Source organism: Ostrea edulis, chromosome 5 (assembly GCF_947568905.1).
Source record: "Ostrea edulis chromosome 5, xbOstEdul1.1, whole genome shotgun sequence".
Classification (NCBI taxonomy): Eukaryota; Metazoa; Mollusca; class Bivalvia; order Ostreida; family Ostreidae; genus Ostrea; species Ostrea edulis.
The window spans coordinates 73,656,759-73,720,594 of NC_079168.1; the positions used below are offsets into that span (position 1 = coordinate 73,656,759).

Here is a 63,836-nt window from a genome sequence, read left to right on the forward strand (position 1 = left end):
ATTGTTAAAATAAAGGGCCATGCCACCTTCCAAGGGGAGATAATCAAGAAAAGGTAAAAATAGGGTAGGGTCATTAAAAAATCTTCTTCTCAAGAACCACTGGGCCAGAAAAGATGAAATTTATAGATAAGCTTTATTAGGTAGTGCAGATTCTAAATTCTTAAAATCATGGCCCCCGGGGGTCGGATGGGGCCACAATAGGGGATCAAAGTTTTACATACAAATATATAGGGAAAATCTTTAAAAATCTTCTTCTCAAGAACCATTGGACCAAAGAAGTTCACATTTACATGAAAGCTTTCTGACATAGTGTAGATTCAAGTTTGCAAAAACCATGGCCTCCAGGGGTAGGTTTGGGGCCATAATAGGGACTACGGTTTTACATGCAAATAGATATGGAAAATCTTCTGATGTGGACCAAGGTGACACAGGTGAGCGATGTGGCCCATGGGCCTCTTGTTTTATAAACTGGTGGTGTCTTTCATGGTCTTCTTCCTCACTGGAAAAATACTGTTGTCTTGTTAATACATGGTTTTGAAGTGGACATTGTTTTCAGAAGTAAGGATGTAGATGTAAATCATGTTTTCCCCACAACCCCTGGCCAATGGATTTGAATAATTAGGAGCTAGGATGAACTAAAAATTGTCTACCACAGCCACATACAAACAAGAGGCCCAAGGACCACATCGCTCACCTGAGTCACTTTGGCTCATACATATGTATTTAAAGATTTTTCCTATATATTTGTATGCAAAACTTTGATCCCCCATGTGACCCCATCCTACCCCTGGGAGCCATAATTTTCACAAACTGAAATATGTCAGGAAGCTTTCATGTCAATATCAGCTTTTCTGGCTCAGTGGTTCTTGAGAAAAAGATTTTTAAACATTTTCCTTATATATTTGTATGTAAAAACTTTGATCCCCTATTGTGGCCCCATCCAACCCCCAGGGGCCATGATTTTAATAAACGTGAATTTGTACTATGCCAGTAAGCTGTCATGTAAATTTCAGCTTTTCTGGCCGAGTGGCTCTTGATTAGAAGATTTTTTAATGACCCCACCCTATTTTTGCATTTTTGTGATTATCTCCCCTTTGAAAGGGACATGACCCTTCTTTTGAACAAACTTGAAAGCCCTTCACTCAAGGATGCTTTGTGGGAAGTTTGGTTGAAATTGGTCCAGCGGTTCTTGAGAAGAAGTCGAAAATGTAAAACGTTTATGACGCCCGACGACGACAGACAACGGGCAAATTTTGATCAGAAAAGCTCACTTGAGCCTTTGGCTCAGGTGAGCTAAAAATATAAATGCTCACCATTTACGAATATCACAGTTTATCATTCCTTTCGGTGCATGGAGTAAACTGCCAATCTGTAAGATATTTAATTATCAAATACTTTTATGCTATTCTCTAAACTGAGCACACTAAAAACTGTAATTCATATAATACAACACAAGAGATGTTTCTAAAACACATATGCCCCCCAAGTTGCAAAATTGAAAGGGTTATACCCGTGCCTCATTTAATTGATAGTAGTTACACCAATTCAAAATATTGAGCAGACAATACCTTCCTATGTCAAGAGTGGACTGACCATGTGACCTAAGAATCAATAGGGGTCATCTACTCCTTATATATGCTGTACAAGTGTACCAAGTTTGTTGTCAATCAACCAATTAATTCGTAAAATATAGGAAACATCCCCCTTAATGTATTGAATAGTATGGAGGAGAAAGCATGGGCAGGAAGATAGACATGAACTCTGATAAGCCATATAGGAGGAGAAGCGTTCACAAACTATTTTATACCCTACACCCCTCAGATCCATTTTAACTTTAAGGATAGCAATTGGATCCTCCTGTCCCTACAACTTGCACATCTACAAATGGCATTGAAGCATTGTACAAATTCTCAAGTCTATCAGATAAGCCATATAGGAGAAGTGTTCACAAGGTATTTTAACATCCTCCACCCCTTTTAGATCCACTATATCTTTTAGGAAAAACTTTGGATCCTCCCATTCCCACAATATGCACATCTACAAATGACAATTAAGCATTGTACAAAGTTTCAAGTCTATCCAATAAGCCATATGGGAGGAGAAGAGTTCATAAGCTATTTTACATCTTCCACCCCTCTTAGATCCACTATAACTCTTAGGAAAACAATTGGATCCTCCTGTCCCTACAACTTGCACATCTACAAATGGCATTGAAGCATTGTACAAATTCTCAAGTCTATCAGATAAGCCATATAGGAGAAGTGTTCACAAGGTATTTTAACATCCTCCACCCCTTTTAGATCCACTATATCTTTTAGGAAAAACTTTGGATCCTCCCATTCCGACAATATGCACATCTACAAATGACAATTAAGCATTATACAAAGTTTCAAGTCTATCCAATAAGCCATATGGGAGGAGAAGAGTTCATAAGCTATTTTACATCTTCCACCCCTCTTAGATCCACTATAACTCTTAGGAAAACAATTGGATCCTCCCGTCCCAACAATATTCACATCTGCAAATGACAATGAAGCATTGTACAAAGTTTCAAGTCTATCTGATAAGCCATATAGGTGGAGAAGCGTTCACAAGATTTTGTGATAGAAGGAAGGACGGACAGAAAGTACAAATACAATATGTCTCCCCCTGGAAGAGGGAAGATATAATTATATGAGTGCATGTTTATATACACACAGCACTAAACATAACTTAAAGTAATTCCACCCTCCTATGATGTCATCAGATTTTGCAAAATCAATGATTTATCTAGATTTATGCATGATAGGAACATAAATTTTGTTAGTCTTTTCCGATAGTTATTGTAAAAAAACAACCTGTTAAAACAAGAGGTACTGTGAGCAATGCTCACTAAGAATACCCCTCGCTTACCCCAATCTCCTAAAGGGTGTTGGAAATAGGTAAAACTTCAATATTATGATCCAAAAGGTATCTAGGAACACAGCATCTCCATGCGATGAAAAAAGCCATTAAAGAATTTAAATGGAAACCATATTGCTACTTTGATGTCCAGTGCGCGTGACCTTTGACCTTTTGACCCCAAAATCGATAGGGAACATCTTCATCCCATGGGTAGTCCATATATATGATATGGTGACGGTAGGTGGAAAGGATAATGCTTTAGAGCCCGGAAACCATTGCGTCTACAGACGGACGGACAGACAGACGGACAACCCGATTCCAGTATACCCCCCCCCCCCCCACAACTTGTTGCGGGGGGTATAATAAACTATTTCAAAAGTCTAAGTTATAGATGAATAATCAATGATACGATTTAAATCAAAATAGATGTGTGTAACATTTCACTATAAAGAGTTGTATGAAAATGTGATTTGTGGAAATAAATAATAATGCTATAATTCTAATTAGAGGCCTGTGATCTTAATCACATCCTAATTAATGTTAGAGTCAGCCCCCTGAACTGGAGCATATCCTAATTAGTGTTAGAATCAGGCCAGTGAACTCAATCACATGCTAATTAGTGTTAGAATCAGGCCCGTGAACTCAATCACATGCTAACTAGTGTTAGAATCAGGCCCGTGAACTCAATCACATTTCAATTAGTGTTAGAATCAGGACCGTGAACTGGATCATATCCTAATTAGTGTTAGAATCAGGCCTGTGAACTGGATCATATCCTAATTTGTGTTAGAATCAGGCCCGTGAAGTCAATCACATGCTAGTTAGTGTTAGAATCAGGCCCGTGAACTCAATCACATTTTGATTAGTGTTAGAATCAGGCCCGTGAACTGGATCACATTTTAATTAGTGTTAAAATCAAGCCCGTGAACTGGATCATATCCTGATTAGTTTTAGAATCAGGCCCGTGAACTCAATCACATTTTACTTAGTGTTAGAATTAGGCCCGTGAACTCAATCACATTTAATTAGTGTTAGAATCAGGCCCGTGAACTCAACCACATGCTAGTTAGTGTTAGAATCAGGCCCGTGAACTGGATCATATCCTGATTAGTGTTAGAATCAGGCCCGTGAACTGGATCACATTTTGATTAGTGTTAGAATCAGGCCCGTGAACTGGATCATATCCTAATTAGTGTTAGAATCAGGCCCGTGAACTCAATCACATGCTAGTTAGTGTTAGAATCAGGCCCGTGAACTGGATCACATTTTGATTAGTGTTAGAATCAGGCCCGTGAACTGGATCATATCCTAATTAGTGTTAGAAGCAGGCCCGTGAACTCAATCACATGCTAGTTAGTGTTAGAATCAGGCCCGTGAACTGGATCACATTTTGATTAGTGTTAGAATCTGGCCCGTGAACTGGATCATATCCTAATTAGTATTAGAATCAGGCCCGTGAACTCAATCACATGCTAATTAGTGTTAGAATCAGGCCCGTGAACTCAATCACATTTTACTTAGTGTTAGAATTAGGCCCGTGAACTCAATCACATTTAATTAGTGTTAGAATCAGGCCCGTGAACTCAACCACATGCTAGTTAGTGTTAGAATCAGGCCCGTGAACTCAATCACATTTTGATTAGTGTTAGAATCAGGACCGTGAACTGGATCATATCCTAATTAGTGTTAGAAGCAGGCCCGTGAACTCAATCACATGCTAATTAGTGTTAGAATCGGGACCGTGAACTGGATCACATTTTAATTAATGTTAGAATCAGGCCCGTGAACTGGATCATATCCTAATTAGTGTTAGAAGCAGGCCCGTGAACTCAATCACATGCTAGTTAGTGTTAGAATCAGGCCCGTGAACTGGATCACATTTTAATTAGTGTTAGAATCAAGCCCGTGAACTGGATCATATCCTGATTAGTTTTAGAATCAGGCCCGTGAACTCAATCACATTTTACTTAGTGTTAGAATTAGGCCCGTGAACTCGATCACATTTAATTAGTGTTAGAATCAGGCCCGTGAACTCAATCACATTTTGATTAGTGTTAGAATCAGGACCGTGAACTGGATCATATCCTAATTAGTGTTAGAATCAGGCCCGTGAACTCAATCACATGCTAATTAGTGTTAGAATCGGGACCGTGAACTGGATCACATTTTAATTAATGTTAGAATCAGGCTCGTGAACTGGATCATATCCTAATTAGTGTTACAAGCAGGCCCGTGAACTCAATCACATGCTAATTAGTGTTAGAATCGGGACCGTGAACTGGATCACATTTTAATTAATGTTAGAATCAGCCCCCTGAACTGGATCATATCCTAATTAGTGTTACAAGCAGGCCCGTGAACTCAATCACATGCTAATAAGTGTTAGAAGCAGGCCCGTGAACTCAATCACATGCTAGTTAGTGTTAGAATCAGGCCCGTGAACTGGATCACATTTTAATTAGTGTTAGAATCAAGCCCGTGAACTGGATCATATCCTGATTAGTTTTAGAATCAGGCCCGTGAACTCAATCACATTTTACTTAGTGTTAGAATTAGGCCCGTGAACTCAATCACATTTAATTAGTGTTAGAATCAGGCCCGTGAAGTCAACCACATGCTAGTTAGTGTTAGAATCAGGCCCGTGAACTGGATCACATTTTAATTAGTGTTAGAATCAAGCCCGTGAACTGGATCATATCCTGATTAGTTTTAGAATCAGGCCCGTGAACTCAATCACATTTTACTTAGTGTTAGAATTAGGCCCGTGAACTCAATCACATTTAATTAGTGTTAGAATCAGGCCCGTGAAGTCAACCACATGCTAGTTAGTGTTAGAATCAGGCCCGTGAACTCAATCACATTTTGATTAGTGTTAGAATCAGGACCGTGAACTGGATCATATCCTAATTAGTGTTAGAATCAGGCCCGTGAACTCAATCACATGCTAATTAGTGTTAGAATCGGGACCGTGAACTGGATCACATTTTAATTAATGTTAGAATCAGGCCCGTGAACTGGATCATATCCTAATTAGTGTTACAAGCAGGCCCGTGAACTCAATCACATGCTAATTAGTGTTAGAATCGGGACCGTGAACTGGATCACATTTTAATTAATGTTAGAATCAGGCCCGTGAACTGGATCATATCCTAATTAGTGTTAGAAGCAGGCCCGTGAACTCAATCACATGCTAATAAGTGTTAGAATCAGGCCCGTGAACTCAATCACATGCTAGTTAGTGTTAGAATCAGGCTCGTGAACTGGATCACATTTTAATTAGTGTTAGAATCAAGCCCGTGAACTGGATCATATCCTGATTAGTTTTAGAATCAGGCCCGTGAACTCGATCACATTTAATTAGTGTTAGAATCAGGCCCGTGAACTCAATCACATTTTGATTAGTGTTAGAATCAGGACCGTGAACTGGATCATATCCTAATTAGTGTTAGAATCAGGCCCGTGAACTCAATCACATGCTAATTAGTGTTAGAATCGGGACCGTGAACTGGATCACATTTTAATTAATGTTAGAATCAGGCCCGTGAACTGGATCATATCCTAATTAGTGTTACAAGCAGGCCCGTGAACTCAATCACATGCTAATTAGTGTTAGAATCGGGACCGTGAACTGGATCACATTTTAATTAATGTTAGAATCAGGCCCGTGAACTGGATCATATCCTAATTAGTGTTAGAAGCAGGCCCGTGAACTCAATCACATGCTAATAAGTGTTAGAATCAGGCCCGTGAACTCAATCACATGCTAGTTAGTGTTAGAATCAGGCCCGTGAACTGGATCACATTTTAATTAGTGTTAGAATCAAGCCCGTGAACTGGATCATATCCTGATTAGTTTTAGAATCAGGCCCGTGAACTCAATCACATTTTACTTAGTGTTAGAATTAGGCCCGTGAACTCAATCACATTTAATTAGTGTTAGAATCAGGCCCGTGAAGTCAACCACATGCTAGTTAGTGTTAGAATCAGGCCCGTGAACTCAATCACATTTTGATTAGTGTTAGAATCAGGACCGTGAACTGGATCATATCCTAATTAGTGTTAGAAGCAGGCCCGTGAACTCAATCACATGCTAATTAGTGTTAGAATCGGGACCGTGAACTGGATCACATTTTAATTAATGTTAGAATCAGGCCCGTGAACTGGATCATATCCTAATTAGTGTTACAAGCAGGCCCGTGAACTCAATCACATGCTAATTAGTGTTAGAATCGGGACCGTGAACTGGATCACATTTTAATTAATGTTAGAATCAGGCCCGTGAACTGGATCATATCCTAATTAGTGTTAGAAGCAGGCCCGTGAACTCAATCACATGCTAGTTAGTATTAGAATCAGGCCCGTGAACTCAATCACATGCTAATTAGTGTTAGACTCAGGCCCGTGAACTCAATCACATGCTAATTAGTGTTAGACTCAGGCCCGTGAACTGGATCACATTTTAATTAGTGTTAGAATCAGGCCCGTAAACTGCATCATATCCTGATTAGTGTTAGAATCAGGCCCGTGAACTCAATCACATCCTAATTAATGTTAGAATCAGGCCCATGAACTGGATCATATCCTAATTAGTGTTAGAAGCAGGCCCGTGAACTCAATCACATGCTAGTTAGTATTAGAATCAGGCCCGTGAACTCAATCACATGCTAATTAGTGTTAGAATCAGGCCCGTGAACTCAATCACATGCTAATTAGTGTTAGACTCAGGCCCGTGAACTGGATCACATTTTAATTAGTGTTAGAATCAGGCCCGTAAACTGCATCATATCCTGATTAGTGTTAGAATCAGGCCCGTGAACTCAATCACATCCTAATTAATGTTAGAATCAGGCCCGTGAACTGGATCATATCCTAATTAGTGTTAGAGTCAGGCCCGTGATCTCAATCACATCCTATTTAGTGTTAGAGACAGGCCCGTGAAGTGGACCATATCCTAATTAGAAGCCCATGAACTCAATCACATCCTAATTAGAACCCAGTGAACTCAATCAAATCCTTATTAGTGTTGATTCTGTACCTCCACTTACAAAAGATTTTTAATATGCATCTCGGGTACGAGTTAATACTAGACCTTTAGTAAAAACGAAAGTAAATTGTATGACGTATGCAATTTGTGTGTGTTTGAGTTCACGGAACTTCCGATTGTATCAGTTCACGGGCTTATAGACCCTGCCGGACCGAAGCATGCATTTTGTAAAACGATTCTTGTGTTGTTAAATAATCGAGAATCTTATTTGAGATGTCTGATTCGGTTCACTAAACAACTTAGCATCACCTAGCAGAGTTCATCTTTCACCGTAAGCACTTAACACTAATTTTAGAATATGTAAACAAGTTGTAAGTTAGGCCTATTCCGTAATTCAACAACATATCACAGGAACTGGTAATTTAATATGTAGTAATAATACTGCTACCCTTTATAAAACCACAAGGATGGTGGGTGACGATAATTTTAAGAACTATTTTGAAACGAAGTGTTGAGTGAAGTATCAGCCCTTGTAGCCCCCCCCCCCTCCCCCCCCAATAGCAGCTGATTAGGGGATGGTACGGTACATGGTATACCCACACTATTATTAATACACTGACAAATTACCGGTTCCTGTGAACATATTTTAACACCTGACGACATATGAAGGGTTGTGAATAGTGAATGTGAGCAACTGCATGTGAATGCACGGGCAATGGAAGTTGATGTAAATAGATACATGTAGTATGTGCATGTATATATATTTATACATGCACATACTATATATTTACATTAACTTACAGTGCCCGTGTGTGAATGAGTATTTCATAGTGTTCTTGTCTGCTTGTTGCAATAATATAGTCCCGTCCAATTTTATATGGAGATTTTTGTGCAAGGTTATATGTATACAATTAAAATTGCATGGGGAAAAGTTTAGTAATGCAGAGCTCTAATATCCTTTATTATCTCTCATGTTTTTTAGACATTTATTCACAAACACATAAGCTGACACATAAGAGTTTATAATTACTATATATATTTAAAAATTAATGTCATGCCTTGGCTTTTAAGTATATTTTAAGAATCATGACAAACAACACTTTTTAAGATACAATTTTCTGTTTTATTGTTATATTCATGGAATAAAAATCCCATCCTGTGCTTTATTTGGGATATCTATTCCCATTCATGCTCAAATAGGATATTTACTGCCATTTCATGTTCATTATGGGACATTTCCTCCTATGGGACATTGTATCCCATAATAAGTTTAAATATGGGAGTTAAAATCCTATGGGAGAAATTATATTTTTTCTCCCATGGGATTTTTGGTGGGAGTGAAAATCCCCCAAGTGGGATTAAAAATCCCTCCAAAATCCCATGGAATTTTTTGATTTCAGGTGAAATATCTTAAAAACTACAATAGTTACAAGTGTAAATGTTGGTGCATGTCTTGTGGACATAAAATCCCATCTTTTTTTGTAAAGGGTTTATTTGTATCCTTAATAAAAGGGTTGGCGAAACTCCGGACTTTTGTCGTGTCCAGAGTTAAATGTCGCACTGTTCCTAACTATTCTGTCACGTCATCGCTTATGTATGTTCTTTCTTTAAATTAATTTGTATTTTATTCATATCTTTAGTTGTGCTTATTTTTGATAGCAATGAAAAACAAAAATCAAACGAATGCATGTCGTTCTATAAATGCTTGTGTGGAAATCCCGTTCTGTAAATAGCGCTAGAATTAGAACGGGGAAGACGCATTCCAGAGAAAAGTAGTCCCGCGTGCTTAGTGCAGATGAACTCCGAACGAAATTTTGACAGAGAAATCAAACGAATTTTTCAACCAATCAGCATCGTTGATAAGTCATCACTTTAAAAGTTATTAAATGATTACAAAATGAAGCTTAAAAAGTATGGTGATAATCTCTAAGATAATTTCTCTTAAAACACGCAAAATCTGGGTGCAATTTCTCCTTGAAAAAATCGAGGATTAATACATTATACATAATTAACTATGAACATGCCTTTCAATTGAATAAAAAAAAAGTAAATACAATGATCATATGTGTTTGTTGTTTTGTTTCTTCATTTGAATTGCTGTTTGGCTTGAGACGATAATTAGTATAATTATTGCAATTAAACCTGCAACTTTGTATTTTTATTGCATACCTCTCTTCTCCGGCACATGGAGAACTCGTACCCAGATTTTTATGACAGAAATGACAAAGTTTTTTCTCCCGGAGAACTCGTACCCAGATTTTTATAATACAATTGGCAAGTTTCTCTTTAGGAGAACTCGTACCCACATTTCTATTTAGTAAAATGACAAGAGTTTTTCACCGGGAGAACTCGTACCCAGATATTGATGGGTATTATTTTTCTTGGAGAACTCGTACCTGGGTACGAGGTCTCCTGGAGGAGTCGTACCCTCTATCTTGGATTGCGTTTTATGGAGACCTTTGTTATTTATTTCGTGACCACAATACGTAACTCGTTTTTTAAAGAATTCACATTTGCTCAGGTTAACACGCAGGTTGTACTCGTCTTAATGCGTCAGAACCGCTTCCATGTTCTGAAAGTGTTCTTCCTCTGAAGAACCAGTAATGATCATATCACCAATAATACTTTTGACACCTGAAAGACCTTACACAACTGTTTATATTGTCCTCTGCCAAATGGTTGGTGCAGAATCAACACCATAAACAAGGCGGTTATACCGATAAAGACCGTTCTCGGTATTAATGGTGCGAAGGTCTCGTGACTTCTCGGTATTAATGGTGAGAAGGTCTCGTGACTTCTCAACGACTATATCATCTGTAAATAGGCGTGACGCAAGTCAAGCTTGCTGAACAAGGGCTGAGAATATGTCTTCAATACGAGGGAGAGGATACTGATCAACCTCTAATACCGGTTTCAAAGTGACCTTAAAATCCCCATAGATTTGGACAGTTGTCAGACTTGATGACGGGCACAATGGGTGTCGCCCACTCACTATAATTGACCTTAGTAATAATGTCCTCACTAACTGATCTAACTCCTGCTCAACCTTTGGTTTAAAAGAATATGGCACAAAGCGTGCCTTACAAAACTTAGACCTAGCCCCTGACTTCAAGTTAAGTTGAGCTTCATTACCCTGAACAGTACCCAAATCTGTGTTGAAAACAGTTTCTTAATCTAAGCTTTGCACTAAGTACTAGAACATGTGTCAGATATTTTATCTGTTGCACTCAACAGAGATTTAATGGATGGCCAATCCAGAGAAATGTGGTGCAGCCATTCACGTCCAAACAGGGTCGGTCCTTCCACAGGTACCACGTACAGGTTACGTTTTTTATCTGTTCATTGTGACTGACCGAAACACGCACTACGTCACACGGCTTCATTGCTATACGTTTTCAAACGCAGATTTATAAAAAGTTTGCGAAATGCTGACTTTGCATGAGACTATGAAATCCCTTTAACATCAATTTAATATTTGTCAGAAGCCTGCCTCGATTTAAAAATTGATCATAAATGCCAACTAGGTAAGATACATGTATATTTAAAAACAATATAATTGAGCTGGCAAGGGTCTCAAGACTCCCTATGGCCATGTTCCTCTTTTTGATCTGACCTTCAAGGAAATCGTTATGTTATCTACAAACTAAGCTCTTCATTTTACAGGATGGATGTACATGTATAATGAAATCTGTAGTGTGCAAAACTATTCTTCGGTTATTAGATTTGTAGATGTCTATATTGTTACTGCATGCACAGCGTCATCTTCACAAGTCAAGGGTTATTAATTCGTTACCTCGCACTAACCCTTGACATCAGTCGCTATTTAAAAGTTGGGCTCGAGAAGAAGCATATGATTGGTTTGCAGCCTGAAGCTGCAAACCAATCAGACAACGGCTTTTATATCGGTCGAAAACAAAACTAAACAGTAAACACGCATGGCGAAGGCATTATGGTGTAAAATTTGTGGCCAATGAGTACAAGACAGATACCGTCGATTGATATTCGGGAGTTCGTTTTGCTTGAAGAAACAATTAGACGAGGATTTGGGGTATGATCCGAATGAAAATGATGGATTGTCGAAGTACGTTTGTCGACTATGTTTTAACAAATTGTCCAAAATAATGCGAACAACTTCGTAAGATAGCGATTTACCACTGCCGGTTTTAGTCCCAATAAAAACATCTTTTCCTTCTCTGATACATGATATCGAAAGCTTTTGGTTTTCAGTCAAATGATCGATTTGATGTTTTTCACATATCTTTTCGTCAACGGACGCCAATTTTTACTTTCTGTTTATTCCCTTACCAAACTTTCATCTGAAACAAGAAATTCCATTGGCTGATTAATTTTAGCGTATCGCGTCATCCTTCTTCTCGAGCCCAACTTTTAAATAGCGACTGATGTCAAGGGTTAGTGCGAGGTAACGAATTAATAACCCTTGACTTGTGAAGATGGCACAGCGTCCGTGTCGACAGTGATTCATTTTTAAAAAACAGAATTTAAGCATTTAAAAATGAGGTGAACTTCTTCAATTTGGTACAGTAATACTGTTCTTGGAAGTTAAAAAGAAAGTAAATATTTTGCCAAGGTAAGGACGTTTTAGCAGATGTACATACCTGTGATGTTTATAAGTGTATTTAATGATCAAAATGGCAAACTTCAGATTTTTGTAGTAAAAATACTAATTGATAAATGTACAGGCATTCATAATTGTTATCGCGTAACACTGCATGCAGCAGAGATTTTTTTAGATTCATGACGGCGATTTATACATGGTATACTGATCTTATGCAGAAACGACTGTTGAACATATTATAGAAGATGGAAAAAGCTTTAGCTATATCACACTCCTTTAACACGGTATGGAATCAGGAAGATTATGAGAACGAGGATATTCCAAATGCCGTCATGTATGGGACAATCAGAGGAGTAGTAGAGATAAGTCGACAATTCCGTGGACAGGTGCTTAGTGACAAATTCATTAGTTGAATGTAAATTTAATTGTTGATAATTTCCTAGTCGATTCTGAACAAAAGATGTCTATCGCTTGTTGATCCGACCGTCGGGTTTATCACCACTGCACTATTTTCGAACATCCTTGGGTGGATATGTCTTTTATATAAAGGGACACATTAAGAAATGTTGAAATGTTAGTTTGCAAAATTCGTGTGTATGTTACAGTGTAACAAAATATTAAATTCAAGGATTACAACTCGGTGACTCGCTGACTTTAATGACTGACAAAAACTCGTCACAATATTATTATCTTAGGTCAAATCACCTATTCTCCATGAAACCGTCCAATTCGCAGTAAAAATGACAATAGTCAATGCATATGCAGACATTTTTTTTCCTTTTCATAAAAGAACATTTTATCGACATTTTTCTAAAGTTTCATGACTCAGGCTCTAGCCGTCGTCATTTTACAGTGGTATTTTAAAAGTGGTACAAGCTACGTGTTCACGTTTCCACAAGGGGTGGTTTCATTGTCAAGTGAATTCTAATACTGATATCATCTTTGTAGTACTTTTTTTTAACCTTTTCTGTGGCCCAACGATGTGTGTTGACTACATTTTGTAATGTTGTCTTTCGAGTACATTATTTAATAGAACACAGTATTGTTCGTAATTCTGTTTGACAACAAGACTGTAATAATGCTGTTATGTAAAATATAATGCAAAAGAAGCAATGGCGGCTCAAGGAAGCGCTTTTTATATAATATTTTATAATGTACATTTGACTATCAGTCTTTAAAGTAGCAAGTCTCAACCGTGAGTCATATTTTCTCTGTAAATAATTCTTTTACGGTAACGTAGCTTACAAAACCATGGGCATACATGTACATAACTGTTTTAAAATGCATTGTGTATGTTGATAATTATATATTCTTGGATTCATTTATTCAAAAACACATATACACATTCATATACATAATTAACTGAACACAATAGAATTTTATTCTAGTGAAAGTGTGTGATATAACAACAAACAGGTTGAAAAACCTTTAAATGACAGTCGTAATGAAAATATAGGTTGATTATTGCCGGTTGAAGAATCTAAGGTCGTTATCATACAGAGCAACTAGAATTAACAACGTGAAAATAAATATATATATGTAATTTTCATACTTGATTTCTTAAGTCATCAATACGTAAACAACAGCATATACCAGAAAGAATTTAATTTAAACAAGAAATACAATAAAAATTTCGAATAAGAGAAGACGTTAGGAATGAAAATCTACTCTGTTTAAGACTGAAAGAGGAAAATAATGTATGTATATCAACGAGTATTTATAGTAATCCGAACACATTAGCCAATGCTTTGTTCAATAGAAACTTATTTCAAAGCTGATTTAGCCCTCGTACATGTCTAGAAATAGCGAAATTGTTTGTGTTTTTTTTTCAAAGGTGAGTTTATCATAAATCTAAAATCAGAGATTTTGTAACAAAATATTTTGCATAGTAACGTAAATAACGTGACAAGAATATTTTGCATACAAATTACAAACTGTAAGAACTTTAGGAAACATGTATAACAGTCGACTAGCAAATCGATTTTGCAAAATATTTAAAGAAATCTTGTGAATATTGCAATGCTCCTTTTTCATTTTCTGATATCTCAAAACTCCTGTCACTGCGACCAACAGGATTCGTAGTCAGTCAGTATATATCGGTAATATCACCCTTGTTCTCAAAGAAAATGTCCTGTTGAAGGTCATTTAAAGAGAATCTGTTTTACTCCAATGGACGGTGTAATGTACATGAAGTATTAATGCATTTTAGTTGAAATTGAAAAAAAGATTACGGAACGTAGATACAAACAACGATACAATGACTGCGTATACAACTATACATGATGAAATCAACTGTCTGTTACCTTTAATTGGTCCATGAACCTAATGTTCTTAATTATGATTATGATGATCAATAGACTTTATAAAACCATAAGATAACGTAGATTACATCCTTAACAATACTATTACACTGGCTGTGTCTACAAAGGAAATAATTTTCTATTGATACTTGCTTCCGTTTTCAATCGTTGTGGAATGAATAAAATGGTGACTCAATGTAATTTTAAACATGAAACTATAAGAATATAGTAAAACTTTCGAACTTTACGTATGCCATATAAGGCGTGTAACGTAGCTTACTTAAATATTGGCGACATTTTTCAATAGCAAATATCTAATACAACAATGAACAGATTTCTTAGAAAATTTCACGGTTAAAAATGCATGTCATATGTAATGATTTTAAACTAAAAGAGCGATATTATCAGTTAGATATTATTAAATACCAAACGTTGAATTTTAACATGCCATTGATAAATTTTAGGTGTATCCATCAATGTAATTTCTCAAAGTTTCATTTTTCAATCATCATTTTGTGTGTATAAGCTGGCGCGATGGTCCTTATTGACGAAAATTCATTCAATTTCAAAATATTTTAAACTATGTTTTTGCAAAACGCTAGCGACAGCACTTAGACGTAAATCGACGCTTTAATGGAGAATAGGTGAATTGCACAAGACGAGCGTGGAAATTCACTAGTTTGTGTGCACCTGACTGGTGTTTAGTACGGAAGCAATGTTGAACGAATTCAATGATATGTCGATTATTGTGGTGTGGTGGGTAAATTTCAAACCAGATTGAAACAATATGAAAATATCTTACACTGCAAAGCGCACAATTTATTACCTCTTTTTCAATTTTGAATAATTCAAGAGATTTGTTATAGAATATTGAAATATGATCCACAATCACAACAACGTTGTTTTCTAACCTTAATTCTCCAGAGATTGTCCAGTAAATGTAACTTTGATTTGTTTGCTATTATAGCTCTTTCCTAAATTGTTGGTCCGACCACATGGAAGTTCTGTGAATTCACTGTTTGTATCTAAAGCTTCATTGCGATGTATATAAACACACATTTAAAGGATTCGGGCACGTCGTTTCGCTGTTAGAAAGATAGTTCGTTTTCGTGTTGCTTTGAATCATTGAATAGAAACTTATGTACTTAAAGATTGCAAACAGCTTTCTTTTCCGTGCTTTTTACTCTCTGTGAAGAAATATAAGCACAAGTTTGATTATTGCACATATTGTTAATTTAAGTTATTATACAATATATTAGAAAATGCACAATTTTCTAAAAACAGTATGCACAATTTTTTTTAAATCAGCCTTCCTCAAACATTATTTTGATCCTCAACAATACTCATGTGTTTATGGTCTCTTTTCATTTAGTTCTTATCTGTATGTTTATAAACTGTGATATTTTCATGCTTTGTGATATATGTTCTCGATATGATATGTTATAGACAGGCCCACTGTTGTGTATTATTTACTATTTACACTGAATTGATCTAGGTTGTTTTAGAAGGTTAATATGTTTACTTTTCATTGACACCTGTGACTGAGATTGTTCTAGACTAAGACTAGTTGAAAGATTGCGTAATGGTTGCATCAGGGTCTTCCAAGATTGTACTAGAAAATTAATTCCTATTATATATACACTGAAATTCTTCTGATGAAAAAGCAGCTCTGTTTAGATATTTTTATGCACTATGGATTATTATACTGGGAACTACGATTTTTTGTAAATTCATATTTTGTGTGTGTAGATTCTGTTTGGGAATTATTGTTCAACAACCGTAAGTTAGTAATTTGCTATCAATTATTACCATTTTCCATTAATTATTAATTTGTAAATAAATATTGTTTTATTGCCCTTTGTTAGTAAATTCTGCTGCGCTATATTAAGACTTTGTTCGGACCCATAACACCACAATGCAATCTAGTTTGTTTAACTAATTGTGCAATCCTGTATAAATAAAGGTTATTATTATTATCATTTATTACAACAATATATTAGATTATCGTCAGACTATTCAAGTTCCTTTCTTTTATTAATGACTATAGTCGTAATTTTTATGAGTTTGAAATACTGTAGAATCATTTAAATTCGCGGGGGCCAATTTTCGTGGATTGCTGGGTTCGTGGGGACGTAATTTCGTGGATTTATATATTCATAAGATATATATATATATATATCGTTGAGGATGTAAATTCGTGGGTGAGGGGTACCTACGAATCCCACGAAATTTGAGCCACCACGAATTCTAATGAATCCACAGTAATGAAATCCCGATCAGATCGTGTCATAACAATATGGTACATGTATGTATGTAGGTTGATGCAAATGAACTTGTGACATTAAGGAGAGGTGAAAGAAGATATTCCATAAATGTCCTGAACCAGTATGGCCAAGCAGTTGGAAATTTGCAGAGCGACCTGGCTAAAATTTTGTCGCCATTGAAAGACAAACGACAGATTCAGTGGAGGGGGTTGGTATTTTGTAACAATGTACAACTTCAATATTTTGTGACTACATTTAAACTTAAGTTAGGTTTTTTTAAAAAAGTTATATGGTCCGAATTTAAAAAACAATAAATTGTCCACCTTATAAAAACACTGTTAAATTATAAGTACGTATTTATGAGGCTGTACGACATATCATACATCAGTTCAACTGTTTTATCCAGAATTACTTGGTTTTAAATCGGTGTTTACAAAGTTCTGTCACTCGGTCATCTCTAATGCTTATTCAGAAGATAGACCAAGTTGCAGTGACGTGTCCAATTCAGACGTCCAGAGTTACAACCATCGGTGATCCTATCTGTAAAGAAGTGTATTTTGTTACTACAGTACCGTGTCGTCAGTTTACGAGAAACAAAACTATCAAATACTTGGTATTAGTGATGATAATTAATAATCGCTGTTTTATTTCCGTGGGGATTCTGGATAGAATAGGTTCTCAGTACCCCTTGCTGTTGTAAGAGGCGACTGAATGGGGCGGTCCTTCGGATGAAACTGCAAAAACCAAGGACCCGTGTCATAGCAGGTGTAACTCGATAAAGACCCCTCCCCTCTTTAAGGCCGTAAGCGCCGATCATAGGCCTAAATTTTGCAACTTTTCACCTGTAATGGTGACGTCTCCATGTAATAAGTGAAAGATTCTCGGGTGTGACGTTAAACAACATGCAATCAATCTTTCAAACCTAAATTTAGACAGTTGCGTTCCATATACAGTACACGACACGAGTTTTATACACCCCACCGTGGAATGACCACGGTGGAAAATCCACGGAGATACACCGTGTCCTCCGTGTTCCATGGTGTGTGTTATTTGCGAATACACACAGCTGCTAAGAGCTCTGTTCTGGCCACGGGCGCCTTGCGGGAGATGGGAAAATGTGCCGCAGGCCAAATAATCAAGATAAGGATGGAATTTTAATAAAAGAAAAAAATGTCAATATTTTCCCTCCTGATACTGATATTGTTTTTCAGCATTTTGAGCCAATTCCAACGATACCAAACACTATATATTATGTTTTTAAGAAAACCTGGTTTTGAAATTTTTTTCTTTAATAGTCGTCTTTCTTCATTAAAATATTCTTAAATTCTATGTTTAAATAATGCGTACTTGCAAGCAATTCCTGTTTTGAATGCGAATTAGTATATTCAGTAAATGAAAAACATACATGTACAACATGTGATAGGGATGTTTAATAATTACCGATGTGCTCTCTCTCTCTCTCTCTGACAAATGCGCTGTTTAACATAATTACTTCCATCATATTGTGCTAATATGCATCTTGACAAATATAACTTGATCCAATATAGAAATTAGCATTGTCGATTATTAACAATTTGGAATTAATTTATTACGTAATTAATAGAAGCAAAAATACAAACCATCGAATGATTTATTTTTAAAATCCCGAGTTAATTACATTTGACCGAGACTTATATTCGATGTACTTTGGTAGAGATTTTCATAACAAAAAATGTTCATCGGGAGTGTCTGGATAATGCAATGATTTTTGTATAATAAGTATATACCATGCAAATTCCTAGGATCTTTGTCACAGTATAACTAAATTACGGTTAGCTAGTTTGGATTTTGACTTCGTAAGAAAAGTGTGAAATATATTCGGTCGGCGCGATATCAGATCTAGTCTAAGATCACGGGTATTTTGCGCCGACCCAATATATTTCACTCTTTCCGCAAGAAGCCAAACACTTCTGTTGATTTCAAATACACGGATTAGCTGACCCCCATTGTTCTACTGAGGCGAAAACCCCTTCGAATTTGCATGGAATGTACAAGTTATACACAGGTCATTGTTATAGTCATACATCATAGTACCGCTAACCCGACAAACATTTTTTTTTTTTTAATTTTGAATAAGTTATTGAATGGCGAAGTATGACCAAACTGCAGATTGAACTTTATAGAGCCCCGCGCTAACATTACTTATATTTTTCAATGTATCAGAAGGGGTATGTTGCCGGTTAAGTTGTGTAAATTTCTTGACAAGCAATAAAATAACAACAAAAATGGTGCGTATATAACCTTAAATTGGGAGCGTGTGTGTGTGTAGGGGGGGGGGGGGGGTTAGTAATCTGAAACTGTCTCAATTCCCCCTTCCGACTTCAATTTCTTAAATCGTGCAGTGGGTAGGTCGCTACAAGCTACAAGGCTACATCCTTAACTTTCAAGTTTTCAAATTACACCCTCTCCGATTCTACGTGCCTGTAATCAATATTTAAGGATGTAAATCCTCGGTGTCAAATGCAACTAGTTCATGAAAAAAAGACTAATATCAATATAAACAGAAATGACGTAACGATTATTTGCTTTTATTCATATACGCTATCAATTATTAAAATCTTTAATTTAATCTTTAGATGCATTAGATAATGAAATTTTAATAATCGAGAGCGTATATGAATAAAAGCAAATAATCGTTAAGTCATTTCTGTTTAAATATTGATATTAGTCTTTTTTTCATGAACTAGTTTAATTTAATCTTTAGATGCATTAGATAATGAAAGCAAGATTATCAATCATTGATTATAATGTTCATGAATGTATGCAGATACGGGAAGTTTGATACGCTCAATATAAATCTTGAAAGTACAATTTCTTTCTGATTAATTATCCATCCCCTTTCATTCTGATATTGTTTTTTATTTCCCATTTTGTTTTCTTTACATGTTAAATTTTTGGGCTGGTCCGGGTTAGGACTAATGGATGAGTCCCCCCTTCTAAAACGATGTTACGTGCTTAGCTGTCTATCTCCTTCTCAGTCAAAAATAAAATAAAATAAATACATGCTATATGTACTGCAACATCATTGGATTTACTGGATAATTCTTCGATTTCACCTTCATAATACATGTTAATGCAAGCGGACTATCTAGGCTTCTTTTTTTCCATCTTCGCTAGCCGAGATTATTTGTCCACGAAGGCAAAGTTGACAGAAAACCCATTGCTAGCGGAGATGAGATGAATTTTACCCCCGTATTATGTTATAATTGACCAAAACCTAGTACGTTTGTTTTACAACTTTCAGTTAGAAGACGCGCAAGTTTGTGAGTCACTGAATAGACGAGAAAACGTCTGCATTTTTATTTCAATCGTTGTCAACTCTATACTTTGTGATATTTCAAGACTACATGTACTCAATTCAATTTGTTGGATCTCATCACCATTATGCAATGGTGTACAAAAATATAAAGACAAAAAGATGTTATATATACATTTAGTAAATAATACATGCGTGTAATAAAGTATTTATCAAGTTAGAAAAAAAACTAACTTAAAAAAACGTGTTATTATTAATGTGAAGTATGGGCATTCTAGGTAGGGGAGCACATTTTATTTTATTATTTTCTTAATGAAAGTACGGAGTTTTCTAAAGGTTTGTTTAAAAGTAAAGATATTCTTAATATTTATTTGTTTAGGTGATAAAAATTTGATTCTTTGCTCACATTGCATCACAGTGGAGTACATAATGAAATTCATCTTCAATGTAAACATGTACATGTATATATCTGACCTTAATCACATATTCCTAATTACAATGAAAACTTTACGTAAAAATAAACCATTGCTTATGGTACACATTTCTTTGAACTGCTATTTATCAAATTGAAATTACTGGCATGTGATTGTCGTTGTTCATGACCCTTCTTTTATTTGGTGAAATTGTGCTGCACGTGCCGTGAAACAATGTACCGACGAGTGGTAGGAATAACACAGGTGTTATTATATACAGGATGTCGAGAATTTGGGCGTTTCATAAAAAGGTGTGAACGTCTGCAGGGAAGTCTACATACGGATATGTACCGAAAACACCAACGTATCATTAAACGACAATTACAAGAATTGAATGATTGATAGCTAATTTCTAAATAAGTAATGGGGTGGGGGCATGCATGCTGGCTAAGTGAAAAGGTTTTTGGGGTGAATCATTTCGGAAATTATTTCTTTGTTTTATCACACGGAGGTACACGGTGGCATCGACGGAGGTACAGGTGACATCCACGGAGATACGCGGTGGCATCCACGGAGATCCTCCGTGGACTTCAATGTCTAGCTCGCGCGGAAAAATAGGACTTCAAAGGTGCCGACAATTTTAAAGGTCCACCGTGTTTGGGGCAAATTTGTTCCACCGCGTTGCGTGGAACACGCATAAAACTCGTGTCGTGTACTGTACATGTACCATATTGGGATTTCCCCCATGCACGTGGGACTATTCATAGACGCCAAACAGACTTAACGAACAGTAATTGTATTTATGGGTTCCATAATATTTACCTTTGAAGTAATCTTCTCACTGTACATGCAAATGTTTTCAAGTATGTAATTAAAACAAGAGAATTCAGCTGCATTAAAGTAATTCTGTACACTTTGAAAACACAAATATATGAACATCAGCCCTTACAGCTTTATTTATTTATTATAAATATGGATCTGTTTGAATGTCTATATTCAACCACTTCTTAAGAACAACTGCAGATAGTGGAAAAGTGAAGGTTCTACGTCAGAATTTACTATGAAAGGTGAAGATAAGGAACAGTGATAAATCTCATAACTTCTATAAGGAATACAAAATACAGAGTTGGGGAATCACGGAACCCTGTACATACCAGAGGTGGAATCAGGTGTCAAGGAGGAGTAAGCATCCCCTGTCGACCGGTCACACCCCCGTGAGCCCTATATCATGATCAGATAATCAGAGTAATGCGTAGTCAAAATCAGTGTGACAAGAACGGCCTAACAATCGGTATAAAACACGTCAGACAGCATTTTACTCAATGATAGGTTTAGTAAACTAGATCATTGTAAATACCATAATAGAATTTGTAAAATACTGACTTTAAACGAGACTGTTGAAACCCCTGTAGCTTGAACTTGTTTGTCGATAGCCTGCCTCGATTTAAAAACTGATAATACGCAGAACAAAGTCTTGCATATCGAATCAGTCGAGAGATATAGACACCATTATGCAGGTGGTAATGAAATATTGCAACATAGACACGAGAAATTGACGATGGAGAAGCTGAAATCATCCCGTTTGTCGTAAAGTTTGATCCGCTCACATACGCGCTACACAAACATCTAACAACATCCCATAGAGGTCATTTGCATGTTTGCATGAAAAATTAACCAACCACGACAAAGGCGGAAGTGTCATCGACATCCAATAAGAATCCTCATTATATACTGTATTTGATTACTTATTAAAGAAGAAGACCGATGAAGAAATGGAAGCGATGAAAACTTTGAAGATATTTGATCTCGAGGCTTTTGAAAATGAGCAAGAACAGATACTTAAATGTCTTCTTTGTTGAAGTATACATGAAAAGATCTCCCGATGTCGCCATAATTTAAAATTCAAACAAAAACACGCGATAAACAAGTCACGATCGTGGGTGCCGCCATTTTTTCTCTTCCTTACGTAAACGATGCATGGAATTGTGGGATAATACCCTATTGATATGAAGCGGGAATTTTGATTGGCTATTACAATTTGACCTCTGATGTGACCTTCTATGGGATGTTGTTAGATGTTTGTGCAGCGAGTATGTGATGGGATCTAACATCTAATTTTAATTAGATTGAGTTTGCCATTAATATTCATTTTCAGTAAAATATTTAAGTACGAAGCAGATGTGGAGAACTCCTCCACGGTGTCTTTGATCTCGAGTCCACAGGGATATATCGAATCAACATATGAATGACAATGATTATAAAAATTGATTAATAGATAAAACGCCGTCGATATATCTAAACGTTGAGTTTAAGGCCACAACAAGATATTGTGTATGTGTCTTCTCACGTATGGGATTTTGAATAAATTCTGCTTCATACTAATATAAAAGCAGGTCAGATTGCTGTTAATTTAAATTTTCAATAACATATCTAAGTACGAAGCAGTGGTGGAGGAGTCTGTGGTGTCTTTTATTTCGAGTTAACAGGGATATATGGAATCGACATACGAATGAAAATGATTATTGTTAATAAATAAAACGTCGTCGATATATCTACATGTATATGACTAGTTGAAGGCCATAGCAAGATATTGTTTCTTCAAACATAGAATAGCTTTTGAATAAAGTATGTTTCATAAGAATATAAAAACAGGTTAGCCAAAGAAGGAGCACAATTCGTGCCCATGGTAGATCCAACAGATTGGATCTTCCGAAAGTAAACTGGGAAACTTTCTCACTTACCGATGCGAGCGGGATTCGAACCCGCCCCGACAGAGATGAGAGGCCGTGTGATTTTGAGCGCGATTCTTTGGCCACGGAGGCCCCGCAGTACGTTTGACGATGTTAATATTTTAATGAGGAGCAAAGATGGGGCTTGGTAGAACATTTACTCGATCCAACAATGTATCTTTCTTCGTAAGGGTTTCTGTGAAATTTAGGAATCCAGTGTAGGTACGATAACTCATATTCATTCAACCCATTGACTGGAATATCAAATGTGTCTAAAACTGAAGCATGGTTCCGAAGAATTTCATCTTTTGAAAGGGCAGTTGAAGTATAGGTAGGATGACCAAATGTGGAGTTTCACAATAGCGCGTCGCACGCAAAGCAGTAGATAAAGAGCTCTTTCTTGGTGGTTATGGCAATGCTCGAGACATATAATTTATTTGCTAGTAATTCCAATTCCCACCATCCGTTGAGTGCCAAACCATAAAGTCGTATGACTAGTTGCTAGGTAACGGGTGATAGAGGTTTGAAACGGGAATAATACATTTTAATAGAACCCAGTCATTCGAAACCTATGTATGTTGGGACTCAAATACATTTAAATCTCAATTACTATGAAATGACTGACAATGTAAATAATGAAGAATCGGTCATCCGAAACATAAACGGGTATTTTGGATATCTTTATCCATTTCCTCTGAATGTGCATATGCTTCTTGATAAATATAGTAGGACTGATCTAACGACTGGGACTATTCCGAAAGAAATGATAGTAAAATGTAAATAAATAAAATTTATTTCTTAAATATATCATTTATCAACATGGTTGCCATAGTGATATTGTAAAACAATATGATATCTTAAGAAGAAATGGAATTTTCCCATTAACTTTTGCTTGATTGAACATTGAACATCATGGATAAATTGCATCAAACAAGGCATTCCTTGAAGAGCCCTTAAAGTATACACAAAATGAACATGGGCATCTGATTGACTGATAAAAAGTCGACTTGTGTGCTTAGTCAGTGTATTTGGCATACATGTTTTCATTTGAATTCCAGAGAACCTAATAAGAGTGATAAGAATTTCAAGATGAATGAAAAAGCTGTTTCTGATTGGTTCAACTATTTTGACTTTGTAGATAAGTGTGCTACCTAAAGCGTCTGTAAAATATTATTTTCATGGTTTGAAAGAGAACTATCGTTCAATCATTGAAAATCTGTAAGGGTTTATTCTGTCATTTCTACTCAAACTTTAGTGGATCGATATGACAAAAGAACTGTTCTATCCCTTGTTGAGCATAATAAATTAGACTTTTAAACGTTGGAATAAGTTATAGCCAAAAAATCAATTTAAGATCATGTTTTTTAATTTACAGAGTTATTCCATATGGAACTGTAGATCGAGTTTTGAATACTGTTGCGATAGACATTACGATTTGGGGTGTGGTAGGGGAGAAAATAAGGACTGTGAAGAAACTTTCAAGGCTCGATGGATTTTTGAATGTATCTGTTAATCCCAATGAATCAGAAGAGGAGATAAAACGGGCAATTTTATATTACCGAGACCAGTGGTACATTGTTTTCAATGAAAACCGCTTCAAGAATCTGAAAGAGGTAAAAAGTTAACGAATTTGGTAACGATAGAGTCTTTAACACGAGGCAAATACTGTAGAAATATGCAATAATTATTCACACCAGAATGGAAATGTTTTTATCAGGAAATGTTGGCCTTACTTTTTGAAAATGAATAAAACACCATTTATGAAAGATTCAGATTCTTTTAATTCCAAACCACACACATAACTACATATATTAGATGTGATTAAATTGTTCGTGATATTTTAAAAATTAAAACAGGAGGGCTTAGAGTTGGACAAGTTATTTGAAAGTCTAACAGAAGGAGATAAAGCTGCTATTCTGGAACCTCCAAAGGTAAAAATATTTGTCAATCTGGCATATTGAATATTTGGTCCTTAATCGATAGGTACGGTGGAATCATCATTGTTCGTGGGGGATTGATCCCACGAATTTACATGTCCTCGAACATTGTTTTAAACCACGCAGAGTTGTCTCTTCTAGTGACATCGTATCGCTTACCCAGAAAATTACATTCCCCACGAACCAGCAAAATTTTGCTTACCCACGAACATTGGTCCCCACGAATTAAAATGATTCCACAGTATATTATTTAATATATTGGCTTCAAAAGGAATAAACAATTGTTTTTCATTGCTAAGTGAGAGCATACTCTTGAAAAACAGGAAATTGTATCAGCATGAAATGTAAGCAAGGTGAAGATAACGAACAGTGATCAATCTCATAACTCCTACAAGCAATAGAAAAAAAAAGACAGCTGGGCAAACACGGACCCCTAGACACACCAGAGGTGGGATCAGGTGCCTAGAAGGATTAAGCATCCCCTGTTGACCGGTCACACCCGCCGTGAGTCCTATATCCCTATCAGGCAAACGGAGCCACCCGCAGCCAAAACCAGTGCGCCAAGAACGGCCCAACAACCGGCACGAAACACAACAGACAGCATTCGACCCAACAACAGGCTGTACCGAAGAACCAGACCGCTACAACGACCACAGAACTCGCGAAATGCCAACCTCAACCTAGACCGCCGAAACCCCCGCACCACCAACTCGCCTGTCAGCAGCCCACCTCGACTCAAAAACCGACCACATGCAGAACAAGCCCCCGCATACCGAATCAGTTAAAATATATAAACACCATATGCAGGTGATAATGGAATACTGCTACACAAACACGGGAAGCCGACGACGGAGAAGCCGATATCACCCCGCCTGTCACACAGCTGAGCCGTCAGCCTGCCGTCAACATCCACCATTAACAAAACATCCAAGCACGAAGTAGAAGTGGACGACTCTGCGGTATCCCCCACTCCAAGCCCACAGGGACACATCAAATCGACATATGAATGAAAGCAATCATTGTCAATAGACAAAACGTCAACGATATATTTAAATGTCGAATCGAAGGCCACTGCGAGATATTTTTTTCTTCTCGCGTAGAAGTCTCCGAACAAACTCCGCCCCACATGAACACAGAAATAGGCCAGCCAACAAAGGAGCACAACCCGCGCCAACGGCAACCCCAACAGACTGCCAGAAGACCCGACCACCAAAGACCATGAAGACACTTAAATACTTAAAAATTACATCATCGTGAAATGTATCAATTACACTGTACCGGAAATGAAATATATTGAATACATGAAATACTTGAAATTGTTTCACCATGAAATATATCAAATACTTCACATTGTATCAGCATGAAATATGAAAGGTGAAAATAACAAACAGTGATCAATCTCAACTCCCAGAACCAATTCAAATCAAAGAGCTGGGCAAACACAGATCCCTGGATATACCAGAGGTGGGACCAGGTACCTAGGATGAGTAAGCATCCTCTGTCGACCGGTCACACTCGCCGTGAGCCCTATATCCCGATCAGGTAAATGGAGTTACCCGTAGTCAAAATCAGTGTACCAGGAACGGCCTAACAATCGGTGTGAAACAAGTCAGACAGCATTTGACCCAATGATAGGTTGTAATGGAAAACTAAATCGCATAATAGAAATTGCAGAACCATGAAATATATAAAATACTTGAAACTGTAAACTATGAACTGTATTACATACTTGGAATGAAATATTTCAAATGCTTGAAATTGTATCACCATGTAATGTATCAATGCATGTTGATAAGTAACCTCTTAAGTAGTTATCTCTTGACAAAAACTTGTATCGATGCGAATAGTTGCAATTACGTTTTCTTTATCGAGTAGTCGATATCAACGCCACTTCACAGATACCAGAAACAAGCTCTTCACTGGATGACGGAACGAGAAAACGGAGAGCAGCTTCCTCCATTCTGGGAGCACAAAGATGGTAAATTCTACAATCACGTGACATCTTGTGAACAAGTCTCTAGACCCCTTAGTGTTCGAGGAGGTAAATACAGATTGCTTTTTTTCTAGATTTCTTACGTAATTATAAAAAGACAAAATCAGTTAGATTTAATCAGAAGTAAAAATATGTTTTTATTCAGTGTGAAAAATATTTAAAAATTTGTGTGATGTAGAACTGCTTCACAGAGGTAAAGTTTAATTTTTACTGTCATAGAATGAAAGATATTTAACAAAGCCCATGGTACATTACATTCTAAAATAAGTCTGTTCTTAGTGGCGTTCGTACAGTTGGAAGGGACCTCCGTGTTAGACCATCGCGCTCAAAATCACACGGCCTCTCACGTCTGTCGGCGCGGGTTCGAATCCCGCTTGCGCCGGTAAGTGAGAAAGTTTCCCAGTTTACTTTCGGAAGGTCGGTGGTCTCTTCCCAGGTACATTGTATCTGGGTTCTCTTCCACCAATAAAAACTGGGCGCCACCAGATAACTGAAAAATTGTTGAGTGTGAAGAAAACATCAAATCAAGCAATCAATCGTACAGTTGTACTTCTATGATAGACGACTGCTATAAGTCTGAAAACCGCTAAATACGCGATTTTCTGCTAGAAGAAAAACATCCACCTTGTATATATTATACTGCATACATTCGCACTACTTGACTCATGCAATGATGAATATCATTAATAGGTATTTTAGCTGATGACATGGGTTTAGGAAAAACTCTGGTAGTGATTGCTCTCATTATGTCCGACCGGAAGGACGAGGAGCAAGAGACACTGCAAGCAGAAAGTGAGGTGATTGAGATGGAAGTTGAAGACAGCAGCCAGACCAACCAGGTATTGTTCTAATTAAAACCCCGAAACACGAGCAATTAAAGACTGGACTTTTGTTTTACATCATAGACAGTTGCTTCTTCAACAAAAATGGAAAAAGAAAATAGTCCCATCTAGTGATCAATCATCTAAAAAAAATTTACTTTGTTAAACATCACTCTGATTCCATGCACAAGAACTCTGAAGCTGAAACAAAAAATATGCTAAAGTTCCTCATTAACAATCCTCCAACAATCTGTTGGATCTCCCATGGGCACAAATCGTGCTCACTCGTTAGCTGACCTGTTTTTATATTCTTATGAAACAAAGTTTATTAAAAAACTATTCTACATTTGAAGAAACTATATCTTGCTTTGGCTTTCAATTCGTCATATACATGTAGATACATTGTATATAGACGACGTTCTATAAGGGACACAGGCTCCTACAGATCGGTTGGTGTCCCTCGGATTATCCTTCGAGATATCAAAGATTTGTCGTATGTACAATCGTCAGATTGTCAGCTTTGGTACAGAAACCAAAATTCTTATACCCAAATTAAAGACTTTTATGTTCCTTTAAGAGATATATTTGATAATTCCTTTTTAAACCCCATGTGTTCAACCTCAAAATGTTCTGCAAAAAATTGCAAAACTTGTGATATACTGATCACTAAAAATTCATTTAGTAGTAATCTAACTGGACGAAGTTTCTGTACCAAAACGTTTGATAATCTGACTTGTAAATCTTCTAACGTTGTCTACGCCATTGAGTGTAACCTGTGTGGCTTAATTTATGTAGGAGGAACCAAGGGTTCTCTTAATAAAAGAATATCGGGGCACAGATTTCAAATTAATAATGGTGGTAACCAAGTTCTTTACAAGCATTTTAATGCACCGGACCACTCCATTTTGTCCATGAGGGTAAGGATTTTAGAAAAAAATTACCATCACACAAACAATCCTACATTAAGCACCCCTTTTCGTAGACAACGAGAAGATCACTGGATCAGGACCCTAGGCACCGCATTTCCATATGGATGCAATGATAATGTATATGATGTGGGAAATTTGACTAGTCCACAAGGAAATAACGTGAATGTGATGGGACTCTTTCCCAATACCCAAAGACGAAAACGCAGTCATGGACATCGTTCATATAAAAGACCAAGTATAAACGATGTCACATTTGATTCACTTTTGCCTTACGTCAACAGACAATTAGGTCCACATCATATTCGTACAAAACTTTACTCTATTCCATTGAGAGTTTTATACACGTTATTTCAAGAAGCTATGGCTAGTCTATACTTGGATTTTTCAACACCTGAATATAGACTGAACTCTATGATTATGGATGTTGCCTACCAGAGGCTCTATAAACCAGCATGGACCATGGATGATATTCCTTCCAAATCATGCCGTCAGTTCCTTAAGCTCAAATTTACAAACAAAGGAATATATGCCGTCAACATAAGCAACATTCTTCGTCATAAAAGGGTTCAGTCGTGTATTCCAACTTATTTCAAGTTCAAGTCTACACCTTGTATTTCCTACAGCTACACTTCTACTATTGCATCCAAACTCTTTAATTATAAACAAACTTTGCAGTGCTTAGATATAGACCATCTTATACGTAATCCACCAACATGTTCTTGTTCTTCATATTTTTTCAACTATAGTCCAGCTGGACATGTCATAACTGGTGATGTTGATATAGTTGAAAATGAGGACCTCAAATCACTTATTCTTAAAGGTCCTAAATACAGAGAACCTCGGTCTTTTAATTGGCGACAGAACTTCATCTCTATTATGAGTTCTGTCGAAGATTATGCCAGACGATGGACTAAATATGAAAAAGAAGAACTTGATACATTGTCAGAATGGGTTAAAAGCATAAGAGGGATATTAAAACCCCGCATTAGACACATGAAAACAAAAGTACGTACCACCTATCCTTCTGTGTTTAGTAAACCAGAAGTGATAAAAGAATTAGATAGGTTACATGAGGAATATGTTTTGGTTCCAGCTGACAAAGTTAGTAAGAACATTGTCTTTGTTTGTAAGGCTCATTATTACAACTGTATTTTAAACGAACTTGGCATTAATTCCACTTTTGGTAATCATACTTATACTCCAACTGCCCTTTCGAAAGATGAAATTCTTCAAAACCATGCTTCAGTTTTAGACACATTTAATCCAGTAAATGGGTGGAATGAATATGGATTCCTAAACTACATAAAAATCCTTACAAACAAAGATACATTGCTGGATCCAGTAAGTGCTCTATCAAGCCCCTATATTTGCTCCTCACGAAAATATTAACAGCTGTGAAGGTGAAACTTCAAACTTACTGTGCGACTACATATGCCAGAAGTGGTGTTAATCAAATGTGGATTCTAAAAAATTCTAAAGAACTTTTAGTAAACTTGAAATCACAGAATTTTCCCCAAATCAATAACATCAAAACCTATGACTTTTTAACACTATGCACGACCATTCCTCACGATAAATTAAAGACTAGACTTTTTGACATCATAGACAGTTGCTTCTTCAACAAAAACGAAAAACGGAAATATTCATATCTAGTGATCAGTCATTCAAAAACTTACTTTGTTAAACACCACCCTGATTCCACGCACAAGTACTCTGAAGTTGAAATAAAAAATATGCTAGAGTTCCTCATTGACAATATCTTCGTGGTCTTTGGTGATCAGGTCTTCCAACAGTCTGTTGGAATTCCCATGGGCACGAATTGTGCTCCTTTGTAAGCTGACCTGTTTTTATATTCATATGAAGCAGAATTTATTCAAAAACTTCTACGTGAGAAGAATAAATCTCGCTGTGGCCTTCAATTCGACTTTTAGATATATCGATGACGTTTTATCTATTAACAATGATAGCTTTCATTCATATGTCGATTTGATATATCCCTGTGAGCTCGAAATAAAGGACACCACAGAGTCGTCCACTTCTGCTTCATACTTAGATATTATATTGAAAGTAGACATTAACGGCAAACTGACAACTCAACTGTATGACAAACGGGATGATTTCAGCTTCTCCATCGTCAACTTCCCATATTTGTGTAGCAATATTCCATTATCACCTGCATATGTTGTTTATATATCTCAACTGATTCGATATGCAAGAGCTTGTTCTGCGTATAGTCAGTTTTTAAATCGAGGTAAGCTACTGACAAACAAGTTGATGGTACAGGGATTTCAACAGTCTCGATTGAGGTCAGCATTTCGCAAATTCTATGGTCGTTATAACGATCTAGTTCGTCAATACAACCTCGCATTGGGTCAAATGCTGTCTGACGTGTTTCATACCGATTGTTAAGCCGTTCTTGGCACACTGATTTTGACTGCGGATGACTCCGTTTACCTGATCAGGATATAGGGTCACGGCGGGTGTGACCGGTCAACAGGGGATGTTTACTCCTCCTAGGCACCTGATCCCACCTCTGGTGTGTCCAGGGGTCCGTGTTTGCCCGACTGTCTATTTTGTATTGCTTATAGCAGTTATGAGATTGATCACTGTTCGTTATCTTCACCTTGCATTTATTAACAATAATCATTTTCATTTGTATGTCGATTCGATATATCCATGTGAACTCGAAACAAAAGACACCACAGAGTCCTCCACATCTGCTTCGTACTTAGATATTTCATTGAAAATGGAAATTAATGGCAAACTAACAGCTCAACTTTATGACAAACGAGATGATTTCAGCTTCTCCATCGTCAACTTTTCATATCTTTGTAGCAATATTCCAATATCACCTGCATTTGGTGTTATATCTCTCAACTGATTCGATATGCAAGAACTTGTTCTGCGCATGATCAGTTTTTAAATCGAGTCTCGTTTAAGTCAGTATTTTGCAAATTCTATGATTGTTATAATGATCTAGTTTGCCAATGAAAGGTGAAGATAACGAACAGTGATCAATCCCAAAACTCCTATAAGCAATGCAAAATAGAGAGTTGATCAAACACGGACACCTGGATATACTAGAGGTGGGATCAGGTGCCTATCATTGGATCAAAGCTCTCTGGCTTGTTTCATACCGATTGTAAGGCTATTCTTGGCACATTGATTTTGACTACAGATTGCTCTGTTTACCTGATCAAGACATATGGCTCACAGCGGGTATGACCGGCTGACAGGGGATGCTTACTCCTCATAGACAACTGATCCCATCCTTGGTATGCCCAGGGGTCCGTGTCTTTCCAACTCTCTATTTTGTATTCCTTATAGGAGTTATGAGATTGATCACTGTTCGTTATCTTCACCTTTGACACAAGTTATTTAGTTTACTTACTTCACCCTTAGAACGTTTTATGTATTGTTTTCTTCTGCAGATTTTCTTTAAAAAAAACCAAACAAACATCATTTTTGTTAAAATACATTACGCGCTTTATGAAGTATACTTGCGGAAAATATTGCAGTTCACACCCTCATGTATTTTCTAGTAATTTCTTTCTGTCGGAATTCTCAGTCAATGAAACAGATGTACTATGTTTATGCTAATATTATGTCCTGTTAATTCAGAATGATGATTCCGATCAAGACGTCATTTTTGTGGGTGAAGAAAAGTGTGAAGGTAGTATTGAAAAGAAATCATTTACATAAAATAATAATGATAATAAAATGCATTCTATCCAATGGACCCCTGGCACCATTGGTGAAAATTATGCGGGAGTATCCGAGGATATTTACCCCAACTAAGATGGTGCATACTTTCAAATAAATGATGAAATTATAAAAAAAAAAGAAAAACAAAAAAAAAACAAAAAACCATACCCCCTTTTCCGAAAAAAGGAAAGAGAAAAACAACAAAACAAAAGAAAGAAAGAAACAAACACCTATGTACTCTATAAAGTTTTGTTATAATCCCAGCAGCTTACTATAATTCTGTTCTTTCAGTGATAGAGATAGACTGTGACGAATCGGATGAGGAACTACCAAATTCTCCATCATCAGGTCAGTAGTAATTAAAGTCATCCAGGGAAAATTGCATTTTCATGGCGTCTTGTCCATAGTATTAAAATCCCATCCCACTTCTAAAACGTATTATAGACATATTAATAGTAACATATTCATTTTAGAATTCAAAGTGAAAAGTAATATTGAAAGAACATATTTGAATACTCTACGCTTGAACTATATCGATATACATTATTTATACGTTATCATTAAGTGATAGACATCGAATCCGATGAGGAGGACGAGAACGAAGACAATGATGATATAGAAACATCAATAAGCAATGACGGTAAATCAAATTTATTGTCAAAGATTCATTACATTGAAATGGCTAAAACACGTACCTTATTTAAAACTTTTCGTACATACAACACCAAAGAGGAACCGATTTATGGTCTTGTTGCAGTTTCAGATTTCCAGAAACTATGCAATTCAGACGAAAGACGCTTCCCTACTTTGATTGTAGCACCATTGTCTATCTTGAATGTTTGGCAGGTAATATATCTACAGAGCTACATGAAATGTCTTCCCAATTAAAACGATAGGATTATTAAACCTTGCCCAATTTAAAGTCAGTGATTTAAGGTTTATGAAGTATTTAGTCAGCCCGTTCTGACAAAGTGCTTATTAAGGGCGAAAGATCCTATTTTCGTTTATTTAAGCATAATAATTGTAAATCTAGTTTATTTTTGTCCAATATCTGGCTAGACACAACTTCACGAACACGTACACGAGCGTTTTCGTCGGAAGATTCTGTTGTTCCACAGAGATAACAAAGAACGGTACAACTGTTCTCTAACCGAACAAGATATCGTCATCACAACATACGAAACACTGCTTAGAGACTTTCAGGTACGTACATAGATTGCAATTTTGTAGTAAATTACTTCGTACAAAATTTATTGCATTACAATCACTTTTCAATTATTATGCATTGAATTGTAATTACACTGTACATCACTTGGATTAATGCATTAGTAGACCTTTTTTAAAACTTTTAGTTCAGTATTGTATGGTCTTGTAATCGATTAATTGTATGTTGTTTAACGCCGCTATCGAAGTCTTTCACTCAAGTGGATACGTCACCATTGCCGGTGAAGGGCTACAAAATTTAGGCATATGCTCGGCGCTTATGGCCATTGAGCAGGGATGGATCTTTATATAGTGCCACACTCACTGTGACACGGGACCTCGGTCTTTGCGGTCTCATCCGAAAGACCGTCCCAAACAGTCGCCTCTTTCGACAAGCAAAGGGTGCTGATGACTTATTCTAATCTGGATCCCCACGTGATTTTAATTGAGAATAACGAGTTATTTTCTATACTGATAATTTATTTAGTTATTTTTTTTTTATACTGATGACCAATTTAAACATTTCATCAATGGAATTATATAGATATTGCTTAACTAATTACAAACGTACAAGTACAACTTCTAGTAAACACTTTTACACATATGTACAATATATATTTGTATAATTTAAAAAAAAAATATACAAAGAAATGTCATGGCATTACGGGGTTTTTATAATTAGCTCACCTGAGCTATAAACTGAAGTGAGCTTTTCTGATCCCCTTTTGTCCGTCTGCCAGTCAGCATTACACAGATTTGACTTCTTGTCCGAAACTACTAGGTGAATTTCAACCAAACTTGCCAGAAAGCATCAGAAAGAAAATTATTCAAATGACGGGTCATACCTAAAGTTAAGTCATGACCTCGTGAGGCTAGGTTGGGGTCATAACATTTGGTCAGAATGTTTTTGGGAAACAAAATATCTTAAAAATCTTATGAAAAATAGTAGGACCAAGGTGACTTAGGTGAGCTTTGTGACTAATGGACTTTTTTGATAAAAATATACAAAGAAATGCTTAGTATTTTCATTGAAAATATTTCATTACACATTACATTTAATTGTGAACCAGTAATGCTTTACAAAGCAGTAGAACAACATTTACATTACGCGAAGCCTGATAAGTTTCAGGTATTTATATAAGGTGCAGGGTATTTCCATGCTCAGGACAAGAAACAGACTTTTGCCAACCATTTAAAATCTACCGAATATTGATGTTTACTTTTCCGTTCTCAATAATGTTAAAAATTGCTGTAAACTCCCTTTGCAATTAAATGTGTAGGCTTTTAAAGTAACTCCACCCTCCTGTGATGTCATCAGATTTTGCAAAATCAATGATTTATTTAGATTTATGTATGATACGAACATAAATTTTGTTGGAGTCTTTTCCTATAGTTATTGTAAAAAATCTTGTTAAAAATAAAATATTTCAAAAGTCTAAGTTATAGATGAATAATCAATGATACGTTTCAAAATATTGAATCCGAGGGCAATCACTCAGTTTCTATTGATTTCTTTATCAAGTCTATTATGCGACGATTTTCTGTATTTTTTAAAGACATTTTGTATATTTTTGTGAAGATACAGTTTCATGAAATTGTTATGAATGCTATTATATCGCCATAACCAGTTTGTATGGAATTTTGATAACACTGTTTAAGGAAAATTGCAATTTTCTGACGGTGATATAGGATTCTGTTTATGTACGTCTCACATCTTAAAAAGTGTGATGACCTATGTATTTTATTTGATAATTTGTTAGTTTTAACTTTAATGAATGGAAATAAATACACATTTTAAACTTGTATCAGATAAAACTGCGAGTATGGAGTTACCTTAATTCTAAGAATGTATCATATATATAAAAATTTACATATTAAACATGGTTTAATTAACTCCGATTTGTTACCTAGCAAGTGAAGATAACGAACAGTGATCAATCTCATAAATCCTCTAAAGAATACAAAATTAGGAGGAGGGCAAACACAGACCCCCCAGACATGCCACCTACACATACATATACCAGAGGTGAGATAACATGCATAGGAAGAGTAAGCACCTCTTGTTGACCGGTTTCACCTACCGTCAATTATATGTATCGTGATCCGTAGTCAAAATCAGTGTGCAAAGAACGGCACAACAGTTTGTATGAGACACGTCAGACAGCATTCAACCCAATGACAGGCTGGTTTTGCAAATTAGATCATGATAACGACCATAGAATTTGCAAAATTCTGACTTGTTGATGATGGAGAAGATGAGGTCATCTCGCTTGTCATTAAGTTCAATTGTTAGTTTGCAGTTAACATATATCTTTAATCAAATATCTAAAGATGTAACAGATTTGAAAGACTGTTGTGTCTTTAATTTCGAGTTTACGAGAATATATTGATATATTGAAAATGTTCATTGTTGCTATAGATAAAACGTCGTCGACATATCTAAACGTCGAGTGGTAGGCCACAGCCAGATATTGTTTCTTCTTATGTAAAACGTTTGCATAAATTCTGTATCATAAGAAAATAAAACCAGATCAGCTAATAAAGGAACACAATTCGTGCCCTTGGGAATTCTAACAGACTTTTCTCAAAAACAAACTTGAAGAATATGAAGGTTGAGTCTGTTTGAATAACCTATACATAATTGTCAAACAGTGATACTGTTGCAAACGTTGAGGTTTTGGTGTCAAAATTTCAGATCTGAAGTACGGTTATATACATCGTAACGAAATAAAGAATAATAGAAAGTAACGCTTGATTTCATGTGCATGCTGTGTTCTTAATTTTAAATAGATATGTCAATCATTGGCTGTAAATAAGATTAGGATTTGACACAAAATTTGGGCAAGAATAGTGTCTTAATGTCATTACTCTTTTTAAAAAAAAAAACCCACCAAAACAAGCAATCAAAAACAAAATAATAACAAAAGAATGCAAGACAAACAAACAAATACACAAATCTGTTACAATTTTTTGAAGGGAGTACAAATGTTACAAAGGGTGCATTGGTTCAGAATAGTTTTGGATGAAGGTCATAAGATTAAAAATCCCTCAGCTAAACGCTCAAAGGCCATCTGTAACCTTCAAACAGAGAGAAAATGGATCCTATCAGGTAATATGTAACCTTCAGACAGAGAGAAAATGGATCATTTCAGGTAATCTGTAACCTTCAGACAGAGAGAAAATGGATCATATCAGGTAATATGTAACCTTCAGACAGAGAGAAAATGGATCATTTCAGGTAATCTGTAACCTTCAGACAGAGTGAAAATGGATCATTTCAGATAATTTGTAACCTTCAGAGAGAAAATGGATCATATCAGGTAATCTGTAACCTTCAGACAGAGAGAAAATGGATCATATCAGGTAATCTGTAACCTTCAGAGAGAAAATGGATCATTTCAGGTAATCTGAAGAATATAATTACGCAACAAACTACAATACATTCATAGAGTCTGTATACATTATAATTATACCCCCTGCAAACGAAGTATGGGGGTATATTGGAATCATCATGTCCATCTGTCTGTAGACATGATTTTGTTCGGGCATGTTCTAAGAAACTAGCACACGGATTTTTTCTGAAAATTTATACTCATTACTCACGACATGAAGATGTGCACCTGGTGTTTTTATATTGATTTACATTTTTCTTCAAGTTACGGACCTTTTTCTACTTATGGATTTATTAAATTAAAAAGAGTATATCTTAAAAATTCTTGAAGAGATTTGATTTAAACATTGTAAGTACCTTATTATTAGACTGACGTTACACAATTCTTATTTTAAATTGAAATATTTTAAGTATTAGAAAGTTCTGCTAATTTCTATATGGATTAAGAATATTGTTATTTGAGAATATTCAAAAACATGCAATGCAAGGTTTGAATCAAATCTTTTATATACATTTTGATTAAAGTAAAATAACATTAATGTACTTACATTTTGATTTATAGTAAACATGTGAATATTTCCATTTTTTATATGTCCATTTTCTGTTGGCGTGGGGGGAGGGGTGTCACACTCTAGCAATTTTTAAACCATGTACCAAATTAAGAGAAGTGATAATAAACGAATAAATTCTCTGAAAATCCTATTTATTGTAATATAGTGTCTATATTGAGCATCACCGGGAATATTTTAATATTTGATTGATTCATTGATTTTTTAAGCACCATTTTCAATTAAAAATAATAATGATATACTAGATGACCATTGGATTAGACAACTTCTAGTTTGATCTGAGGAAGTCTGTTTTTATCCATTATGTATTGATATCTTAGGAACTCCTATTCAGAATAAAATCGGTGATTTGTGGTCATTGATAAAGTTTCTCGACATTGACACATTCAAAGATTATCATTGGTGGCAACGAGCGATTGAAATCCCTTTGAAATATGGCGATGCTAGTGCGAAAAGGTACCGTGCTTCTCCTTATTTGAATACTCCTCCGTACTTTGTTTATATTTCTATGATGGAGAGTATGGTTTTCATAATTTTTATATTTGTAGACGGATATACAAGTTGATGAGTTCCATTGCTCTAAGAAGAACAAAGGAAACAAAACTAAATGGGAAAAAATTGATTGAGTTACCGGAAAAAGAAGTTCAGATTGAATACGTAGAATTCTCTGAGAAAGAAGGAGAAATTTATAACAAACTGTTTCAGGGTTATGCAAATTCTATTAGGAAGTGAGAGTTAGAGTTTATTACAAATAATTTTCTGTTGATAATTGATTGTATGATTCATTCTATATTTTTGTCATCTGCTAAGTACAGCGAAACTTGAGGATTACTTTGTCCTTCGTCCGTTTATCCTATGTTTCACAGCCTGGAAATTCGTAACTGCATATGATTTTGACACATTAGGATGTGCATTCCAAATGTGAAGGTCATTTTTATATACCATGATTTACAGTCAATACAGGAGTATGTACTTTATAATGCTTTTGTTGGTTTTGACGTTCAATTTCATATTCTGTTTCATTATAGTAGAATAGAGGAAGAAGGAATGATTGGATGTGGTGTGGAAGTGTGTTGTGCCCTCCTGCGTCTCCGACAGTATTGTTGTCATCCATCTCTTGTCGACAAAAGTAATATTTGGAAAAAATAGCTGAAATAGTTGCTTTTTTGCCCAGACATTTGTCTTTGTAAACATTCATTATCTTTAGATATCAACAATATTTTGATTGCTGCCGAGACAAGAAATCGTCATACGTACATACAACGTCTGGCTTGTTTTCTTCGATCGTCGTCAAATGTGTGCAGTATATGTCTTCATATCCCTTGTTGTGCAGTCATCTTTCCATGTGAACACGTGTTTTGTGAAAACTGCATTGTTCCAGTTATGTCTCACGTAAGTGACCTATTTATTTTTTTACACCCTATATCACGAGTTACAGGTGTTTGGATTGGATACTTATCGTGGTGTGTAGTTGTTCTTGACTTAATTGACTATGGAGGTTGTTTTCGGTCAGTTTATTAGAAATCTGACTGTGTTGTTGCTTCAGACATTGCGCATGACCTTTGTCGTCCTTTTCCTAGATGTAGTAAGATGAACAAGTGAAGATAACGAACAATGATCAATTTCAGAAATCCTATAAAGATCTCAAAATTATGAGAAGGGCGAACATAGACCCCTGGACATTCCAGAGGTGGTATCAGACACCTTTTCATTATTATCAAACGTATTTCAATCATCAAGTATGGTGAATAACTGTAAATGACACAATTACAAATTCAGAGTTGAATAAGGTGGAATGATTTAAGAAATAAATGTCTTGTTAGGTAGATGGGATAAACAATTTAAAGAATTAACGTGTTGAATATTGTATAAATTGTGCACACTCCATCCAATTAAATTGCCATAAAATATCACAGGTAAACAATCTGTATTGTGATGTCACATAGCATGATTTGAACGATAAATTCTTTTTATGGAAAAGGATGATATGGGAACGTGTCCGAACTGCCGCAGAGAAATACGACTTAAATCCTTTCACAAAATGACACAAGGGGAGATGGCTCTGCGAATGGCCAAGCCTGAACTAGATGAATGGAAAGCAAGCCCTAAGGTACAGAAGTGACACACAACACAAACATGTAAATTACTTTTTAGAGAATGTCAATTTCAAATTGACAAAAGAATGCTTCTCTTTACACCCGGAGCACATTATGAATGGATTTATCATTCATGCAATGTCCTTAGCTTCTGCATATAAATAATAGTATAAATTTTTTCTACTGAGATTTAATTTTATTTAAGTTTCTGATTTTTTCATGTATTAGACTGTAGCGTTGATAAATGATTTGAGGAGGTTACGAGATGAAGATCCCAGCATAAAGAGCTTGGTAGTGTCTGAGTTCACCAAGCTACTGGATCTAATTGAACTGCCTTTCAGGTCAGTAACAGGTGGCGATGTCAAGGATATGAAATATGCTATTCTAACGCAAAACTGAGCTGATATTTATATCGATAACATATTTTCTTTGTGTGAATCATAAACAAGTAAATTATGTTCCAGGAAACTTAATTTTAAGTTTGTTCGTTTTGATGGCACAATGAGTCAGAACGCAAGAAGGAAATGCATTGAAGATTTTTCAAGTCAAGAGGAAAACTCCCCAACAGTAATGTTGCTGTCTCTAAAGGCGGGAGGAGAAGGCATCAGTCTAGTAGCAGCATCAAAGATATTCCTTCTAACCCCGGTAATAAACGGATAGTTATCAATTTGGTATAGTTTACTATTTGTTGCAGTATCCAACAGTGCGACATTTAACTCTGGACACGACAAAAGTCCGGAGTTTCGCCAACCCTTTTATTAAGGATACAAATAAACCCTTTACAAAAAAAGATGGGATTTTATGTTCACAAGACATGCACCAACATTTACACTTGTAACTATTGTAGTTTTTAAGATATTTCACCTGAAATCAAAAAATTCCATGGGATTTTGGAGGGATTTTTAATCCCACTTGGGGGATTTTCACTCCCACCAAAAATCCTGTGGGAGAAAAAATATAATTTCTCCCATAGGATTTTAACTCCCATATTTAAACTTATTATGGGATACAATGTCCCATAGGAGGAAATGTCCCATAATGAACATGAAATGGCAGTAAATATCCTATTTGAGCATGAATGGGAATAGATATCCCAAATAAAGCACAGGATGGGATTTTTATTCCATGAATATAACAATAAAACAGAAAATTGTATCTTAAAAAGTGTTGTTTGTCATGATTCTTAAAATATACTTAAAAGCCAAGGCATGACATTAATTTTTAAATATATATAGTAATTATAAACTCTTATGTGTCGGCTTATGTGTTTGTGAATAAATGTCTAAAAAACATGAGAGATAATAAAGGATATTAGAGCTCTGCATTACTAAACTTTTCCCCATGCAATTTTAATTGTATACATATAACCTTGCACAAAAATCTCCATATAAAATTGGACGGGACTATATTATTGCAACAAGCAGACAAGAACACTATGAAATACTTATTCACACACGGGCACTGTAAGTTAATGTAAATATATAGTATGTGCATGTATAAATATATATACATGCACATACTACATGTATCTATTTACATCAACTTCCATTGCCCGTGCATTCACATGCAGTTGCTCACATTCACTATTCACAACCCTTCATATGTCGTCAGGTGTTAAAATATGTTCACAGGAACCGGTAATTTGTCAGTGTATTAATAATAGTGTGGGTATACCATGTACCGTACCATCCCCTAATCAGCTGCTATTGGGGGGGAGGGGGGGGGCTACAAGGGCTGATACTTCACTCAACACTTCGTTTCAAAATAGTTCTTAAAATTATCGTCACCCACCATCCTTGTGGTTTTATAAAGGGTAGCAGTATTATTACTACATATTAAATTACCAGTTCCTGTGATATGTTGTTGAATTACGGAATAGGCCTAACTTACAACTTGTTTACATATTCTAAAATGAGTGTTAAGTGCTTACGGTGAAAGATGAACTCTGCTAGGTGATGCTAAGTTGTTTAGTGAACCGAATCAGACATCTCAAATAAGATTCTCGATTATTTAACAACACAAGAATCGTTTTACAAAATGCATGCTTCGGTCCATCTTTCCCTCCCTTCTACAATCGTATTCATTCTCAAGTCAAAGTACTTTCTCCGATTGCTACCATTACCTTAAGCGTCGAAAAGACTTTGACAGGCGTGTCAGAATAAACGGTTAACAGACGTCTCGACTCTAGGGAAGTTCGGCTCTAAGTGTTCTAAACATCTCGAGCGATTTTATAGTGATAAACTTCTATGATTTTCGACATTTGTGTATCAATGTTTTATGAATATTGTAGACTTTTTTACTTATAAAGCAAAGCAATGTTATCGCAAATTTTTAGGTCTACTTACAAATGTATTAACCCCGAGATCCGCCACTAATTAGTTACACAAGTTGTGTGGTTACAACAGTCTTCACTTATCATTTTAATTTCATTGGATGATAAAATAGATGACGTTAATATTTTGAATACCTTGTATACGCAAAAGAATTTAACTATACGATGTTTATTTTTCAAATTATAACTTCAGTGGCGAATGGGCGGATCCCCCGTCCCATTCCCATCCCCCACGCATAATACTAAATTATTTCCCCAGCCACTTAATGACCAGATATACACGACTATTGAATGTAAAGCACTTTTCAGTCATTGTGTACTCCCAATTAATTAACAATCTACCCTCGTAAATCATAATCGTTACGCTTCGTTGGACATGAAACCTTAAATCAATCCATTGACACTACTTAGTCAACGATTTTGTATTGTGATACATTTCTATGATTTCGGACATTTATATATCAGGATTATCTGATTTATTTATCAGTGTTCAAAAAGCAAAGTACATGTACCGTTACAACGATTTTATACCTACTTCTTATAATACCCCCCTGGATCCGCCACTAGCTAAATTAATTCTGGTGATGCCTATCACAGCGGTACGTACATGTACTCACCTATCATTCTAACTTATTGAAAGTTAAAATAAATGTAGATATAATGTAAACATTTTGAATACTATATATATATATATCATATGATGAAGGCATGCCTTCATCATATGATGTTATGATGTTTATTAACTTTAGTGGTGGATAACCGAGAACGACACCCCACCCCTACTTCGCACAATTCAATTTCTAATATTGACAAGCGGCCCATTTTGACCAGATAGACATTACCCTTGAACGTAAAACACTGGTCAGTCATTGTGTATTTCTAATAAACAAACTTCATCATTGAATACAGACCGTTATGTTGCCACTGACACTACTTAGTCGTGAGTTGATTTTGTACGTGATAAATTCCTATGATCTTTACTCGTATGTTTCATTGCTTATTTGGAGTTTTTATTTGTTTGGTTTTTTTCCCCCTTCTTCTTCTTCTTCAAGAGCAAAGTATTGATATTGCAGTTTAACCCCCTGGAACCGCCAGTTATTAGGTAGACGTATTGTGTTGATCTACTAATTAGGTAAATGAAGTCAATGGATATCTGCGGTAATATTTAGCGTTATTCACTTAATATTAGCTTCCTAACTATATTGAAAGTTGAAATAAACAACGTTAACATTTCGAATACTTTAAATATCTAGGATACATAATCATACGAGGATTATTTTTTAATATTTTGAAATTAGAAAAACAACTTTAGAGGCGGAGGAGCGGAAGCCATCCCTCTTCCTGCAGGATTTATGGTCCAAAATTGACAAAAGGCTCGTTTTGACCAGATAGAAATGGCACTTTCAAACGGAAAATATTGGCCAGTCATTGTGTACTTCCAATTAAAAAAACTACTCCCATTGTAACTCTACTTAGTCCCTGGTATTCTACAATGTACAATTTGAATATTTCATATCTGTATGGTATAAACAGTCACACGATGTTTAGTTCGGAAATAAAAAAAAAAATGTAGTGGGGACACTGGTCAGTCATTGTGTATTCCCAATTAACAAACTACCCTTTTAAATCCTACTCGTTACGGTTCGTCAGACATGACAACATATCCGAACTAGTCTTGTATGTATGGATGTACTTGTTTATTGTAATTAAGGTCTGCTTCGCAATGAAAACCTGTTATCATTGACAATTAATTGTTATTCCACTTAGTCATCGATTTTTTATGTGATACATTTCTATGATCACGGACATTTATGTATATATCAGGGTTGTCTTGTCAGGGTTTATTTATCATTATTCCAAAAGCAAAGTACTGTTATCACGATTTTATGCCTACTTCTTACCCCTCTGGATCCGCCACTAGCTAGATAATTTTGGTGATGCCTATAACAACGGTACTCATCTATCATTGTAACATTATTGGAAGTTAAAATACAAGTAGATATAATGTTAACATTTTGAATACTTTACATATATACATGTTAAGGAATTCATCATATGATGTTTATTAACTTTAGTGGTGGATGACTGAGAGCGAACATCCCCCTCTCCCTCGCACAATTCAATTTCTAGAATTGACAAGTGGCCCATTTTTACCCTTGAACGTAAAGCACTGGTCAGTCATTGTGTAATTCCAATTAACGAACTTCACCATTGAGTCCTAACCGTTACGCTTCGTCAGACACTAACCCACTAATACTACCTAGATACTGATTTTGTACGTGATAAATTTCTGTGATCTTTACTAGTATGTTTCATTGTTTATTTGGAGTTTCTATTTGTTTGGGTTTTCTATTTTCTTCTTCTTCAAAAGTAAAGTATTCATATTGCAATTTAACCCCCTGGATCCGCCACTTTTTTAAGTAAATGTATAAATATAATTGTGTTGATCTATAATAATTAGGTAAATGAAGTCAATGGATATCTGCGATAATATTCAGCGTTATTCACTTAGCTTCCTAACTATATTGGAAGTTGAAATAGACAACGTTAACATTTTGAATAATTTAAATATTTAGAATAGATAATCGTGTTTATTTTTGAATATTTTGAAATTTTAAAAAAAAAAACTTTAGCGGCGGAGGAGCAGAAGCCACCCCTCCTCCTGCAGGATTTATTGTCCAAAATTGACAAAAGGCTCGTTTTGACCAGATAGAAATGGCACTTGAACGGAAAATACTGATCAATCACTCTACTTAGTCCCTGATATTCTATACAATGTACAATTTCAATACTATATGTACAGGAAATAATCACACGGATATAAAAAAAAAATAGAGTGGCCCAACTGGTCAGTCATTGTGTATTCTCAATTAACAAACTATCCTTTTAAATCCTAGTCGTTACGCTTCGTCAGACACGACAACATAACAGATTGACCCTAACCGAACAAGTCTTGTAATTAAGGTCTTCTGCTCCCAAATGGAAACCTGAATAAGATATCATTAAGGTCTTCCGTTTCCAACGGAAGATTCCGTTGTTCTTGACACTACTTAAATAATAATAATAAAATTTAAAAAAATAGTGGTCCCACTAGTCAGTCATTTTGTATTCCCAATTAACAAACTACCCTATTAAATTCTACACGTTACGCTTCGTCAGATACGAGATCATAAGTCATTGACCCTAACCTATCTAGTCTAGTATATATGGGTTTTTTTATTACTGTAATTCAGGTCCTCCGTTTCCAACTGAAGACCTCATTGTTATCTCTGTTATCATTATGGTCTTCCGCTTCCAAAGAAAGATTTCGTTGTTATTTTTGACACTACCTAGAGACATAATCTCGAACATTTATGTATTGATGATTTGTTGTTTGTTGTAATTTTTGGTGGAAGCTTTACTGGAGTTGAAATAGTTACGGTTGATATTGGAAATAGATTTTACAATGAAGAACTAATACTGTCTTCATTACTAGGAAAACTTTAGTAGCGGACTGATCAAAGCACCCACCCTTTCCCCAACCCCTCGACCAGCCATCACGTATAGTTCATTTTCCAAAATATATAGATGCAACACTTGATCGTAAAATAGTGATCAATCAATGCATATTCCTAATCAACAAAATACCTTTAAAAGTGCGACATTTAACTCTGGACACGATAAAAGTGCGGAGTTTTTTGTCTATGACAACCACATATTTTCTTCAATAAAAACACTGAAATTTCACTCTGTCATTAAATGTACGTATACGACGCGATCTAATCAAGCCGGCATAGAGGCGCCCCATGCGAAAATTACCCTTATCAAATGTTACATACTTCGGATTTTTATTGAGCTTAATCCTAAATAATGCACATCTAGATAATTTTCCAAAAATATATGAAACTTTTTACTTGTATCAAAATTCTTTCTGTTTTATATCTTCTAAATTTTACCATAGAGTTAACTAACAGTCTCACTTGCGGAATTAAGGGGTGTGGAGATCGCACCCCCCCCCCCCCCCCATCATTTCAAAGATAAGAATTTAATGTGCTTGAAATTGCTCTGCTTCAATATTTTCTCCCGTAAGGGAGGGGGACAACCCCTCCCGAACCACCCTAACCGTGATTTGGTTAGTCCTCAATTGCAAAGCCCCTGTAGTCCAATATCCAGTATCCAGTTAATGTAGGGCTTTTACATGTAATATGTATATCAGATATGTTTTATCCCGTGGGGATCCGGTGTTGTATCATAGACCCCCCCCCCGGAAAAACGGGCCCGGAATTGCGCCCCAGCATATAATTTCCCCCTATGTACAAAGTCAGTAAAGAGTCTCCCCTTTGGCGGAAAAATCACCCTGGTATATATAGAACCCCCCCCCCCCCCCCTGTTTCCGGATTTCATTTGTTATAATAGTTTAAGGAATTAGATATGCGCTCATTAATATTACGATATTCATAAAACAAACGAATATTTGTTGTTGTTGACATGATGAAGTTGGATTTACACGCTGAAAACTTTGAAATGCATATTGTAAATACAATATGCTTACCAAAAGACTTTAACGATGGTCAATATAAGTAGGATTTTTCGTAAAAAATCGACTATAAGATGTATAATTAAAATATTTGAAAAGTAAAATAGATGAACTTTATAAATAAAAGTTATTAAATTTTCTCGTTTATTTAAATTAAAAAAAATCATTTAAGTTCTTCCCAACTTTACTAATTCAAATGTTAGATACTAGTAAATAACGATAAAGACTTTTAAGATGTCTGAATGAATTTTGATATACCATTACACGATTTGAGCAATTTCCTTTTTATAAAAAATCATAAGATGATGATTGTTCACGATACACACACACAAAAATAATCAGAAGAATTACTGGGTCTAAATAAGCAAGAGAATTCTAGTAATAGAAATGGAAACAGATACATAGCTAAAATGTAAGAATGGGGGTGTACTGTCATTTAGGGGGAATTTCTATATTGGGACGGTTTTTCCAAGGGGGGTTGGGTTGGACCCGGGTTAATTCTTCGTAAGGGGAAATTCTATTCCAGGCCCATCTTTCCGGGGGGAATGTCTATCCCGGGCCCGTTTTTCCGGAGGGAAAGTCTATGCGGGGGAGAATCTTATGCTTTACAAATGGAAATCTTCAATTCAAAATACCCAGTCTAAGCTTCGATGATTCTGGCTGTATGAACTTCGTAATATTAGGGGTGGGTCCAGGAAATGCGGTTACAGGGAGGGGGCGCCACTTTATGAGGCAGGGGGTCTGGGGGCCGCCTTGAGGCCCACAGTGGATCCAGAGCAAAGCGCTGGTGGAGTTCAGCGGGGCGAAGCCCCTGGAAGCTCCGGGATTTTACAGGGCTTGAAATATGTCTTCTATTTAGTCATTTGTGAAATTAATAAAATGACTCAAATTTTATGGGTTTTAGAACAAAATTAAGTTCTCCCAATAAAGTAATGCAAGAAATCAAAAGATTTTGTCATTTATTTCTCCGGGAGTGGAAGAAATTATTGCTTCTTTTATCGTTTAGTACATTTTTCTAAACAAGATACAGCGATTTACCTTAAATTTGAAAATTTTAGGGGGGGGGGTTGCACTGAATATAGGTGTATGGAAATGTATAGATCTATGTACGTGCATTTTAATAACCAATTGGGACTTCACTTCAGAGTAACACAAACTGGGACTAAAGCATGCAATTCCTAACACTAAAAACTGGTCTGAATCCCCCCCCCCCCCCCCCACTCGCTTATATACCCTACAAAATTTACCTGCAATATTACATAGTATTTACTAATGTCAATTATTATAAGTTCTTTTCATTAAAAACATGGAATTTACAAATGGATGAAAAATACAAATTTCACTACATAGACTTAGGTGTACAAGTGGTTTTCGTCAAGTTTCCGCACTCATTTTTCATCTTGATAGCTTTCTCCCTGCAAAAACTTGGTGTGTCCTGCTGAAACTTGATATATCTACGTTGTTTTCAAGTAGTTTCCGCAACGACAATTTGCTGAAAGCTGATCAAGTTTGCGCAAATTTCGGTTTGCAGAAACTGTTCTGTTTTAGTATGCACATTGCTATACTGATAGTCTACCGCAAAGTTTTGATAAGTTTCCGCAATATTTTAGTTCTGTATCAGTTTGTACAATATGGTGTATACCAATTTTCAGCTTTGTGGAAACTTACTGAGACTTTATCATCGCCATGTAATTATAATAGGATGTTTGTGTTGCAATCAATATATAGAATTTTTAAAAAGATAACTGAAAACACTCGGACTAAATGCAAAGACAGCCTGTTACATGTATATTATAATTTACGGAATGTGTTTTTCCCCTTTCGTTGTTAGTCTCACCCCCTCCCTTTGGAGGGATGGTGGTGGTGGTGGTGTCCATTTGTACTAATGAAGTATCACCTATAAGGTGTCAGTATATTCTGGTAGATTATTGCAATATACATCAGTGGCGGATTTAGAGGGGGCGTAGGCGGAGAAATAAATGACAAAATCTTTTAATTTTTTTAATTACTTTATTGGGAGAACTTAATATTTTCCCCCCAAAAAACCTTAAAATTTGGGTCATTTTATTAATTTCACCTTATTAAATTGATAGAAAATACATGTAGTACAAATGACTAAATAGGAGAAATATTTCAAGCCCCATAAAATTTGTAAAACCCAGGAGTTTCCGGGGGCTTCGCCCCCTGGGCCCCAACCAGGGCTTCGCCATGGACCCACTGCCTCATAAAGTGGCGCCCCGTAACCACAATTCCTGGATCCGCCCCTGTACATGTAGATATGAGGAGATACTGTCTGTATAAGTTGATAGCTCATCAAACGCACCTCCTGCGATGTGAAAGTGAAAATAGCTGCAATCCTCGCCGGCGGAATTATGGTAAGGTTCAATTTCAGCAACTATTTGCGATAATGTGCTCCACGAAGATTTCCTTAAAGATTACAATTATTCTAAATGAACCCTGTGCTTCCTAATCCCCGTAATGTAGTTCTTGTTCATCAGTGGCGGATCGAGAGGGTTGTAGTCACTCCACTTTACTTCCATAGTTTTAAACAAAACTGGTCATTTTACCAGTTTGCGATATTCACCCATCTTTGGGGCCGGGGCGGAATAGGCACAAACTTGGGTCGCAATCCGCTCATCCTTTAAACAATTCCTGGATGCGCCCTTGCCCACATGCACCTTAAATATGGATATTACTACCCCCCCTCAACTTTTTTTCATATTTTTTTTTATGGGAATAATTTCTCTGAAGTGTATGAATTCGTAGTCTATTTCATCCCTCTTCGATTCATGTAATCGTTTCACGTTGTTTTTTTTTGTAAGCTTTAGAGATTGTCCTTCTACCGGTATAGAGATTGGCCTTCTACCGGTATAATAAAATTCATTTTATTATATACCAGTAGAAGGCCAATCTCTAAATACATGTATCCATACTTCCGGTGCCTGTGCCCTTGCCCGTGGAGAACAATACGTAAAGTGCACTTGTAAATATATTACCATTTTGTCTGTAATGATATTTCAGGGCCGTAAATTAACCTTCAATTTGGAGGAGGCAGGAAAGTAGGCGGGGGTCTGGGTGCCGCTGAGCACATTTTGTGCACACTGAACACGTTTCGTGCAAAATCCTTGATTCTAGGGCCTTCTAAGATGTTACTTGACTAACTCATTCTAAAAGAAAGATTTGGAATGCTTTTTAAGGGAGGTATCATGTTCTTAGTTATTGGAAACAACATAAATTCTAATGAACTTTAAATTTTAATTTTTTTTGGCTCAAAAGTTGGAGGAGGCAGCTGCCTCCTCCGCCTCCATGTAATTTACGGCCCTGTATTTACGGGTGTATTCAATACCACCTCCTAATAAAAACACGGGGGTGGGGTGGTATCGTATAGACTCTCATTATTATCATTACAAACAAAATTACCGGTTCCTGTGATTAGACAAATATTGATTTATATTCACAAAATAAAATTTAAATCAAAATCGGAACCAGGAAAGCTTAATTGATTCCCAACTACATGGAAATGGACATAAGATTTTAATAGTGATATTGTTTAGCTACAGTTCATAATGCATAAGATATAATTGCAAAAGTCTATCTGTTAGTTGGATAATATCTTGTATACAATATAAGAATTTCATAAGTTAACATCAGGGACCTATATACTAACTAGTATATAGGTCCCTGTTAACATCAACACTGTTCCAAGTATCTGATTTAAATCATTACTTCTTTTTACTGGCTAACAATTTATATTTCTATTAATTTGTCTTGAAAATGAAAAATCCATCGTACCACTGGACTTGTTTATAAAATGAAATTGATCCAACTTTGCCCCAAAATCACAGATTAAACAGTGGCGGATCTAGACCTCACTGTGTGTGTGTGGAGGGGGGGGGGGGCTTTTTTGGTCAAGCAAAGGAGATATGGTTTTGGTATTAAATGTTAATGAAAATTGAAACATCCATACTTCTTCATTATACTAGCCCGAATATTTAGAAATAATTGTCAAAGTGCACAAATGATCTTACAAAGATTTGGCCTAAAAGCAAAATATGCTTGACCTGGACCATTTAAATTGGCTATAAAAGTGTTTCAGGTGTTTTCCCCCAAAAAGTCACTAAAATGATTTTAAAAGATTTGAGATGACCTTATAGAAATTAACAAATTTTGCACTAATCAAAATTTATAATCCATAGTTTTGAAATGTTTGAGTGGAGTATGAATGGTTGGTATGAGTGATTATATATCAATTGTACATCTTACCTTTAAAAGTATATATTATGATGCACTTAATTTCTATTTGTACAAATAAATTAAAAAAAAATTAAGCCTAAAAAAAATAATTTAAAAAAATTATTATAATCCGAGGATTAATGTGCATTAAATTATACTTTGTTGTACAATATGAAAAAGGTACAAATTAAACAAATATTAGAAAGAGATTACATATCTTAATGGTAGTATAAGTTAACCACATTCACTAACTGCAAAATTGTAGCTCTCTGAGAAAATATTGGGACAGATCTGTACCAATTAATATTTTCTCAGAGAGCTACAGTTCTGCAGCTATTGCATTCACATGATTATGAATTTCACAATATTTCATATGAATTTAAACGTAAAAATTAAAATGTATCCTTTGTCTTTGTATTGGGTGATGTATATTGCAACATAATTTTCAATGTTCATGCTGAGAATTGCTTTGCCATTATTTTCCAAATATCACCATATAAGCCTACAATATTACATATTATGTATCAAATGAATTATTTATAATATTGACTGAAATAGCATGATATGTTGATCATGATATGAAATGCTTATAAAAGTATTAGATGGCAAATTACAACCTCACAAAGTCATTCACCCAGTAATTGTAGATAAGGAACAATGAGAAACAAAGTCAGGGGCTTGCTGAGCTGTAAAGAACATCCCATGTGTATTATACACAAAGGGATTAGTTGGGGTAAAATTCACCAGACAAAACCTGGGTACAGATATAAAAAAAAAAATGGACAAAATGACCATGCAAGGACAAAGTCAATATTAGAAGTTTATTAAAGCATAATAACAAAATGTCACAGGACATAATACTGATTTTTATATAAATTCAGGGGGGAAATCTGTTCCTTTTGTAAAGTTTACAAAAATGCATGTGTAAAATATATGTTATATTTTTATGAGATTGTTTTTCAATTTTATACTATAGATTTTGATAATTATTATTAAATGCTTATTCCTTTTATCATATCTATTGCAAAATATGAATTAAAATAAGATTTTCTTTTACTGATATAGAATACTAATAGGCTTTGTAATCATTGGGTTTACAAATTGCTACACAAGATCTGACATTTTTCACATAGCTTCTGCGTGCATGCATGTCATTTGATTCCATATCAACATATCAATTAATAAGCAAGATTCAAAATGTGAAATTACTTTGAAAAAAAAAAAACACAACAAAAAACTTGATGACTGATAATCTATAATATGCATGATAGTTCAAATTTTCTTATGAATATATATGTATATCAAATGATATGTCAGAACAATCAATTTGCTATTATTGTACGTACATGTATATGCTTTCATAATTTTGCTGTTGTGTGATAATGAAATATTGTCAAATTAAAAAAAAATGTGAAATTACAATTTATTGTCCTTAGGTTTGTAATCAAGAATGAAGGAGTAAATGATAACCTAGTGGTGGATCCAGAGGGGGTGCTGGTTCAGGAAATTTTGCTAAAATAAAAATAACACATTTTGAGGGTGGACCCCCCTCCCTTGTTAACCAAAATTAATGGTAAAATTCCCCTCTCTCAAAAATTCCTGGATCCATCCCTGTAAGCATTAGACAATCATTAATTTGTCATTCCATTATTCATAATTTCTTCATTGGACACATGGAGGCCAACTCTCACATGTGTGTATATAGACATAATTCCAATTATTTTGAAAATAAAGAGGTCAAAGTACCAATTGAATTCAATATAAAATATATAAAGAATATCTTATCATGGATATAAAGATTAAAACATTTCAATCATGTTAATTAATAGATTTTTAGGTCAATTGATTCTCTCATGTGACCTATTGCTAGTGGTCAGCTTCTGTTGTGACAGTAAACAAAACATCAAGCTTGAAAATATCATGATTCCTAGGGTAGAAATTCTGACTCCAGGAGGAACCAAACTTGATATATAGTGTTTATGTGTAAAACATTTAAATTTAGATAACATCTTCCTTAATGCTATTGATACTTTTAGGTAAAGAAGGAACAGGTAATTGTAAATTTCATGACCTCTATCAGTGATAATAATAATAAAATTTATATACATGCAGCCTTATATAAAACAGTTTATTACTCTAAGGTGCTTTACACAATCTGATTAAAATAAGATCTTTGATCCGCTCCGTTATTGTTATGTCGTTTCAATAAGATCTTTGATCCGCTCCGTTATTGTTATGGAGAGGATCAAAGATCTTATTTATAACAATAACGGAGCGGATCAAAGATCTTATTTTAATCAGATTGTGCTTTACAAGGGCAAGAAGAGGAATGCAACAATAAAATAGAATTAAATGACATTATGACAACTTATACATGTATCTGTAAATTAAATTATCAAAATAAAACACTAATGGCTAAAAGTTGGTTGGTTTTTTGGGTGGTTTTTTTTTGGTATTTGATAATTAAAAACACAGTTTATATATACATGTTAGAATCTAAAGGTTTTGATACTAGCTTTAAAATAGATGGAACCAAAAATGGTCATAGTAATTACATGTCTTTATGATTTAAAAGAATCCTTCTTTAATTTTGTTGACACTAGAATATTATAAATGATGGATGCATTGTCAAGAAAAACAGAAAGATGTACAAAAATTGTGACACTTGCAACTCCAGGGTTCTGATTCAAGGTCAGATCCAAATAGTGTTAAAAGTGTATATCAAGTTTATAATTGTAAAATGTTTCATCAGTATAGACGCTTTTGGGGGAATGAATTACACCTTATACATGTATTATACTTCTACTGAATATTAGAATTTAGCATATAAATGCATGCCTAGAGCAAGAAAAGTTACTGTATTATATAGATTTCATTCATATTGAGGTTAGTAATACTTTTAACTAAATAACTCAGGTATTTAGTTAAGGTCAGTGTCTTGTTGATATTTTTGATGTGTGTATGCATGTACGTGTATGTGTGCGTGTGTGTGTGAAATACAAAAAAATCCATAAAGATTTGTTTCAGAGTTTTGAGTAGTGATCAGTTTTAGCAATCATCAACAGCTAGGGTATGAATCTGAACACTCATCTTTGTTAATTTCTAAAAAGACTTAAATTGCATTTCAAAAGTAGTCAAGTGTTATGTGAAGGAGATTTGAGGAACATATGTTCCTGCTAAATGTGTGTGATCATACATTTGGGGTGTCAATGGATGGAAAATCATCTGAAGATCGAAGTTTTGAAGAAATTGAAATACTTTATTGAATATTAATCAATCTTATTTTCATTCTAAAATCATGTACTCAAAGGAATTTTCTTTCAATTACATATGTAAGTGCATTAAATTGAATTATTTTTCTATTTCTTACTTACATTTAAAACAGTTATGTTTGTCATTTTGTTTCTCAAAGTAGAAAATATTTTCATGTAGATTTTTCTTCCAAGATTATTATTCCTTAGATTTCAATTTAGAACATTCAAGTAAAAGAAAATAAGACTCTAAAAAAGGAGGTCTCCATGTGAATTGAGAGAAAGAAACAGAAATTATAAATTCTGTGGTGACATTAAATTTCATTTCATAATTTTGCCAGCTATAATAAGGTATGATATGAGATTCAGGGTGGTACATTTATGTGCATACATGTACCTTGTATCTCCAATTGAAAATTGATTGCTTTAAATCAATTTCAACATTATGAATATCCTACAAAAGTAAAACATAATGATTTTAAAGTTTAAAAAACACATTGTTTCACTCCTGAAACCTTGACCTCACATGGATATATATTGGTATTTAGTGTTGGTAGGTTTTGGTTCTTTTTGGGTGGATTTTGGATAATTAATGTAGTGAATTTCAGTTAGTTGTAGCACAGTAACATGGAGTGAGCTTGCTTGCTTCCTGATATCTAGTCAATCACTTTTTAAGACATACATATTTTTCAAACTTGCATTGCACATATTTGTTTACATTTTTGGTAGGAGTGTTTTATATGCTCACTATATATGTCATCTTCATATATAGATGTGTAATTGTTTGCAAAAAGAGGAGACATCTAAATTCCTAATAAAAATGATAATTACATTTAAATCATAATTGTGCACTTCATGTACTTTTTACATGCAAAATCATTTCATATAATTATATGGTTTTTGTATTTTCTGTCCATATCTGTAAGTCTGTCTGTCACAAAGTCTTAAATTGTGCATTAAAATGCTTCTCCTCCTGTATGGATTATCTGATAAACTTGAAACTTTGTACAATGCATCATTGCCATTTGCAGATGTGCACATTGTTGGGAGAGGATTTATTGTTATCCTAAAAGTTATAGTGGTTCGATCCAAGAGGGATGCGGGTGTAAAATAGCTTGTGACCATTTCTCCTAGTTGCAAACATATTGCAGAGTCTTGAATTTTTATTTTTTTTTTATTTTTTTTTATACAATACTTCATTATCATTTAATGATGTCTAGATTTCTCTGACCCAGGAATCTAATATTTTCCTAAAATCTACAGTGGATCAAAAACAAGTATTTTAAGTGTTGTTTTTTTTTTTACCCTTTATTGAATAATCTTTGTAAAATTGCATGTGCAAAAGTAAAGATGCTTTGAAAATTCAATTACAAAATTAAACATTTCACTGGTTTGTTAAGGTACTCACTACACTAAAGCTTTATGACACTATGTTACAAGATGGCGATTTAAATGTTTTGGGAAAGTATTTGTATTGATCGATTTATTCGTCTATAACACCATAGCTAAGTGGTTAATTAATAAAGCATTGGGCAAGAGAGAGAGAGAGAGAGAGAGAGAGAGAGAGAGAGAGAGAGAGAGAGAGAGAGAGAGAGAGAGCATTGGGCTGGTGAACTACAGATCTTGAGCTCAAATCCACCAGTCTTTTGTTCATGTGTTGAAATAATATTTTTGAAAATCATGTTTTTATCCAAATTTGCATTTTTTGCTGTTTTTGGCATACACACTTATTGTATATCATCAGATCTTTTTTAAAATATTAAATCTATTTGTACTGATTTGAGAAACTATTTCCCGGTGTAGTGAGCCACCTTAAATGTAAACATAAAAAGACTCCAGTCTTTGTTTACATAACACAGAATGAAGGCTAAAATATTGTTTTTATTCCTGCATCCAGAAGGTTAAAATTTTGGCTGTGAACACAGATTCAGTTATACTTTTCATGTTTAACATTTAAAAAAATGAAAACAAAATAAAAAACAAAAAAAACAAAAAAAACGTAAACGTCCTGTTTGAGAATTTTTCACTTGTATGGAGACGTCACCATTGCCAGTGAAGGGCTGCAACATTTAGGTCTATGCTCGGTGCTTATGCCCCTTTGAGCAGGGGTGGATTAATATTGTGTCACACATTTAGGTAATGTCATATAACTGTAAACAATGTCTCTAGAGGATTTGGGTGTTGCTCAACCGGAAATGTAATAAATGAATGCATAAGATTGGATCATACTTCTTTTTGGACTAGAACATCCAGGACTGAACTTTCTTAGGGTCGAGATGTCTGTTAACCGTTTATTCGTATTTACCTGTCAAAGTCTTTTTGACGCTTCAGGTATAGGAGAAAGTACTTTGACTTCAGAATGAATGTGATTGTCAGAGGGAGAATGATGGACCGAAGCATGCATTTTGTAAAATGATTCTTGTGTTGTTAAATCTTCGAGAATCTTGTTGGAGATGTCTGATTCGGTTCACGAAACAACTTAGCATCATCTAGCAGTAGCAGATTTCCCCGTAAGCACTTAATTAACACTAATTTTAATATATTGTAAACAAATTGTAACTGTAAGCCAGGCTATTCCAAAATTCCACAACATATCAGAGGAACCGGTAATTTAGCCTGTACATAATGATAAGAGTAGGGGTATATACCACACACCCCTAATAAAAGCACTGGGATTACTGAATCAGAATGACAATTGGGGTGGGGACGATAAAAGCAGAATTTTCGAATTATTTTGAAGCGAAGTTTTGAGTAAGAAATGGTGCCTTTCCTTTTGGGTTATTTTTTTCATTGGGGATGGTACCATAAGGCCTACTATTATTATTACAGACAAAAATACCGGTTGCTGTGAATATTCACACCTGACGACCTGTAAAGGGTTGTAAATAGAGAATGTGAACAGCTGCATGTAAATAAGTTAGTGTTCTAACTGCATAATTTAATACCGTTCAATTTTATTCTAATATTTTTGTGATAGGGTTATATGTATACAATTGAAATTGCATGGGAAAGAGTTTAGTAATGCAGAGCTCTAATATAATTTAATTTCTCATGTTGTTTAGACATTTATCCATTAACACATGTATAGGGCTACATAATTTAGGAATGTAATTACTAGATATAAAGTTAATGTCATTCCTTAGCTTGCAAGTAAATTCTTAAGAATCATGACAAACAACACTCTTTAAGATACAATTTTCTGCTTTATTACTATATTCATGGGATAAAAGTCCCCATCCTGTGTTTTATTTGGGATATTTATTCCCATTCATGCTCAAATAGGATATTCACTGCCATTTCATGTTCATTATGGGACATTTCCTCCTATGGGACATTGTATCCCATTTTGAATTTAAATATGGGAGTTAAAATCCTATGGGAGAAATTATATATTTTTTCTCCCATGGGATTTTTGGTAGGAGTGAAAATCCCCCAAGTGGGATTAAAAATCCCTCCAAAATCCCATGGGATTTTTTGATTTCAGGTGAAATATCTTAAAAACTACAATAGTTACAAGTGTAAATGTTGGTGCATGTCTTGTGGACATAAAATCCCATCTTTTTTTGTAAAGGGTTTATTTGTATCCTTAATAAAAGGGTTGGCGAAACTCCGGACTTTTGTCGTGTCCAGAGTTAAATGTCGCACTGTTATCCGATTTTTTTTACGAATACCATACTGATTGGTAACCTTCTCATTCTTCAAAGGTCAGTGTTTCAAATCTGATTTCTCTGTCATTCTTTTTTTAACAGCACTGGAATCCAGCTACTGAAGAGCAGTGTTTTGATAGATGTCACAGACCTGGACAGACGAAAAACGTCTCTATTACAAAAGTAAGCAGGTTCACTTGCTACCGACAGAAATGAATTCACGTTTAAACTTTCTTTGATATGAATTTGAAACCGTTACTTTGCAACAAAGGCGTATTTGATAATTTGTTTTCATTCATTTGTAGTACATTGTTAAAGATTCCATAGAGGATAAAATCATGGCCATTCAAGAGGAAAAAAGAAAATTAGCTGACTTAGCATTCAATTTTGAGAAAAAATCTTCGGGACTTAACATGAATGAGATCAAGATACTGTTTGACTTGTAAGAGTTTTCGCAAACTCGCTTTTTACATATGAAACAATCAAGTGAAAATGATGCGCTCAAGTTTATTGTCATAAATGAACGCCATTTTGAAAGGTCATTAGGATATGTAAAAGAACAGTTAATTCACAGTAAGCAATTTGCAATCTGTATTTTCAGTTGACACTGATAAAATGGCATTCAGCATTTCTCAATTGGATATTAGCAACTGACACTTAGAATTAGTATTTGAAATTAAGCATAAAACATTTGACAGTCAGGATATGGCAAGTATCAATAATGAGATGAGAAGATTTTATCCTAATTGCTGATTAGCAACAAAAAAACATTGTGCATTTATAGATTTTAAACAAGCATTTGTTACGGTATGGGTTGGCCTTGGAACAATCTCCTTAAAAGTAGGTAAATGCCTTATATATATATATATATATATATATATATATATATATATATATATATATATATATATATATTGGAACTGTATATTTTCCTGCTTTTTATTAAATTATTTAGACTGTGTGATATCAACTCTTTCTATTTGGATTATATATATATATATATATATATATATATATATATATATATATATATATACACCATATGTACAAGGGTATTGCATCCAAAGTCTGTACTAATGGTGTGTCATCCAGACATTTTAGGTAGCATAATTGGTGTACATATATGTATGTCAAGGAGAATACATATCTCTCCATTTCTATTTTCATTATATATCAATGATTTCGTACTGAAGAAGTCTTATCTTTGTATATGAAAATATTTACATTTATCTTGTTTGATACAAACGACACTGTCATTTAGCAGATTTTGTAAAGGTTTTGCAACATGCATTGAATGAATTTAGTGAAACAAGTTGTGAAATATTGTATTCCACTAATAATTTGTTATTAAGAAAACGTGTATGTTTATTTTGAAGATTTTAAAATATGTTGTCTATTCTATTCATTTACTTCCGATATGACCCTTATGTTAATATATCTACATTATATGTAAATAGTTTTTTTTTGTACTTCATGTATCATTTCATGGTTTTGAGAGAGTAAACTGAACTGGGAATGAACATTCAGCGATCAAGATCTATCAACTAAAATGTCGGTTGATAATTCCTTGATAAAAGAAATACATTATGAACCAAAGTGACTCTTTCCTAAAAATGTTGTCAACATTTTCATCAATATTTTCCGCGAGTTCAGATATGTTTGTAGAGACTGATTGTACCTCTGTTGAATATTTGTTTCAGTTACATTTTCACCTTCATTTGAATTTATTTCTGTTTGATGTGTAATTTGATGACATGTTTATCTTTGTACCATTTGCTCGATCTGTGATTTTATGGCGTGTTTGGATGTGCATTGTATTCCGACTTTACCTTTTATGGTAAGACTGCCAGTTTCTCTGATCAATTGAGTAAATTACAATACCTGGACAATAAATAGTTAAGATTTTGACAGGTAGAAAGTACTCTTGTACGCTAAGCTGAGCTTCGTATTAATCATGCATTTATCATAACAGATATTGTATGTCAAAATAATTAAAGTAGAGGCAAGTTTTAAAAGAAACCATATGTTCAGCTGAATTTTAGAGACGTGTTTATGACATCTGTGGCACAGAAGAAGAAAAAGCAAGCAATCAAGAAAATTCTTGAAATGAACAGGAGGTTAGGTGATCATTGGTGCAGATAATCAATGGGCGCGCATGCGCCAGTGATTATTGGAAGGGTACTCAAAAGTCTTCCAATCAACGACAACTATCGGCAAATTTACAAAGTATTCAGAACAAACAGTGTAAGCAACAATAACTCTGGGTAGACATTAAAATGTCCTAATCATGAAATTGCGCTTCTGTCAAAATACCGACGCAGTATCATATGAAAGGTGAAGATAACGAACAGTGATCAATCTCATAACTCTTGTAAGCAATACAAAGTAGATAGTTGGGCAAACACGGACCCCTGGACACACCAGGGGTGGGGTTATGTGCCTAGGAGGAGTAAGCACCCCCTGTCGACTGGTCACACCCGCCATGAGCCCTATATCCTGATCAGATAAACGGGGTTATCCGTAGTCAAAATCAGTGTGCCAAGAACGGTCTAACAATCGGTATAAAACACGTCAGACAGCATTTGACCCAATGATAGGTTGTATTGACGAACTAGATCGTTATAACGACCATAGAATTTGCGAAATGCTGACTTCAATCGAGACAGTTGAAACCCCTGTACCATCAACAAGTTTGTCAGCAGCTTGCCTCGATTTAAAAACTGACTATACGCAGAACAAGTTCTTGCGCATCGAATCAGTTGAGAGATATAAACACCATATGCAGGTAGGACTTGCATCTCACAGGATAATTTGGCATGGAATAAGGGGTATGGTTTGGTCTCAGTTATATCCAACCATTCAAAAGAAACTGAGAAATGATACCCCCCAACAATCCTTGTAATACATTGTGGTGGCAATGATATTGGCAACCCACATAATACTTTGAAGGGCTTACAGATGTTCGTGAAGTTTACTGTGGTTAATGTTTCACAATTAATGCCAAAGACGGTTATTGTTTGGTTTGATATTTTAACACGAAGTAATTGGACCTTATGTCTTTCCAGTAAAGATGGAAAAAATTAATTCAGCTCTTGCTATATTTGTTGTAAAAACTGCATGTGGGGCCTCTATTAAATGTCCAGATATTTCAAATAGGTATATATCCCTTTTCCGCAAAGATGGTGTACACATGTCAGATTTGGGTAACGAATTATTTATCAATTAATTAAGAAATGCTCTTTAAGGCACTATTGAAATATTAATATTATTAGAAATGTTTCGACGGAACTGACAGATAGAGGTTGTTTTCTTTGCTTCGTTTGCTAAAGAGTTCCATTTGAGAATGACATCTGGAAAAAAAAATTTGTTATATGTTTCTTGCTTAGTTCTAGGAGGTATATAGTCATATTCTTAAAGCTGTATGACCCGATTTCATGTATTATTTTTGTACATAATTACTTTAAAGCAAATTAATTACTTTATAAAGTTATCAACTTTCCCTTAATTACATGTTTGAAAACATCTGCATGTAATAGAAAACAGTGCGAATATTATTTAGAAAGTAAATATAGTGGCTACATATTAAATCATCCCATAATAGACGTCTATAAATAGACCCACGCGCGTCAGGAGAATCCCAACATGGTGTATTAACTCATACGCAACTATCTAGTTTTAAGGCTCAAAGAGCGTAAAACAACGAATTACTAAGAGGTATTTGATATTTTTATTTCTATTAAACTTATCGTACGGTACTGTTATAACAAAATACACAGCTTTACACAGAGATCTGAAAGTTTGAACTGGTCACGTGACTGTCACTTGAAATGGCAGAGTGACGCGGTTATTTGTAAACATCGATTTAAAATCAAATTAAATAGTACATTATTGTGTACAAATGGAAACAGGGAAAAGTATTGGCTACGATAATATTGTTGAATTCAGAAATTTGATTTCAATGTTTTATATAAGCATCACGAAAAGAAAAACATAGCTCAAAGTATTTTAATTCTACACAAGAGAATTCATCGTTTACCCTGTGCTACGTTACTAGAGCAGGACCCCTCAAATAATGGGTTTCTAGGTCATAAAAAGGAGTTATTGTTACATAATATTATATAACATATATGAATATTCATAATGTAAAGTGGATGCAAAAAGGGGCTTAATCCTCACCTAGGGCACCATGGATTGGATACATTTATATAATACAAGTTCTACACATAATTAAGAAATTGTTTGAGAAAAGGAAATTTACTTTCACATGTTTTAAAAAGTGTAATACTAATAAATTAAAAATTATTTTTACATAATGTATTTGTATTTTTTTAAAATTGTTTATAATTTTTAATTTATTAGTATTACGCAAAATGTGTTTATTTCATTAATTGCATTTTCTATCATTGCGTTTGACGAGAAGAAACGATGTGTGTTCATAATTTTGCTCTTAAATTGTCGCAATGAACAAAAACTACCATTATAAACACATTCGCAATACTAAGTTTCAAATATTGAAATTGTGAGCGGCCGTTCATTTTGTCTTTAGTCAACTATTCGGCATGACAGATTACGATTGCATTCGTAAAATCATTATCTAATTTTCAATACGGAGAGATCATTATCTTACATAAAGAACATCTAATTTGGAGCTCCAAGTGACTATCTAATAATAAAGTTTTATTTACTGTATACGAGTATGATATCCATAAATATACGCAATTACTCAAATATTTTTCTCAAATTCATTTGAATTAAAAATAGCGTTCATTTAGTTTCTGTGGAAACGAGGGTTTATTTATATTCGGTCTTTCCATTCCCTTCGTTTCTGTCCAAGCCCTCATAAAGTATGAATTGATTTATGTAAGTTTTCGAACGATTCACATCAAATGTAAGCTGAAATAAATTCAAACCGAAGCGCGACTGATTTCCCACATACTTTATGAGGGCTTGGACAGAAACGAGGGGGATAGAAAGACCGAATATAAATAACCCCCTCTTTTCCATAGAAACTAGCGTTCATTCAATTAATGAGCGCATCAATTCAAGCACGCATTAAAAAGTCCTTCCTCTATCGCAACAATTCAAGGAATTTTAACACGCATTAAAAAGTCCTTCCTCTATACAATATTATTTAATTCTGATTCCCCGTGCTTGCGAGGGGTTTCATTTAGTATATGCATATAATTAATCCACGTGTGCACTTAAATTCTGTACAAAAAAGTATATTCTTACATTTGCACTGTATATTTTTTCTTCCTGTATCTTTTTTCACTTATTTGAGAAAGAAGTTATGGCTTTTGGACGAAAATATATGCCAACTGTATAATTTACCTACAAAAAATAAGTTTGGATCTTGCTATTTAGACCGCCGCGGTTCTAATCCCGGCCGCGACAAACCTCAGTCGTTAAAACAGGTAGTGAAAGTTCCATCGCCAAACGCTGATATGCATCAGGTGTAAATGTCACGGGTCCTCGGAGATGACCTTAAACACGGATGTCCCGTGTTACAGTAGGTGTGGCACGCTAAAGAAACCTCATTGCTCCATGGCTGTAGGCGCCGAGCAAAGGCCTAAATTTGAAACCCTTCACCGTTCTTCACCGTTCTTCACCGTGGACCATCGTGACCATGGTGAAAAGATTCAGTAACGCAGGGTTTCTAGATTTTTGAAGCGATCGGTAGATTTATTTTTCTCAAAAACAACATAAATGAGAGTTTTCTTTGTCTAACACATATCGCACAGAACGCACAGAAGTATTAAGAAACAGAAT

At 35.1% G+C, this 63,836-nt stretch overlaps 1 protein-coding gene and 1 long non-coding RNA gene across 10 annotated transcripts in view; one reads left to right on the plus strand and one right to left on the minus strand.

Moving 5' to 3' along the window:
• Window positions 1-3,434, minus strand: part of LOC125672423 (uncharacterized) — a 5,962-nt gene extending 2,528 nt beyond the window's left edge. Inside the window, exons 1-2 of one of the 2 annotated variants that reach the window (XR_008803076.1) lie at window positions 2,893-3,434; window positions 1,314-1,369 (exon numbers count right to left, since the gene is read on the minus strand). This is a non-coding gene — a long non-coding RNA (uncharacterized LOC125672423). Of the gene's footprint in view, window positions 1-1,313; window positions 2,577-2,892 lie in introns of those variants that run through there. The other variant, XR_008803075.1, reaches the window with a different exon arrangement.
• Window positions 3,435-11,644: 8,210 nt separating this feature from the next.
• Window positions 11,645-60,086, plus strand: LOC125651033 (helicase-like transcription factor). 8 transcript variants are annotated; one of them, XM_056165476.1, is made up of 22 exons: window positions 11,652-12,455; window positions 12,662-12,829; window positions 17,061-17,215; window positions 24,820-25,057; window positions 25,301-25,375; window positions 27,257-27,422; window positions 28,065-28,213; window positions 32,746-32,797; window positions 33,121-33,177; window positions 33,395-33,469; window positions 33,593-33,675; window positions 33,889-34,032; window positions 37,009-37,141; window positions 38,313-38,448; window positions 38,541-38,720; window positions 39,021-39,121; window positions 39,200-39,384; window positions 39,974-40,102; window positions 40,317-40,429; window positions 40,553-40,733; window positions 58,170-58,250; window positions 58,373-60,086. In XM_056165476.1, the coding sequence occupies exons 2-22, from the start codon at window positions 12,689-12,691 to the stop codon at window positions 58,511-58,513; spliced, it is 2,715 nt and encodes a 904-aa protein (XP_056021451.1). In that variant the 5' UTR covers window positions 11,652-12,455; window positions 12,662-12,688; the 3' UTR covers window positions 58,514-60,086. The 8 variants fall into 8 exon arrangements, 7 of the variants coding, with proteins under 7 accessions (XP_056021451.1, XP_056021453.1, XP_056021452.1 ...); XM_056165478.1 differs by having other exon boundaries at window positions 27,257-27,359; window positions 33,587-33,675; XM_056165477.1 differs by lacking the exon at window positions 37,009-37,141 and adding an exon at window positions 35,944-36,058 and having other exon boundaries at window positions 11,653-12,455; window positions 33,587-33,675.
• Window positions 60,087-63,836: the final 3,750 nt, after the last annotated feature.

What these genes read in the sequence shown, in the direction of transcription:
- LOC125651033 (XM_056165475.1), top strand. Translation starts at nt 12,689, where the DNA reads ATGGAAAAAGCTTTAGCTATATCACACTCCTTTAACACGGTATGGAAT. An exon ending in GTCGACAATTCCGTGGACAG is followed by an intron (nt 12,830 to 17,060) that starts GTGCTTAGTGAC and finishes GTATGTATGTAG; the next exon opens with GTTGATGCAAATGAACTTGT. An exon ending in CACTGCTTAGAGACTTTCAG is followed by an intron (nt 34,033 to 37,008) that starts GTACGTACATAG and finishes AATTTTTTGAAG; the next exon opens with GGAGTACAAATGTTACAAAG.